Here is a 72,089-nt window from a genome sequence, read left to right as displayed (position 1 = left end):
TGCAGTGTAAAGTGGAGTTCAACGAGTGCTTAAAAGTCGAAATATCTACAACGGGAATGAAATGACACTTAGTTTTCATCAAAATCGACGTAACCTTCGCGATTTGCGAGCTATTTTGCTTGTTTCAACGCATAAACTGTAGCGCATTACATTTGTAGTGTAAAATGGAGCTCAACGAGCGCCTAAACGTCGAAATATCACTAACGGGAAGGAAAAGACGGCTAGATATCATCAGAATCGACGAAATCTTCGCGATTATCGAACTATTTTGCTTGTTTCGACGCTTACGCCGTAGTGCATTGCATTTGCAGTGTAAAATGGTGTTCAACGAGCGCTTAAACGTCGAAGTAACTCCAACGGTAAGGAAATGACTGTTAGATTTCATCAAAATCTACGAAATCTTCGCGATTTGCGAGCTATTTTGCTTTTTTCGACGCATACGCAGTAGTGCATTGCATTTGCAGTGTAAAATGGAGTTCAACGAGCGCTTAAACGTCGAAATATCTCCAGCGTGAAGGAAGTGACACTTAGTTTTCATCATAATCTACGAAATCTTCGCGATTTGCGAGCTATTTTGCTTGTATCGACGCTTAAACGGTAGTGCTTTGCATTTGCAGTGTAAAATGGAGTTCAACGAGCGCTTAAACGTCGAAATATCTCCAACGGGATGGAAATGACTCTTAGTTTTCATCAAAATCGACGAAATCTTCGCGATTTGCGAGCTACTTTGCTTTTTTCGACGCATACGCAGTAGTGCATTGCATTTGAAGTGTAAAATGGAGTTCAACGAGCGCTTAAACGTCGAAATATCTGCAACGGGAAGGAAATGACTCTTAGTTTTCATCAAAATCGACGAATTCTTCGCGATTTGCGAGCTATTTTGCTTGTTTCGACGATTAAACGGTAGTGCATTGCATTTGTAGTGTAAAATGGAGTTCAACGAGCTCTTAAACGTCGAAATATCTCCAACAGGAAGGCAATGACGGCTGGATTTCATCAAAATCGACGAAATCTTCGCGATTTGCGACCAGGTTCGCTTGTTGCGAAGCTGAAACGGAAGTGCATTACATTTGCAGTGTAAAATAGAGTTCAGCGAGCTCTTAAACGTCGAAATATCTCCAACGGGAAGGAAGTGACGGCTAGATTTCATCAAAATAGACGAAGTCATCGCGATTTGCGACCAGAATCGCTTGTTTCGACTCTTAAACGGTAGTGCATTACATTTGCAGTGTAAAGTGGAGCTCAACGAGTGCTTAAAAGTCGAAATATCTACAACGGGAATGAAATGACACTTAGTTTTCATCAAAATCGACGTAATCTTCGCGATTTGCAAGCTATTTTGCTTGTTTCAACGCATAAACGGTAGTGCTTTGCATTTGCAGTGTAAAATGGAGTTCAACGAGCGCTTAAACGTCGAAATATCTCCAACGGGATGGAAATGACTCTTAGTTTTCATCAAAATCGACGAAATCTTCGCGATTTGCGAGCTACTTTGCTTTTTTCGACGCATACGCATTAGTGCATTGCATTTGTAGTGTAAAATGGAGTTCAACGAGCGCTTAAACGTCGAAATATCTCCAACGGGAAGGAAATGACTGTTAGATTTCATCAAAATCTACGAAATCTTCGCGATTTGCGAGCTATTTTGCTTTTTTCGACGCATACGCAGTAGTGCATTGCATTTGCAGTGTAAATTGGAGTACAACGAGCGCTTAAACGTCGAAATATCTCCAACGGAAAGGAAATGACGGCTAGATTTCATCAAAATCGACGAAGTCATCGCGATTTGCGACCAGTTTCGCTTGTTTCGACTCTTAAACGGTAGTGCAATACATTTGCAGTGTAAAGTGGAGTTCAACGAGTGCTTAAAAGTCCAAATATCTCCAACGGGAATGAAATTACACTTAGTTTTCATCAAAATCGACGTAATCTTCGCGATTTGCGAGCTATTTTGCTTGTTTCAACGCTTAAACGGTAGCGCATTACATTTGCAGTGTAAAATGGAGTTCAACGAGCGCTTAAATGTCGAAATATCTCCAGCGTGAAGGAAGTGACTCTTAGTTTTCATCAAAATCGACGTAATCTTCGCGATTTGCAAGCTATTTTGCTTGTTTCAACGCATAAACGGTAGTGCATATCATTTGCAGTGTAAAGTGGAGTTCAACGAGCGCTGAGTCGTCGAAAGATCTCCAACGGGAATGAAATTACACTTAGTTTTCATCAAAATCGACGTAATCTTCGCGATTTGCCAGCTAATTTGCTTGTTTCGACCCTTAAACGGTAGTCCATTACATTTGCAGTGTAAAGTGGAGTTCAACGAGTGCTTAAAAGTCGAAATATCTACAACGGGAATGAAATTACACTTAGTTTTCATCAAAATCGACGTAATCTTCGCGATTTGCGAGCTATTTTGCTTGTATCGACGCTTAAACGGTAGTGCTTTGCATTTGCAGTGTAAAATGGAGTTCAACGAGCGCTTAAACGTCGAAATATCTCCAACGGGATGGAAATGACTGTTAGATTTCATCAAAATCTACGAAATCTTCGCGATTTGCGAGCTATTTTGCTTTTTTCGACGCATACGCAGTAGTGCATTGCATTTGCAGTGTAAAATGGTGTTCAACGAGCGCTTAAACGTCGAAGTAACTCCAACGGTAAGGAAATGACTGTTAGATTTCATCAAAATCGACGAAATCTTCGCGATTTGCGAGCTACTTTGCTTTTTTCGACGCATACGCAGTAGTGCATTGCATTTGTAGTGTAAAATGGAGTTCAACGAGCGCTTAAACGTCGAAATATCTCCAACGGGAAGGAAATGACTGTTAGATTTCATCAAAATCTACGAAATCTTCGCGATTTGCGAGCTATTTTGCTTTTTTCGACGCATACGCAGTAGTGCATTGCATTTGCAGTGTAAATTGGAGTACAACGAGCGCTTAAACGTCGAAATATCTCCAGCGTGAAGGAAGTGACACTTAGTTTTCATCAAAATCTACGAAATCTTCGCGATTTGCGAGCTATTTTGCTTGTTTCGACGCATAAACGGTAGTGCATATCATTTGCAGTGTAAAGTGGATTTCAGCGAGCGCTTAAACGTCGAAATATCTCCAACGTAAAGGAAATGACGGCTAGATTTCATCAAAATCGACGAAGTCATCGCGATTTGCGACCAGTTTCGCTTGTTTCGACTCTTAAACGGTAGTGCAATACATTTGCAGTGTAAAGTGGAGTTCAACGAGTGCTTAAAAGTCCAAATATCTCAAACGGGAATGAAATTACACTTAGTTTTCATCAAAATCGACGTAATCTTCGCGATTTGCGAGCTATTTTGCTTGTTTCAACGCTTAAACGGTAGCGCATTACATTTGCAGTGTAAAATGGAGTTCAACGAGCGCTTAAATGTCGAAATATCTCCAGCGTGAAGGAAGTGACTCTTAGTTTTCATCAAAATCGACGTAATCTTCGCGATTTGCAAGCTATTTTGCTTGTTTCAACGCATAAACGGTAGTGCATATCATTTGCAGTGTAAAGTGGAGTTCAACGAGCGCTGAGTCGTCGAAAGATCTCCAACGGGAATGAAATTACACTTAGTTTTCATCAAAATCGACGTAATCTTCGCGATTTGCCAGCTATTTTGCTTGTTTCGACCCTTAAACGGTAGTCCATTACATTTGCAGTGTAAAGTGGAGTTCAACGAGTGCTTAAAAGTCGAAATATCTACAACGGGAATGAAATGACACTTAGTTTTCATCAAAATCGACGTAATCTTCGCGATTTGCGAGCTATTTTGCTTGTTTCAACGCATAAACTGTAGCGCATTACATTTGTAGTGTAAAATGGAGCTCAACGAGCGCCTAAACGTCGAAATATCACTAACGGGAAGGAAAAGACGGCTAGATATCATCAGAATCGACGAAATCTTCGCGATTATCGAACTATTTTGCTTGTTTCGACGCTTACGCCGTAGTGCATTGCATTTGCAGTGTAAAATGGTGTTCAACGAGCGCTTAAACGTCGAAGTAACTCCAACGGTAAGGAAATGACTGTTAGATTTCATCAAAATCTACGAAATCTTCGCGATTTGCGAGCTATTTTGCTTTTTTCGACGCATACGCAGTAGTGCATTGCATTTGCAGTGTAAAATGGAGTTCAACGAGCGCTTAAACGTCGAAATATCTCCAGCGTGAAGGAAGTGACACTTAGTTTTCATCATAATCTACGAAATCTTCGCGATTTGCGAGCTATTTTGCTTGTATCGACGCTTAAACGGTAGTGCTTTGCATTTGCAGTGTAAAATGGAGTTCAACGAGCGCTTAAACGTCGAAATATCTCCAACGGGATGGAAATGACTCTTAGTTTTCATCAAAATCGACGAAATCTTCGCGATTTGCGAGCTACTTTGCTTTTTTCGACGCATACGCAGTAGTGCATTGCATTTGAAGTGTAAAATGGAGTTCAACGAGCGCTTAAACGTCGAAATATCTCCAACGGGAAGGCAATGACGGCTGGATTTCATCAAAATCGACGAAATCTTCGCGATTTGCGAGCTATTTTACTTGTTTCAACGCATAAACTGTAGCGCATTACATTTGCAGTGTAAAATGGAGCTCAACGAGCGCCTAAACGTCGAAATATCACCAACGGGAAGGTAAAGACGGCTAGATTTCATCAGAATCGACGAAATCCTCGCGATTTGTGAGCTATTTTGCTTGCTTCGACGCTTACGCCGTAGTGCATTGCATTTGCAGTGTAAAATGGTGTTCAACGAGCGCTTAAACGCCGAAATATCTCCAACGGGATGGAAATGACTCTTAGTTTTCATCAAAATCGACGAAATCTTCGCGATTTGCGAGCTACTTTGCTTTTTTCGACGCATACGCAGTAGTGCATTGCATTTGAAGTGTAAAATGGAGTTCAACGAGCGCTTAAACGTCGAAATATCTCCAACGGGAAGGCAATGACGGCTGGATTTCATCAAAATCGACGAAATCTTCGCGATTTGCGAGCTATTTTACTTGTTTCAACGCATAAACTGTAGCGCATTACATTTGCAGTGTAAAATGGAGCTCAACGAGCGCCTAAACGTCGAAATATCACCAACGGGAAGGTAAAGACGGCTAGATTTCATCAGAATCGACGAAATCCTCGCGATTTGTGAGCTATTTTGCTTGCTTCGACGCTTACGCCGTAGTGCATTGCATTTGCAGTGTAAAATGGTGTTCAACGAGCGCTTAAACGCCGAAATATCTCCAACGGGATGGAAATGACTCTTAGTTTTCATCAAAATCGACGAAATCTTCGCGATTTGCGATCTACTTTGCTTTTTTCGACGCATACGCAGTAGTGCATTGCATTTGTAGTGTAAAATGGAGTTCAACGAGCGCTTAAACGTCGAAATATCTCCAACGGGAAGGAAATGACTCTTAGTTTTCATCAAAACCGACGAATTCTTCGCGATTTGCGAGCTATTTTGCTTGTTTCGACACTTAAACGGTAGTGCATTGCATTTGTAGTGTAAAATGGAGTTCAACGAGCTCTTAAACGTCGAAATATCTCCAACAGGAAGGCAATGACGGCTGGATTTCATCAAAATCGACGAAATCTTCGCGATTTGCGACCAGGTTCGCTTGTTGCGAAGCTGAAACGGAAGTGCATTACATTTGCAGTGTAAAATGGAGTTCAGCGAGCTCTTAAACGTCGAAATATCTCCAACGGGAAGGAAGTGACGGCTAGATTTCATCAAAATAGACGAAGTCATCGCGATTTGCGACCAGAATCGCTTGTTTCGACTCTTAAACGGTAGTGCATTACATTTGCAGTGTAAAGTGGAGCTCAACGAGTGCTTAAAAGTCGAAATATCTACAACGGGAATGATATGACACTTAGTTTTCATCAAAATCGACGTAATCTTCGCGATTTGCAAGCTATTTTGCTTGTTTCAACGCATAAACGGTAGTGCATATCATTTGCAGTGTAACGTGGAGTTCAACGAGCGCTGAGACGTCGAAAGATCTCCAACGGGAATGAAATTACACTTAGTTTTCATCAAAATCGACGTAATCTTCGCGATTTGCCAGCTATTTTGCTTGTTTCGACCCTTAAACGGTAGTCCATTACATTTGCAGTGTAAAGTGGAGTTCAACGAGTGCTTAAAAGTCGAAATATCTACAACGGGAATGAAATGACACTTAGTTTTCATCAAAATCGACGTAATATTCGCGATATGCGAGCTATTTTGCTTGTTACAACGCATAAACTGTAGCGCATTACATTTGTAGTGTAAAATGGAGGTCAACGAGCGCCTAAACGTCGAAATATCACTAACGGGAAGGAAAAGACGGCTAGATTTCATCAGAATCGACGAAATCCTCGCGATTTGTGAGCTATTTTGCTTGCTTCGACGCTTACGCCGTAGTGCATTGCATTTGCAGTGTAAAATGGTGTTCAACGAGCGCTTAAACGTCGAAGTAACTCCAACGGTAAGGAAATGACGGCTAGATTTCATCAAAATCGACGAAGTCATCGCGATTTGCGACCAGTTTCGCTTGTTTCGACTCTTAAACGGTAGTGCAATACATTTGCAGTGTAAAGTGGAGTTCAACGAGTGCTTAAAAGTCCAAATATCTCCAACGGGAATGAAATTACACTTAGTTTTCATCAAAATCGACGTAATCTTCGCGATTTGCGAGCTATTTTGCTTGTTTCAACGCTTAAACGGTAGCGCATTACATTTGCAGTGTAAAATGGAGTTCAACGAGCGCTTAAATGTCGAAATATCTCCAGCGTGAAGGAAGTGACTCTTAGTTTTCATCAAAATCGACGTAATCTTCGCGATTTGCAAGCTATTTTGCTTGTTTCAACGCATAAACGGTAGTGCATATCATTTGCAGTGTAAAGTGGAGTTCAACGAGCGCTGAGTCGTCGAAAGATCTCCAACGGGAATGAAATTACACTTAGTTTTCATCAAAATCGACGTAATCTTCGCGATTTGCCAGCTAATTTGCTTGTTTCGACCCTTAAACGGTAGTCCATTACATTTGCAGTGTAAAGTGGAGTTCAACGAGTGCTTAAAAGTCGAAATATCTACAACGGGAATGAAATTACACTTAGTTTTCATCAAAATCGACGTAATCTTCGCGATTTGCGAGCTATTTTGCTTGTATCGACGCTTAAACGGTAGTGCTTTGCATTTGCAGTGTAAAATGGAGTTCAACCAGCGCTTAAACGTCGAAATATCTCCAACGGGATGGAAATGACTGTTAGATTTCATCAAAATCTACGAAATCTTCGCGATTTGCGAGCTATTTTGCTTTTTTCGACGCATACGCAGTAGTGCATTGCATTTGCAGTGTAAAATGGTGTTCAACGAGCGCTTAAACGTCGAAGTAACTCCAACGGTAAGGAAATGACTGTTAGATTTCATCAAAATCGACGAAATCTTCGCGATTTGCGAGCTACTTTGCTTTTTTCGACGCATACGCAGTAGTGCATTGCATTTGTAGTGTAAAATGGAGTTCAACGAGCGCTTAAACGTCGAAATATCTCCAACGGGAAGGAAATGACTGTTAGATTTCATCAAAATCTACGAAATCTTCGCGATTTGCGAGCTATTTTGCTTTTTTCGACGCATACGCAGTAGTGCATTGCATTTGCAGTGTAAATTGGAGTACAACGAGCGCTTAAACGTCGAAATATCTCCAGCGTGAAGGAAGTGACACTTAGTTTTCATCAAAATCTACGAAATCTTCGCGATTTGCGAGCTATTTTGCTTGTTTCGACGCATAAACGGTAGTGCATATCATTTGCAGTGTAAAGTGGATTTCAGCGAGCGCTTAAACGTCGAAATATCTCCAACGTAAAGGAAATGACGGCTAGATTTCATCAAAATCGACGAAGTCATCGCGATTTGCGACCAGTTTCGCTTGTTTCGACTCTTAAACGGTAGTGCAATACATTTGCAGTGTAAAGTGGAGTTCAACGAGTGCTTAAAAGTCCAAATATCTCAAACGGGAATGAAATTACACTTAGTTTTCATCAAAATCGACGTAATCTTCGCGATTTGCGAGCTATTTTGCTTGTTTCAACGCTTAAACGGTAGCGCATTACATTTGCAGTGTAAAATGGAGTTCAACGAGCGCTTAAATGTCGAAATATCTCCAGCGTGAAGGAAGTGACTCTTAGTATTCATCAAAATCGACGTAATCTTCGCGATTTGCAAGCTATTTTGCTTGTTTCAACGCATAAACGGTAGTGCATATCATTTGCAGTGTAAAGTGGAGTTCAACGAGCGCTGAGTCGTCGAAAGATCTACAACGGGAATGAAATTACACTTAGTTTTCATCAAAATCGACGTAATCTTCGCGATTTGCCAGCTATTTTGCTTGTTTCGACCCTTAAACGGTAGTCCATTACATTTGCAGTGTAAAGTGGAGTTCAACGAGTGCTTAAAAGTCGAAATATCTACAACGGGAATGAAATGACACTTAGTTTTCATCAAAATCGACGTAATCTTCGCGATTTGCGAGCTATTTTGCTTGTTTCAACGCATAAACTGTAGCGCATTACATTTGTAGTGTAAAATGGAGCTCAACGAGCGCCTAAACGTCGAAATATCACTAACGGGAAGGAAAAGACGGCTAGATATCATCAGAATCGACGAAATCTTCGCGATTATCGAACTATTTTGCTTGTTTCGACGCTTACGCCGTAGTGCATTGCATTTGCAGTGTAAAATGGTGTTCAACGAGCGCTTAAACGTCGAAGTAACTCCAACGGTAAGGAAATGACTGTTAGATTTCATCAAAATCTACGAAATCTTCGCGATTTGCGAGCTATTTTGCTTTTTTCGACGCATACGCAGTAGTGCATTGCATTTGCAGTGTAAAATGGAGTTCAACGAGCGCTTAAACGTCGAAATATCTCCAGCGTGAAGGAAGTGACACTTAGTTTTCATCATAATCTACGAAATCTTCGCGATTTGCGAGCTATTTTGCTTGTATCGACGCTTAAACGGTAGTGCTTTGCATTTGCAGTGTAAAATGGAGTTCAACGAGCGCTTAAACGTCGAAATATCTCCAACGGGATGGAAATGACTCTTAGTTTTCATCAAAATCGACGAAATCTTCGCGATTTGCGAGCTACTTTGCTTTTTTCGACGCATACGCAGTAGTGCATTGCATTTGAAGTGTAAAATGGAGTTCAACGAGCGCTTAAACGTCGAAATATCTCCAACGGGAAGGCAATGACGGCTGGATTTCATCAAAATCGACGAAATCTTCGCGATTTGCGAGCTATTTTACTTGTTTCAACGCATAAACTGTAGCGCATTACATTTGCAGTGTAAAATGGAGCTCAACGAGCGCCTAAACGTCGAAATATCACCAACGGGAAGGTAAAGACGGCTAGATTTCATCAGAATCGACGAAATCCTCGCGATTTGTGAGCTATTTTGCTTGCTTCGACGCTTACGCCGTAGTGCATTGCATTTGCAGTGTAAAATGGTGTTCAACGAGCGCTTAAACGCCGAAATATCTCCAACGGGATGGAAATGACTCTTAGTTTTCATCAAAATCGACGAAATCTTCGCGATTTGCGATCTACTTTGCTTTTTTCGACGCATACGCAGTAGTGCATTGCATTTGTAGTGTAAAATGGAGTTCAACGAGCGCTTAAACGTCGAAATATCTCCAACGGGAAGGAAATGACTCTTAGTTTTCATCAAAACCGACGAATTCTTCGCGATTTGCGAGCTATTTTGCTTGTTTCGACACTTAAACGGTAGTGCATTGCATTTGTAGTGTAAAATGGAGTTCAACGAGCTCTTAAACGTCGAAATATCTCCAACAGGAAGGCAATGACGGCTGGATTTCATCAAAATCGACGAAATCTTCGCGATTTGCGACCAGGTTCGCTTGTTGCGAAGCTGAAACGGAAGTGCATTACATTTGCAGTGTAAAATGGAGTTCAGCGAGCTCTTAAACGTCGAAATATCTCCAACGGGAAGGAAGTGACGGCTAGATTTCATCAAAATAGACGAAGTCATCGCGATTTGCGACCAGAATCGCTTGTTTCGACTCTTAAACGGTAGTGCATTACATTTGCAGTGTAAAGTGGAGCTCAACGAGTGCTTAAAAGTCGAAATATCTACAACGGGAATGATATGACACTTAGTTTTCATCAAAATCGACGTAATCTTCGCGATTTGCAAGCTATTTTGCTTGTTTCAACGCATAAACGGTAGTGCATATCATTTGCAGTGTAACGTGGAGTTCAACGAGCGCTGAGACGTCGAAAGATCTCCAACGGGAATGAAATTACACTTAGTTTTCATCAAAATCGACGTAATCTTCGCGATTTGCCAGCTATTTTGCTTGTTTCGACCCTTAAACGGTAGTCCATTACATTTGCAGTGTAAAGTGGAGTTCAACGAGTGCTTAAAAGTCGAAATATCTACAACGGGAATGAAATGACACTTAGTTTTCATCAAAATCGACGTAATATTCGCGATATGCGAGCTATTTTGCTTGTTACAACGCATAAACTGTAGCGCATTACATTTGTAGTGTAAAATGGAGGTCAACGAGCGCCTAAACGTCGAAATATCACTAACGGGAAGGAAAAGACGGCTAGATTTCATCAGAATCGACGAAATCCTCGCGATTTGTGAGCTATTTTGCTTGCTTCGACGCTTACGCCGTAGTGCATTGCATTTGCAGTGTAAAATGGTGTTCAACGAGCGCTTAAACGTCGAAGTAACTCCAACGGTAAGGAAATGACGGCTAGATTTCATCAAAATCGACGAAATCTTCGCGATTTGCGACCAGTTTCTCTTGTTTCGACGCTTAGACGGTAGTACTTAGCATTTCAGTGTAAAATGGAGTTCAACGAGCGCTTAAACGGCGAAATATCTCCAACGGGAAGGACATGACGGGCTAGATTTCATCAAAATCGACGAAATCATCACGATTTGCGAGCTATTTTGCTTGTATCGACGCTTAAACGTTAGTGCTTTGCATTTGCAGTGTAATCTAAGTGTTGGAAATATATAATTTATAATACTGTGAATCACAGTGTTATACAAACTCAATCAGCCCTATTATCTCAACGGAAATCAGGGGATCGATCAATTCGTGACGTCGATTGTTATAATCGTAACGGGAATTTACGACTCCCATTGACGTCTCCCCTCGCGATTACGTCTCTCCGCGATTGTTCGAATTTACAGAATGCTTTTTCGATGTCCATAAAGAGTGCCGTGCAGTATTGTTTTGTTTCCAGCGCCTGTAAGATTTCATTGACGAGCCTGTGCGTTTGTTCTATTGTGGAGTTTTTGTTTCTGAATTCGAATTGGTGATCCGGTATTAGTTGATTCTTCTCTATTATGGGTTTTATACGGTCGTAAATTATTTTCTCTAGTATCTTAGAGAACACCGGAAGTAGTGAGATTGGTCGGTAGGATTTGGTTTCGTGTGGGTCCTTGCCTGGTTTGGGTATCATTATGATTTGTGCCAGTTTCCAAGTTTTTGGAAAGTATTGTATTTTTAGTATTGCGTTAACTATTATTGTAATTTGTCTTATCGCTTTTGGCGGAAGGTTTTTCAAGATTTTGCCGTTAATTAGATCGATTCCTGGTGCTTTATTATTTTTTGTTTTCTCAATTATGTTTCTGATTTCTTGTGCTGTAGCTTTGGGTATGGTGTAGTGATTGTCAGTTGGTGTACTAGTAGTTAGCGCATCCTCGTCCGTATGACAATTGTGGTTGCTGTTGTTGATGTTATGTGGGGTGGATGTGTTGCGTAGGTGGTTGGAAAATTCTTCAGCTTGCTCTTCGTTGCTTCTTGCCCATGTGTTATCTGCTCTCCTGGTTGCTCGTACCATTTTTATTGTCTTCCTTATTTTTTTGTGGCTTTCCATAGGGAGTAGTTGTAGTTCTCTGTTGTAGTAATTTTTTGTGTGTCCATATTGTTGACACCGCATACATTGCGGTATGTCTTTTTTGTGCCTGGGTGGCTCGACTGTAATTATTGTGTTTAAAACTTTTTTAATTTCGAAAATTTCCTTATTATTATTTTTAGGTTCAAGTTCTATTAAAAATTGCGTTAATGGTTGTTTAGTATCAAATCTGGTTATATTATTTATTGTTCTTACCTGATGTCCGATTTTGGCCAATTCCTCATATATGTTACTTGTATTTGTCTTTGGGTGTAAACCTCTGATTACTGCTTTGTAGCTTTTATCAGTTTTGAGTCGGTAGGTATGATACCCAGCGTTTTTTTCTTTTAGTGCTTTTGTCACTTTCCTAAAAATTTCTGGGGTATTAGTTTGTACTTTTACCTGATCCAATTTAAGTTGTTTAATGGTGTAATTTTCTTTTCCTGCCGTGCTGTTTAGCAGTTCAATGAGGGGGTCTATTATTTTGGCATCTATGTAGATTGGTGGTGGCTTGGCAATGTGTGTTATTGGTTTTTCAGCTGGGTCTGAATCCATCTCTTCTGGCAATGAGCTGAAAGATTTTTGTAGAGGAATTTCCTGTAGCCATTGTTGTCTTTCTGTTTCTATAGCCCTCCTAGCATTTGTATTTGTAGTTATTTTTCGCTGTTTGTTGGGAGTTACAGTCTTTCAGCTTTCGTTCTGATGTGGTAGATCATTGTTGATATTATTCTTTTCGTTATTATTTTGTGTAATTTCCATTTCTATTTCATTAATAACTGAGCAATCGTGAACTTCGCTTGTTGGTTTATTTGAGTTTGTTTTATCTGCAGCTCTGTTTATAGAATATGTTTCGCCTTTATTTAGAATTTTTATTGGTGGTATTTTTTGCATGTTTTCCATCATTTAGTGATTGGTTCTATTATAAGTCACTTTGTTTTCCCACTTGTCGCACTTACGGAAGCACTGATTCACACGACCGTATAGCTCGACTGCTCGGGCAGAACTCGTACTATGATAAATCGTAGTATAACTTGACTTTTACTTGGTCAAGCAGTACAGTAATGTTCCGTTAATTGTTTAAGTGAATAGAACCTTATATGTGCAGTTATGGAAAGAAATACATTTCTAAGAAGTTCCAAGTATTTCTCCCTTTATTTAGATAGTAAAAATTCGCTTCACAAAAGGAATTTAAAAAACTAGTAAGTATAACGATGGCCACTTAAAGGAACAAGAAGCCAGTTAATTTGTCATTAGATATTACCGATTTTCGTTCAGTAACTCTTGAAATATCGTAAGGGAGGAATTCTGCAAACTGAGAACAACTAGTATCAGATCGTATCGGCTAAAACAGGTGCACCATAAGAAAGTGACCAATCGGAATGGCTAGCTCGTCATATGGATGTATGAGATAGTCGTCAATGGACGTTAGTAAAACGGGGTGGGGCAGGGGAGGAAAATACGAAGCAGCGAGGGTTGTCAAGAGTCAAGACCCAAGACTCAAGACGCCTCGCCCACAAAAACCAGATGCCAGATGCAGATACGACTGATCGGTGAACAAGTGCAACACAGTTCTACCCGAGCAGCCGAGCTAAACGGGCGTGTGAAACAGTGCTCCAGAGAAAGTGCGGCAAGTGGAGAAGAGAAAACTACGCCTATAGCCAAACGGTGGAAACCCGTGTCCTATATCAAGAAGACTAGCAAACCTACTATGGAAAATATTCCACCGATAAGAATTATAAACAAACAAGATCAATACTACATATACAAAACAACAGATACATTAAAAACAAGTCAACCAACAAACCAAGGCACCCAAAAATTAACACAAAAAAACTAAGTGACGAATTAGCAAAGATGGGCCACCAAACAAGAACTATAAACAATATTACAAGGTACGATACGAAGCAACCACTACCGCTATTCTTAATAGAATTAGAACCTAAAAATAATAACAAGGAAATTTTCGAAATTAAAAAAGTTTTAAACACAATAATTACAGTCGACCCACCCAGGCACAAAAAAGACATACCGCAATGTATGCGGTGTCAACAATATGGACACACTAAAAATTACTGCAACAGGAACCCGGCGTGTGTCAAATGCGCAGGAAAGCACCTAACAGCGAACTGCCCACACACGGGAAAAATAAACGACGTAAAATGTTACAACTGCGGTGGAAATCACCCAGCGAGTTATAAAGGCTGTCTAGTAAGAAAGCAACTTCAAGATAAACTTTTTCCACCGCTTCGTAACAGGACACACAACAATTTCCACACGCAACAGGACAACACAGAATCTACGTCAACACCAAATACACAGCATGTAAGGAACAATAACCACACTAACACCAACACCGCTAGAAACCGAAGCTACGCGCAAGTAGTCAAACGGTCGTCACCCTTAGATAATCAAGAACAGAACAACCACAGCAACGACGCTACAGAAATCAAAAAGTTAATAAAACATTCCATAAAAAACACCGGAATACTCACAAAAATGATAAGCGAACAAAACGAACTCCTCAGACAGCAAACACAGCAGATAACAGTCATGTTACAATTACTTACTAACATGATGAGCAAAAAATAAAAATAGACACGCTTAAAATAGCAGCCTGGAACTCTAACGGCATACAACAAAGGGCCCTGGAAACTAAAACATTCCTGTATAGCAACAACATCGATATACTACTCGTCTCAGAAACATACCTCACAATAAAAAGCTATATAAAAATACCGCACTACACCATATACGACACCAAGCATTCCTCAGGGAAAGCACACGGAGGGACGGCAGTAGTAATAAAAAACAACATTAAACATCACCTACACAGCCAGGTCAGTAAGGAACATATACAAGCAACCACCGTTACCGTACAGACTAACAGCAACCAACTGCAGTTGTCAGCAGTATACGTACCGCCGCGACACAAAATCACAACGCAAATGTGGGAAGAGTACTTCCGACACTTAGGTGACAAGTATATTGCAGCGGCAGACTATAACTCAAAGCACACACTATGGGGATCAAGGATCACCACACCTCGAGGCAGAACCTTGGAAAAATATATTAGAAATAATAACCTCAATATATTATCCACAGGAAGACCGACATACTGGCCGACAGACCGGAGCAAAATACCTGACTTGCTAGACTTCGCAGTTACAAAGGGATTAAACGCAAATAAACTAAACATAGCACCCAGCCTCGAGCCTACCTCCCACCATACACCTATAATAATTACATACAGAAACAAACCAATACTTTACAGCAGCACAGAGAAGCTATGCAATAAAACCACCAAATGGCAAATATTCGAAGAAATAATAGAGAGCAAAATCAGCTGCAACATCCCACTGAAAACACCTGAACACATCAATCAAGCAGTAACAACACTCACATAAACTATCCAAGAAGCAGCAAGGGCAACCACTATACCTGAAACAACCAACAGACAAACAAAAACAGTTCCACTAGACATCCTCGAAAAAATTAGAGAAAAAAGAAAAGCGAAAGCAAAATGGCAAAAACATAGAACAAAAGAAAACAAAAAACACCTAAATAAACTCGCAAAAGAAATAAAAAACAAAATAAAAGAGCACAACAACAACGAGTTCACAAAGTTCATCGAGTCACTATCTGCTCACGAGAACTACAACTACTCCCTATGGAAAGCCACAAAAAAATAAAGAAGACAACAAAAATGGTACAAGCAATCAGAAGAGCAGACAACACATGGGCAAGAAGCAACGAAGAGCAAGCTGAAGAATTTTCCAACCACCTGCGCAACACATTCACCCCATATAACATCAACAACAGCAACCACAATAGTCATACGGACGAGGATGAGCTAACTACTAGTACACCAACTGACAATCACTACACCATACCCAAAACAACAGCACAAGAAATCAGAAATATAATTGAAAAAACAAAAAATAATAAAGCACCAGGAATCGACCTAATTAACGGCAAAATCTTGAAAAACCTTCCGCCAAAAGCGATAAGACAAATCACAATAATAGTTAACGCAATACTAAGAATACAATACTTTCCAAAAACTTGGAAACTGGCACAAATCATAATGATACCCAAATCAGGCAAGGACCCACACGAAACCAAATCCTACCGACCAATCTCACTACTTCCGGTGTTCTCTAAGATACTAGAGAAAATAATTTACGACCCTATAAAACCCGTAATAGAGAAGAATCAACTAATACCGGATCACCAATTCGGATTCAGAAACAAACACTCCACAATGGAACAAACGCACAGACTCGCCAATGAAATCTTACAGGCGCTGGAAACAAAACAATACTGCACGGCACTCTTCATGGACATCGAAAAAGCATTCGATAAAATAAACCACACTAGCCTACTTCAATCAATCAGGAAACAGTTTCCGGGGCAGATATACCAATTAATCAAATCATACTTAAGCAGCAGAAGCTTCATAGTAAAAATCAAAGACACACACTCGGAAGTTAAAGAAATCAAGGCAGGAGTTCCGCAAGGAAACGTCCTAGGACCAATTTTATACACATTATACACGGCCAACATACCAACAACTAACAATAGCAAAATACTGACATTCGCGGATGACACAGCTGTACTAGTCAGGCACACTAACCCTGCAACAGCAGTTACATTACTACAAGAACATATCACAAAAATAGAAAAGTGGCTTCAAGTTAAACAAATTAAAGCAAACCCCGATAAATGCAACCACATTACATTCACACTGCGAAAACAGATACCACCAAACATTATACTGAACGGCACGCACATAATACAAACAAGGCAAGTCAAATTCCTAGGACTCCACTTAGATACACGACTCACATGGAAACAGCATATTAAAGCAACAATAGACAAAATACAGATGGCAAGGAGACAAATGTACTGGCTAACAAGTCGAAAATCCAAACTAAGCATAGAAAACAAACTAAAAATATATAAAATGGTCATAAAACCAATCTGGACGTACGGAATAGCACTATGGGGAACAGCAGCAATGAGCCATACAAGCGAAATAGAGACAATTCAAGCTAAAATTCTCAGAACAATAGTAAACGTCCCATGGTACGTTAGAAACGAGGACATACGGAAAGACCTTGGAATACCAACGGTCAAGGAGGAGATTATCAGATCCGCAAGAAGGAACAGAGAAAGAATAGCAACGCACCCGAACCGGCTGGCAGCGGAAACGATCAACACATCAGGCATAGAAAGAAGACTAAAAAGGAAACACCCAGCAGATCTCATAAAGGACATAAACTAACAAACACGATGATGGTACCCCGCTGGGGGTAGCCACCCACATGATAATCAAACAGCTAAAAAATTCTACCAAATGTCCAAATTGGACAAATTGTGAATGTGAAATATTAAATAAAAAAAAAAAAAATTTATCATAGTACGTTCTTCAATATCGTTGCATAGCTTCTCTGCAGGTTATTACAGTTAACATCTTAGAAAGATACATTCGTTGGGGAATTAATGTTTGGTAAAATAACTTTCCATTTTATATGTGTTACAAACTATGAATTGAATTTTGGTTTCCCCTAAATTTTGAGATTTTATGTACCTCTTCCGACTCATCCCATTGGATAAACTATGATTATATAAATAGATCTGCACACTCATTAGGGAAAACCGCCCGAAAACTGAGTCGTATCTAGCTGTGAAAAATCAACATTGAAAAATCAACAAAGTCCGCGTTCTTGCGAGACTGACAGAGATAAGTAAAACGTCTTTGTCTCCATTTAAGGCATTCATAGCATGTCACGCATGCACAGAACTCCTTCTTGTTTTCCACGTTGATTTTTTATAACTAGTCGAGACTCAATTTCCAGATTTTCCCTAGGCTTCGGTATATGAGTCTCGAGATCTTATATGACCGTGGAATAAATTATAGAATAAATTCTTGTTTACGTTACCTTTCGGTTGAGAATCAGTGGCTTAAAGTCAAGTTCACGATGTGTAATACATTTGTCTTTTCGTTCCATTCTCATTAAAAAAATGTTATATCTTTTACATTGAATTAAATGTTTTCTAAATTGTTTAAATTTAAACAATACGTGCTTTTTTTATTGAAGATTCAAACAAAAATTAGTGTACATACATATAATTTCCTTAACAACATTTCAATTTATTTGTCGGAGTCAGGTTGGCATTTTGTGGCGTTCGATGAACCTTTACTTACTTTACCGTCGCGGATGTAGCTAATATTTATCGGTACAAATGTAGACACTACAAGAGGCTATGAATAATGGCGATAGGATGGTCGAGATAATGGTGACAACGAATTCAGGTTCAATAACGAATCCACGGTCCACGGGATGACGAGTACCAACGTAATACACGATTCGGATAACTCAATCAGCAATTCGTCCAACGACTACCTAACTAACTAACTCACACTTAATCCAAATGAAACTGCCCTTATATATTCCCGTCCCCACTTCTCGGCTCAATCTTTGTTTTTAAGTGACCCGCTATGTCACTTCGAGCCCGAACCCATTGTCATAAAGTCAGGTTGGAACATTAAAAATTATTTCTTATTTTTATTACTTAAGTGTAGCTATAGTAAAAGTCTGGACTATTGGGGTTTTTCCCAACATTCCAGATGGTAAACCCAGATGTTCTTTCATCTCCGACATATTTTATTCGTCAAATAACAGAGAAATAGTAACGATAATTAAGCCATAAATTAGTATTGTTCACAAATTATTAAATTAATTTAATGAAGTTTGTTGTAGAATACCATGTGTAGTAGAACTATTCTACTATAGAATGTAGGGGATTGGCGAACTACTGCACAGCCGCGGTAGTTTCGCATTTGTGAATATAGAACGTTTATAAGAGCGATGTTAAAAGTTGCGTAGAAAATGTCGTAGTGAATAAACGAATTTGCAAAGTATTTCTTGATATTATCGCGTGTTTATCAATTACACAAAGTAAAGTGACAGGATGTCTATCACTAATATTAATTCTGAACAAGAATAGAAGAATTACGTCAAGTGAGTAATTCTAAATAATAAGTAATTCAGTTTCTTTATTTTTTTATATGTCGGAGATGAAAAGAACACCGGAGACTTTGGAATTTTGGATAATCCCGCAATATTGTAATCTAGAGTCTACTATAGCTGTAATTAAACAATTGTAGTTATTCAATCCGATTGTAATTGTTCGCGAGTTGTGATAATGAGCTTGGGCTCGAGGCGAAAGTCAGTCGCCGAACGTAGCCGCGGTCACGGGATGAACGCTTTGTCTAACAAAGGCATGGAATAATTCTATAGCTCTCCTTAAAAAGGAAATAGTTGTAACACTCGACAGTAAACATTCCAACGGTCTCTGTCCCGTAGCTCGCCACACGCAGACCCTATTCTTCGAGTAAGATGATTGCCAGATGTCGATGCGTCTCCGCAGTACATGTTCAGCTAGCTCGAGGGCCCGTTATAAATCTTAAGATTTAGTCAACTAAAGTCCTTTAAACGGACAAACAGTCTTTGTCCCAACTACGGGAAAATAGGGGAGACCTATTTTTCAACGAGCGGCGTCTCCCACTAGCAACTTTCCCTCGAGGGCGGCTAGCATCTTTTTCTAACCACCGATATGGGGATTGACCAATTAGCAGCAACGCCAATTTCCCTTACTTTCTGAACGAAGGCTTTTCTCGACGAATCCGATGATCTCGTGTCCTTAGACACACCCCATTATAGTTTTCCTCTGTGGCATGATCGGGACGGGAAAGACATTCTCGCTCGCGATCTCATTGATGAAAGGAGTAACTCTTTACGACCAGTGAATATTACGCGTCCGACTTAGATTTTGTGAGTACGTTCATCTATCATCCCGTCGACCGCGGATTCGTTATTGAACCTAGGATCATTGTCGTTAGTTTCTCGAGTACCTAACTACCACGGTTACTTGTCCGGTTCTATAATAATCGTATTTGCACTAGTCAATGTCTTCTCTATTGCATAACGACAACGTGTAACGCAAACGAAGATTCGTTTCACGCCCCTAACCCTAATTCTAATGTAAACCCGACAAATATAATTATTTGTAAGTTATTTTGTATCAATTGTAAGGATTTCAATATTTGTTCTATGGAAATATGCAATAAATTAAACCATCTGTGTAAAAAGTCTTTTTGTAAGCGCTAATTTGTAGCCAACAGATTGCACAAGACAAATAAATAGTAATATAAGAATTCTTTTGCTCTGTAACGAAGTCACTTTGTTTTCAAACAATATGTCAATTTCTCAAGTGTTTATCTGTTAATATTAATCCACATATGTTATAAATCGTCACAGATTTTTAATTCAATGTCAATTCTTGCACAACTTTATATCATGTATTTTATGTATGTACAAATCTATAGCCAGTGAAACCTACTCATAATTAGAGACTCATACCACAAAAGCATAGTTTTTGAAAATTTTTTTATGGTATATTATACTTTAGTTGTTCCTTTGCTTCATTCCAATTTTCGCACCTTTCTTCGCTCCTTTAATAATGTTCTGAAATTTACTCGCATTTTTCTTCTTTTTTCTGAAGATAAAAATGAATCAATTCAATGCGTATCTTCAACTTAAATCAAAATTCATGGTATCATCATTTACCTCTTGTTTAATGCTGCTCTTGACAGAGGTACATAAGCATATGGATCTGGTTTTCCTTTCCTTTTAACATCACCTCCAGCCTTTGATGCTTTATATTCTGCTCCTGGTACATATTCTGTTCTTGATCTTTTCAATGGTCGATGTATTCCAGACCCTCCTGCTATGGATACCAAAATTGTTATTAAACAACAGACCAAAATTTACTATAGATTATATATTACTATTATACCTTGATACTTCAATGTGGATCCACTCCTTACGCTAATGTTATCATAACTATCGCTATATTTACGTTTTTTATCCATTGCTTGCGACATGGCTACAGACTGAACATCATCTTCTGATCATGTAACATAAAAATTCATTGACTTCGTTCAAATGTTTTTTTGAATTACTTTACATTTTTCTACAATTCCTAACATCAAATCTAACCCCAATTCTTACCATAATCGTCTTCTGAATCACTGTGCAACAAAAGTGCAGATTTCTTCTTTCTCTTGGGTTCTGGTTCGTTATCTTTCTCATTGTCTACTGTGATAATAAGACGGCCATCAGACGTAGTCTTAAATTCACGATCTTTCCGTTTTATAGCCGCTATTTTTGAATTTATAGCGACTGTAGGTTGTGTTGCTACAAAAATTATTTTGTAAATTTAATTCCAACTTCGACTAATCGAATTTTGAAAAATATCTAGACTTACTTGATATATTTCGAGCAGCCGCAGGATCAACGAGATCAACAATCTCTTCATTCTCATGAATCCAGGCTTCCTTTCGCGATGTTCTTTTCTTCCTTTTCCTTGACTCTTCATTGTCCATATCTTCATCGAACTCATCATCGCTATCCGCCAATATTTCTTCTATACTGAATTTTAATAAAGATTATAGAGTTGTTTCTGTGTAAGAAATATTTCGTTTAAAGTAAAATACGAAGTTACCTTTTAGGTTTTCTCTTTGCATTGAATTCGGTATCCTCGTCATTTTCTTGTTTTTTCAATTTCCTCAATTCTTTTTTCTTTTTCTTCGCTTCTTCTGCCTTATTCATATTTTTTAATCTCTTATGTAACATCGCATTAGAAGCTGGAATCATGCCAGAAATTGTTTCCATTCCGTATTTTCTTATTAATTTTACGAGAATATCTCGTACTTTTTGTCTGAAATGCCTATGGCAGTCATCGTTCATTGCACATAAAGCGTCTATCTGCAAATTCGTTTTTTTATTGAGCTATATGGGATTTTATTACTAACCTTTTATTGTTATTAATTAAATGCCTTTGTTACTAACCAACAATTTTAAATTCGAAGCAGCAATATGAGATGGCATCACAGTAATATATACTTTGATATATACCAATGCAGCTTCTGCAATTTCTCTTGTCGGACTTGTAACAAAAATACAAGTTTGTCCCAAGATTTCTTTAACTGTCTCTATAGCTAAAGATCCTGTTGTAATATTTTTAATATGCTATTATTTATTTTTATACGAAATATTTATTTTAACTTTAGTTTGAAATATACTGTACCATTGTAATGATATGTAACGGATGAAAGCGCCAGCAAGGATGCGGTACAATACTTTTCTATCGCACCACTCAAACCAACCATGAGCATATTAACAAAGTCATTAAAATGTGTAGGATTTCCTACAAATTTCTCCGCAATAGTATTTAAAAGTTGGTATGCAGAAGTTCGACATTTCGCATTTAACTCTTTTAAACACATTATTGCTTCGGGCACAATGGCTTCTAAGAACTTAGTTTTCTCAAGTTGTGGATGAATTTTTATGAGATGAATTAAGCATCTTAATCGTGCCTAATTAAAAAAATGAGTAAGGCTTATTTGTTAAAATTTTCATAAGAAACTGATATTATAGAACAATGTATGTAAGTTAGCACTTACTCCTCTGCTTGGTTTTGCGACTTCAGTAGCCGAGGATATTAATAATTTTTGTATCTCGCGTCTGTATTGAACTACAAACTCCTTACACGTTTCCTTCTCACTGCCACATATCTCTTCAAAAAATCTGAAAGAACACACAAGTAAAAACTAATTTTTGTTTTTGCAGAAAAGATAATTAAAATATTTAATTCCAAATATATTAAGAAGTTACCTATATGCTTTCTTCTGTTCCTTGGTTTTAGAAATTTCTTTAAGAAGTGGTACACACATATCGTAAAACGTCTTTAATCTATTAATGTCAGTATAATTAATAAATAATCTTATTATATCGTGAATACTTTCTTTGAAAAAATCGTCGATATCAGGTTCTTTCAACTTAAATAACGCACGATCGAATAATTCGTGTACCAATTCCTTATCCGCAATTGTAAGATACACCTGTAATTGTACAAAATATTAGTTAATCTCTTTAAAGAAAATTACTCCTATGCACAAATTACTCTTATTGTATCATATGTAGCAAAGCGTTGTCCTTCTTCGTCAGTTCCAAGTGGCTTAGTAGTGTATAGATTTAAAAACAATGGTAAATAATTCTTTGCAAATCTAGCTAGTTCGTGTATATCTTCTTTTTTGTCGTCTTCGAGTGCTTTCGTTATTAATCTTCGTAAGGCAGACATTATCGACATCCTTAAATTTTTTCTCTCATTTAAATTTGTTCCTAACAGTTTAGCTATATTCTAAACAAGATAAAAGTTATCTCATGGACACTTGATACTATATCTTTTATATTTATCTCTGATATATACCTTGAAATTATCTTTCACATCGGTAGCGTTGTTGCATATACTTGGTAAAATAGCCCAGACTTGGCAAACGAGAAATTCGTAAGTTTTCCCGCCTACAGGTTCGGTTGCTTTTTTTCTAAAATTAGGTATAATTATCATTAAAAATATCAATATAAAATAATTTATACTCTTATAATAAAGATAGATTACAATACTTACTCGCACAATGCAACGATAGGTAGCAATTTTTCCGTGAAGAAAGTAAGTGACCCACCTAGCACACAATCTTTCAATAATGGTAGTAGCCAAGTTCTTTTTAAATTAATCGCATTGTCCGACACCTATAGAATAGAGATTTATATTACTGTAGTTATAAAATAAAGTTTTTCTTTCTAAGTATAATCCGGTTCATATAGAATTACTTGCTTTCAATGGAATCAAATTTAATATTGTCTCTGGGCCTAGCACTCTTATCGCAGCTCCAATAGCATACTCAGCGTCATTTTTCGACGCAAAATTATAAGAATCACGTAACTCAGCAAGACTTTTTAATATCTCTATTAATTGCGGACTTCTCGCTTTACCAGTTACCTGTAATAAAAGGGAACGTTGAATTGTACAACATTGACAAAAGGGTAAGAAGCAGAAAATCGATATTACCTGAAATAGTAAGGCTATTAAATGAAGAATATGATACCAAGCTTCCAAATATTGATAACCTAATGCTTGATGGATCATAAAAGTTATCTGATTGATAGTGTCCTTATATCTAAAAGTATGATATAAATGATGAAATATAAATTATAGATACGAAGAATAATAATCAAATCTAATCTTACGTTTTCATTGATTCTTCGGTTTCACATATTTTACCGACACAATCTTGTAATAAAATTTTTATCGTGTGCGAAGAACCAGATATAACTTCCGATTTGTCCGAAAGCCACAATTCCATGCATTTATCCAAAATTCTTGGTAAAAGAACTGCGCATAAATTTAATGAATTGCTATAAAGGAAAAATATATTCAGCAATTAATCTCTCCAATAAAATTGGATATAAGGAGTTTAAATATAAAAGTTTCTTTACTGTGCTAAATTTAAATACGCTTCTTGCATTACAGTTAGCCACGCTAAGGTTGGTTGTGTATCAGTTGCTGGAGGTTGATAATCATATAAGGCAGTAATGATTTGCCCATTTCTTTGTACTGGTAAAATAGCTTCTGATGGTCGAGAAACGAACAAACCATGAAAGGTTTGTAAACAACATGAAGTTACTAACACATTTTTCATAGTCATAAGCTTCAATAAAGATTCACTGATAGTCTGGAAAACAAAAGTTCGTAATTGTATAATATAAATATATGTATTTCCTTAACAAATGTTGACAAATACCTTCACATGAATCTTTGGTAAATGATGGAAAATGTCTTTTAGTAGTGTAAGGACATGAAGAATATTTGTAATACCATCGTACTCGGAGTCAAGTTGACCAATACAAAATTTTGCAATGTATGGAGTAGCTGGATGATATTGCGGTGGGTTTTCACCTTTCATGATATCAACTCCTATAATTATTAACATTGTAATATTAAAGTTTATCAAAAATTGTCCAATTTATTTGAATAATTTCTTTATTCAAATTTGTGCTACCGTTTAATATGGCACATATTCCATGTTGTGCTGATTTTCTTAATTTTGGTTTATAGTGTATGGTAAATGATAAAATAACATCCAACACTTGCATCGTAGATGAACTAGACCATGTGGCTGCTTCTTGTGCTCGAAGGAGCACAGATAAACAATGAATACACTGTGAAAAATGAAAAATATAGATAGTATGCCTTGGTGTAATATTTAAAATCATATAAAGAAATAGAATGAAAAACAATTTACATGTCGAAGTATTAAGTATTCTTCCGACGATGCATATTTAACAAGGATACGTAAGAAAATTCCACTTGCAGCTCCAAATTGGATATTTAAAACATTTTTTGGGACAGTTTTTAGGCCCATGCCTAATAACGAGAGCGTGGCTGCGATTGACGTATCCGATTCAAGCGCTTCCAAAGTGCTCATCTAAGATATTAATATTTATAATTAGTTTGTCCATACCTTCCTTAACCCTTTGCGAACGAGTATCGGTATATAGCCGCCAGAGTCTGTTCACAGTTCCAGGTACTTATTTTGAGATGTCTGACGTACGTCTATTTTCCTGAGTGATAATCTTATGTGTACTTATGGATGGGTATAGTAAACTAAACAGTGCTATATTTTTGATGGGAGAAAATTATAGATCTTTAGAAATCTTATGTTCCGTTTAACATAAACTTGCGATGCAAGATGGTGGCCGAGTGACAACGAATTTCAGTCTTTCAATGGCATTACCAGACGAATCGGCAGGCTTTTTATAAATTTTGTATATTTCTTATAATACCTTATATGTACACAATGCTTAAAAGATTCAGAAAAGGTTCGATAGTGACAGTAGTGATGACGAATATTATTTTGAACCTGATAAGATAGAAGACAACAACAGTGCTTCAGACAGTGGAAATGAACTCTGTTCAATAAGGACATAGCTCAGGCATTTCAATATTTCTAGTGATAGTCACGGCGATGATGAACTAAATATAAACCCTCAACAACGCAATCGTTCAACGTGTATATTTTTTCAACTGTGTGTGCCAATACCTCTTGTCCACGGCGACATCCGCTTGTCGAGCAGCCTCGTCAGCAAAGGGTTAAAAAATATTTTGTAATACATACCAATGCAGCAAAATATTCTGTGCTAGATTCATTACCACCATGCTGTTTTATAATCTCCGTTACAGCAGACAACACAGCTAACATTTCCTTATGCAACAGTGATTTCGATTGAAAATGATTTAAAAACCTGTAAAATCATTATTCAATAATATTCAATTAATCGGTCAATTTAACATTTAATAATATCTTCGAGTACATATTGCTGATATTTAAAACTAAGTTTGATTTAAGTATGACTATGTACTAACCTATTAAATGATATATTTGAACAATTACTATAATTGGTAGCAAAGGTATCAGCAGTGTTTTCTGTACATGTTTCCCAAGAGTTATCTTCGCTATCAGGTGTTTCTACCTGTGATTCAATCCCTTGAATAGCATTGTGTTTTTTTAAACTTTCTTCTGTTATACCAGGCTTCGCAGAGGCTAAGAGAATTACAAAAATTAATATAATATCAAAGACAAAAGAAAATTCATAAAAAATTCTAATCATTGATATTTGTAAGTTTATACCTGTTGAATCTTTAAAGAACATCCACGATGCCTGTTCCCGATGCTTTTTAGTTTGTGGATTAGAACTGGAGCTCTGACCCTTTGGCCAACGTTTCGCCTTTTTCCGGCTATTTAACCGCGGTCCCAATTTACCCATCTTCTCCTACCTAATTTTTGAGTAATATATACTTGAAAGGTACGAAATTTATCAAGACAGATATTTCTTTCTTTTATCCACAACGATAGAGAGAGGTTAAATCCATACTGCACGTGCTGCAAGTATTGTTACGACGCTATTGATGGCGTTGTATGGCAAAATGCTACGATATTCTAATGGCCGTCGAAAGATGGCAGCATGTATCCACCATTGTGTAGCTTAAATATATGTCGGAGGTGAAAGGATACCGGAGCCTTCCCTCTGAAACTTCAGGAAAATCCGTAAAATTGTAATTAAAGCTTATTTATTATATTTATTATTAAAACTTTATATTTATATAGTTCTTCAATTATATTACGTAGAATACTCCTCCATTATATTACCACTCTTTATTATATTTTATTTAACTCTGGCTTCTTCTAATTCAATTCTAATTTTATTTCCTTTTAAAATTTTATCATTTAAATTGAGATTCGTAATTGCATTTTCTATAGATACTCGACTTTACCAACTCCTCTCCATATTTTAATTCAATAATTCAATAATTTATTGTTTTATGTTCTTTGTTATTGTTCGCCTATGACTCATCACGCCACAGTTATCGAGCATTACACTTCTTGTTTCTCTCACATTTAACATTAAATCCTCCAATTATACCAGTTATTTTTGTTCAACGAGGATATTACCATTTAATTATACCCAAACATATTGTAACTCACTCACTCGATCATAATCCACGTCGACTCCCTTGTAACATACACCCTGATATTCACTTAATACTATTCCACTCACAGCAATTCTCCTATCACCTCATCCCACTTCACACCCCTTACAATTTATCGTAATAATTCATTGCACTTCCCTCACCCTTTGTAGTCCATTGTAACCCACTGCAATTTTGTTGAAATTCGTACAAGCATACTGTATTTTCGATCAGTCGCGGGGAGACGCTTTCGCTAGGAAATGCGCCAACGGTCGCGGCGGAGGCGCGGGGACGCGTCCGCGGGGGATCCGGACTGCGCGCTACTGCCGACTCCCGATAAAAGGGAGATGGGGACGGATACCGACACCGACATCGACACCGAGGCTGCCACCGTGGCCGCCGCCGCCTCTAAAATCTGCGACGGTGCCGACGGCGGCGACGACACGCGGAATGACGAAACGAGGATCGGACCGGTCGACAAGCAAGCGACCGTGAAGGACGCGGACCGACCCACGATCAGGAAGAGGAGGACGTCGCATACCTGCGAAGGAGGGTGCGCTTTCTGGAGAGAGAGGTTAGTCGTCTCCAAGAGACGGTGGAACGGCTGACCAAGCAATGCACGGAGAGGGCAGCCAAAGATGATAACAACGACGGTGAAGGACAAGAGGTGGGCATCACCTCTATGAGGGGGACGAAAGAAAATGCTCCCGGGGCCCCAACGGGAACGATTATGGGTCCTCCTCCCCCACCACCCCCACACCCCTGGTCGGCATCGCGCCGTTTCCGCTGTCCCGACAGGTCGGGGAGTAATACACAAACCAAGAAAACGGATAGATTTGGTGGTCCAGAACCTCGAGATCCACTAGAGGATCTCGAGATCCTGTTCCTCCGCAAGTTGGAGGAGTGTTGGCGAGAAATAATGCTAGGGGAATCGATCCCCCCGGCTATGGATGCTGGCGTCGCCGCAAGAACCGTATAAGCACGATTGCGGTCGGCGAGAGACACCTCGCGGTCGACCGTGGAGTCGTCGGCCGACGAGGCAGGATTTACTACTGTCATAGGAGGAGGAGGAGGAGGGAAAGCGAGGCGAAAGAACAGGAAGCCCATGGCGCAACCTCTTCCAACGGTCCATGCGCCGACCGAGGACGCAAGAACCAAGGGACGGGTATCGTCGTCTTTTCCGTCGTCGACATTGCGAACAGGGACCTTGGCGCCCGGGACGGCTACCAGAAGTGGCGCAACGAGGGCGAGGACTTTCGCGGAGGTGGCCGCTTGGTCTCCGGTGCGTCCCCGCACGGGAAGGGAATCCATGCGAGGAGCGGGCAGTGGCGGTGGATCCGGAGCTATCGGGGCAGGAAAGAGGCGTAACGCTAATGGGCGGGACGTGCACAGCGAGAAAATGCCGGGCCTTCCCTGACCCCACCGAACCGCGGTGGCGTGGCGCAGTGTGACGTGGCCGCATATCGCTCCAATAGGGGACGTATTAATCGCGGGGGAGGGGGGGGGGCGTTGTGTCGTTCACACCGGTTCGCCGGCCCCTCTTGATCGCAATCGGGACGTTCATCGTGGAGGTTTTAGTCGGTTGGAGTCCGGCACTACCAAACCGCTTCTCCCCAGAAGCGACCTGATGTCCGTGCGGATTTCCTCCACGTTAATAAAAAACAAAAAAAAAGGACACTTAGGTGTACACCGCACCGTGAAACGAATACAAGAGCACCATCACTGGACCTAATCCCAAATCTAGAACAACGCGTCACAGAATTAATAGAAAACTGCGAAACTTGCCAGAGAGAAATTGAAACGTATCAGAGCAAAATAGTAACCCGTAATAACTGACACACTCGTTAACCCTAATGACAAAATCGCAATGCATATATTCAGATCTCTCACAAAAACCAAACGAGGTAACCAATTTATCCTGTCTATTCAAGACTAATTGACCAAATACCACGTTCTCATCCTTTTAAAAGACCAAACAGCCAACTCGATCATCAACGAATTTTTGGATCACCATGTATACATATTTTCCGCACCTAAAAGTATCCTGACGGATATGGGACGAAATTTCGTGTGTAAACTGATACATTTGAAAAGGCTCTCAAGATCTGACACATAAAAGCTACTTCTTTCCACGCGTAATTTAACGGATCCCTCAAACGAAGATATGCTGTGGTAAAAAATCTTATTCGAACTTGCACGATAGACCGACAAAACGACTGAGATGAAAACCTAAAACTAGTATGTATGGGATATAGTACTTCTGTACACGAAACGACCGGATATACCCCTTTCGAACTGACATTTGGACGACAAGCTAACATGTCATCCTCAATATCAAACAGCCCCAGCCTAACTAAAGAACAATTATTTAGCCTCTGGAAAAATCGATATAACGCCTATATAGTCAAAGCAAGACAAATCACTGATCAAACAAAAAGCAATATCGGAGAGATTAGATATGAAAAGTCATTAAAACACAAACGATATTCCAAGTAAAAGGTAAAGTATGGGTACATAACGATGACAAAACCAACAAACTAGACTACGAAATCCTCTCGTCCAATCCATATTGAATCCAATCCAATATCTTATTGAATATTGCAATGATTAAACGCAAAGAATCCACGGTAACAGATTAAAACCTTATTTTTCACGAAGGCGACCATAACATGGATAATTCTAACTCTCGAATACATTCAAAGCGATCTAGTGGTAAGACCACTAAGTTATGCCAACGTTTTCTTAGAACATATCGACGATTGCTGTCTGTATAATGAACCAGTAGATATCACTCTTATAGTGGACCTTAATGACCCAATCGATCGAACCAATAGATTATAACATTGAGCTAAACCGTTAATGTAAACCACCTTGCGCTTACATACCAAAGATAAACAATCTAAAAATCAAGTATAGAAATCTCGAAAACCTAACGCATCAACTTAAAATTGTTATTACACTATAGAAGCAAACGCGTACTGCTCAACGTCATAAGCTCAGTATCTAAAACTCTATTCGGAACTCTCCTCGAAAAAGACCTAGAATTCATTAATGAAAATATTGATACATTATTTGACTCCAACAACAAAATAAAAACGATCCGATTAGTAATCAAACCGCACTTATCAAACATGTACTAGACCATGCTAAGACGAATCAACTCGAAAACGTTACCAACGTCATACGCAAGATTGAAAACCATAACGAGAAAAACGAAACATTGATCTCTTTACTAATTCAGACTGAATCTACCATATCGGAGCTCCATATTAACATCGACGAAATTTTTAACACTATCGTATCAGGAAAACAAGGAATCATAAACCCGCAAATTATGGAATCTAAACAATTCTTAACAATACTCGACCAAATAACGAAACAAAACTTTATGAGTAATCATATCGATCTTTCAGTTCAAAACTTTCTACTAATTCTAGATCTATATAAACTAAAATTATGGACAAATGATAACAAACTTATATATACGATAACTGTACCACTTTCAGAAGACAACGAATGGAAAATAACAAAAATTTATCCGATACCTTTCAAGCAAAACTCTGTATTTATCGCACCTGTAGTAGAAACTGATACTAATCAACTTAGAACGATACATCTTTGTCGATAGCCACTACTTAAACAAATATAAACGAACGGCAATCATCGACATTTGTAAGGGAACTTAACTATAGTTAATAATCAATTCTATTGATTCTATTGTAGAATCGAATTAACTAATAATCAACAGACAGTCAAAACCTGCCCAACTGCTGTATTCAAGTTAGAAGAATTGACGTTCGTACCTTTACAGACTGAAAATCATTATATCATTATCATTAGGAAAAATGTGCAGATCGACTTATCGTGTAAAACACATAAAATCTTAGAAATCAGACAACCGAGTTTAATTAGCAGCAAAACTGAAGTTTGACTCGAGACGCCGTTGCTTGCGGACGTGTCTGCCGCGAGCTCCCGCTCGTGAGCACAAGGCTAGTTATAATAGTAGTTGGTTAGGGGTAGATGTGTCATATCGTGGGTGGAAATAGTTTAAAGGAAACATGAGAAATACCAATTTTTAACGAGCTAGATAGTGATGGATAATTCCCATTTGAGATGAATTAGGGTGTCGTGGGTACATACAGTGATTTTAGTTTATTGTTGTCTTGAATAAGATGAAAGGGTTTAACGGATGCGAGAAGTCACAGGCTAAATTGGAAGGCGTAGCGGGGCTAAAATCGATATAACAATTAATGTTATTGAGTGAGTAAGCGTTTAGTGGATTTTAATTAAAGTTAAAGTGAGCTAAATTAATATTAAGTCAATCTATTGGCTAAATTAAAGGAAATAGAAATTAGAATTTGACTAGGATAGGAATTGAAATAAAGTGCAATTACGGTTCGGGAACTATAACGAATGAATAACTGTCACATGTTAAGGTGGACGTAGGTCATAGACAGAAGTCTGGTTCGTGACGCGGTTGAGAGAGGACGTGTTGGCGGGTCGCTCTCGCTAGCTAGGTGTTTGACAATATACGATGATACATGCGTGTAAAAATGCAAGCAGGATTGCTAAGGATTGTGGTGAATTACAAGGGGGTGTGAGTGGAATAGAATTGAGATGATATCAGAGTGTATGTATATGGAGGCGACGAAGATTATAATCATATGATATTTTGAGTGCAATTAAAGTGCGAGAAACATGAAGTGTGGCGGTCAATATTGGCATGACAAGTCGTAGGGGAATAGCTGTTAAATTAACTTGAGTACAGCAGCTTGTGTGGAGCATTAACGGCTCATTGGTAATGGTGTTTATAATGGATAGCGGTGAATAAGTAAGAGGAGTAATATAATATGTGAGTGTTAGCATACGCTGGTGGCCTTCAAACCAAACAAGGAAAAAAGAACGAGTAGCATACATTATATGGATAAATAGATAACATGAAATTCTCATACCTATTGAACAAGCATATAGGTATAATTCATAAATTAAAGGTTTGGGCAAGGATTCACACAGTTTAAATTTAAATTAAATTTTATATTTGTTTACTTAAGCTAAGTTATAGAGGACGAAATACAGATAGTCAATCATACCAAGACTGTTTGTTTATTATGTTTTGTTTTTATGTTAGTCGTTGTTTACTTTGCCTTTATCGGAATGACGTAATTAACGTTTGTATTATTGGACAACACAATAGAATTTAATATAACTGATTTGATGGGCGGGATTTATAAAGTCGTCATATCTGAACCGAATAGACAGCTCCCCTTTTGGTACAACGATACGAAGGGGAATGCATCTATTTGCGCAACCAGATTTAATAGCCTCCACCCCAGCGAAGATACGCTGATCGAAGAGGAGGGGTATGTCGGGATCAAGATAGGGGAAGTGTACTGCGTGAGCGGTTAGTGCTCGCCCAACATTAGTGTAATCAACTATGATCAGTACATTGAGAGGCTCGACATATCCATCGAGACAGCTGCGAGGAGGTGTAATGTGGAGGTGTAATTGTTGTCATTTTGATGCGGTTTGTAATAGAGCGGATGCGATTGTAGGAGCTATCAGAGAGCTACCTGCCAAATGTGAACGGCCCCTCCGACGCCTATAGGAAGTTATACCATCAGGTGTGGGAGTCGGTCGTGCTATATGCTTCATCGGCCTGTGCTCAGCAGGATTAAGACTGTAGGCAAAGGAGTGCCCTGATAAGTACCTCAACGGCCTACAGGATGGTTTCGCATGCAGCGTTGTGCGTGTTGACAGGGACTATGCCCATTCATATCAGGGCTCAGTGGCGAGGAAAAATCTACGTGGTTAGGAAAAAACCAGCCCGACCTGACCTTGGCGACTCAGAAGCATTCCTAAATCAGCTCCATCTCTACGATGAGGAAACGGCAGAGGAGTGGAGAAGAGAGTGGGCCAGGTCCAACACGAACAATTGGGCAAGGAGGCTGATCGAGGATGCAGCCATCTTTAGAAAAAGGAAGAGAAGTATGGACCACTACACCATGCAGCTGTTGACTGGGTATGGTATCTTCAATACGTATAGGGTCAGAACAAACAAGGAAACCGTCGATTAATGCAGGGATTGCGACGCGTGCCCAAATGATGCGGAGCACGCCTTATTGAGGTCTCCGAGATGGGCAGACCAGCGTATTATTCTGGAAAATGTCGTTGGCGACACACTCACAATGAATAACATAATCGTATTGGTGTCGGCCGACGACCATACTTGAGGGTTGTTCCGTAGTTTCTACGAGACAATGATGAGAACAAGACAGGCACAAGAAAGGTACAAAGGCGGAGCGATTCAAAGATAGGGAAGAAGAGGATGATGACTATATCCGAAGAAACGGAGGCATTTGTTTGATAAGAAGTTGACGCGCCGAATGGGGTCTCATCGAAGTAATGTGCTATTAACAGAGGCGTCGAGACCCTCCGCTCGAAGAAGGATTGGAGAGGAGGGGTTTTTAGTGGGTATGGCACTACGATCAGCCGAGTCCCACATAACCCGGCGACGCGGGTCGTCTGGTATGCGTAATGCATTTTCCCCTACTCGCGAAAGAAAGGTCATAGACAGAGAGATAGGGTAGATAATAAAGTCAACGTGTAATTAAAATAAATATCTAATTTTATGTTAAATATTAATTATGTGTACAGTTTGAATATTCTTGCATTAAGTGTAGATGTTTAGAGTTTAAATAATCGTAGTTCATTGTTAAATAAAGGTCAATTTGGGCAATGGCCATGTAAAATGCGATTTTGATGGAATTGGGTGGGATTGGTGGTCCGGGCCTAAAATAAAAATAAAATAAAATAAAATATATATGTCGGGTTTACATTAGAATTAGGGTTAGGGGCGTGAAGCGAATCTTCGTTTGGATTACACGTCGTCGTTATGCAATAGAGAAGCCATTGGCTAGTGCAAATACGACTACCATAGAACCGGACAAGTAACCGTGGTAATTAGATACTCGAGAAAATAATGACAATGATCCTAGGTTCAATAACGAATCCGCGGACAACGGGACGGTAGTCGTACGCACTCGCAAAAATCTAAGTCGGATTCTGTGTTAATATTCGCTGACCGTAAGGCGTTAATCCTTTTGTCGATGAGACCGCAAGAGAGAATGACTTTCCGTCCCGGTGATACCCCAGAGGAAAACTATGACGGGGTGTGTCTAAGGACACGAGGTCATCGAATTCGTCGGGGATATCCTACGTTCGGAAAGTAAGGGAAATTGACGTTGCTGCTAATTGGCCAATCTCCATATCGGTAGTTAGAAAAGGATGCTAGCCGCCCTTGAGGGAAGGTTGCTAGTGAGAGACGTCGTTCGTGGAAAAATAGGTCTCTCCTGTCTTCCTGTAACTGGGACAAAGACTATGTATCTGTTGAAGGATTTTAGGTAACTAGATATTAGTGTTTATAACGGTCCTCGGGCTAGTCGTCACGTACTGCGGAAACGCGTCGGCATCTGGTAAACATCCTGCCCGGAGAATAGGATATGCGTGTGGCGAGCTACGGGACAGAAACCGTTGGAATGTTTACTGTCACGTGTCGCTACAAATCTTTCTTTTAAGGAGAGCTATAGGGTTACTCAATGCCTTTGTTAGATGGAGAGTCCGTCCCGTTGACCGCGGCTACGTTCGGCGACTAATTGTCGCCTTGAGCCCAAGCTCATTGTCACAAGTCTCAAACAAATACAATTGGGTAGAATGACGGCAAACCGTTTAATTACAACTGTAGGTTTTAATTACAATGTTTTTATGGATTTTCCCGAGGTTTCAGAGGGAAGGCACCGGTGTCCTCTTATCTCCGACATATATAATAAATATAATAAATATAATAAATTGATAGTTGTAGAAAGAAGCTGTAGTTAAAGTATAGTAAGGTATTGTAAGATTAATGGGTGTTACGTCGCGTAACACTCTACCTAGCCCAGGCCACACACCGCGGGCAATATGGCAACCAGATGTCTTCGGATACTCACTGCGTACCCTCAACAGTCTCAAGTACCTTCCATAAATCTCATAGATTTCCTAGTAGAGGTCCTTCAAACCAAACAAACGTCTGTTTCCGAAGAATTTCCAAAGACTATTGTCTACCAAGGCTTGACAAGGGAAAGTTAGTTTTTCTCACCTATGATGCAACTTTCCTCCCACTAACCACTTTCTCTCGAGGGCAGGTAAGACCCTTCATTTAACCAATTAACAACGAAGCCTATTCCCTCACTCTCTTAACTAACATCGGCACCAGCAAATCCGATGGTCCCGTGCGCTAGACACACCCATCCTTAGCTTTCCTCCGACACAGCTTCGTCTCCCAAGACAGTACTAATTTTACATCCTTCGAACAGTCAACATCCTTTGACCGGGTATACACACCCGTAGATCAGTCACTCACTCATCTCGTACATACGCACCAGCGTAACTGCCTTCGTTATAAGTTGTTGGAATAAACGGTGAAATATAACTTACTCTACTGTGTCATATTCATTTAACCACCTCTGTTATCTTAACCGAAACAGGGGAACGACTATTTCGCGGCGTCGATTCACCGAATCGTAGCGAGAATTTACGCCTCTCGCTGACGCGTTTTCCTCGCGACCGCGTCTCTCCGCGAACGGTCGTAACAATGGGATCATAATAAATTGATCGCTATATAGAAAATTAATAAATAAGTTTGGTACTTATTCTAATAGATTAGCTTGCCAATGGTATGAGGAACCAGAAAGTTAGGTGTAGATAATCATACCCTCATAGCTGTAATTGTTCGAGATTTGTGATAGCAAGATTGGGTTCGAGGTGACCATTGGTCGCCGAACGTAGCCACGGTCACGGGATGAACGTTTTGCCTAACGAAGGTCTGGAGTGGTTGTATGGGTTTTCCGAGAAATGTGGTAGTGGCGGCATGCGGCCTCGGGAGCGGGCCTAGCCACGTGTGATGTTGCCTCGGAAGTGCCGATACAATGGGACATACATTGTATTAATAATCAAACTCCAGGCAGAAACTGCCTAGCAACGGCGTTTGGAACTTTGTTGATGCTTCCAACGAGTGTGTGTCAAACTTCAGGCAGAGACTGCCTAGCAACGGGCGTTTCGAACCTCCCCGATGCTTCCAAAAGTGTATAGAAAACAAATGCAATCGTACAGCGAGCAAAATCTCCACGAGGCTGGCATTCGTGCGATTGCCTTGGAGAGTGACACATCGAGCATTTTCAACAATCGTATTTTGCGCCTAAGATTAGTTTACGCTTAGTAAAGAGTTATCCCGTTGACCGTGGATTCGTTTGAACCCAAAAACATTGTTAATAGTGTTCAATAGTGTTCATTCTTATTCGTAAATCATATTATTCATTACACTTACTATTCGTTAAACTTATTATTCATTAGACTTATTATCTGTTAAACTTAATTATTCGTACAATTTATTATTCACTAACTTCATTGTTCATCAAACTTATTATTCATTAGACTTATTATTTGTTAAGCTTTGTGATAGTCTTGTATATACGTGTAAATATAATCTCGGCTTTGTGAAACGATGGGTAATCCACGTGAAGAGTTGTTGACCCAAAATTCCAAACCCGACAAATATTTATTATAAAAATAGCTGTTGTCGTGGTTGGGTTATGTAATAATAAGCGTTAATAAGAAATGCATATGTCGGACTAGAAATTGGGAATTAAATTGAAATAGTGATTTTGTTTAGCAGTATTATTCTGTCACAGAGAAAGTGGATGAATCATTGGTATTGATGGGGTTTGCGTCATCCAAAAAAAAAATTTCTTTTATAATATAATGATTAAAGTGAGTTAGAAAGAGTAATAAATATCGAAATAAAGTGGTAGTCATTGGAGCTTATGTATAAACGAGCGGTAATGGTTAAAATCGGAAACATATTAGGAGGATTTGACAATTGTGAATAAAAGAAATAGTTATTGAGAAATGTTACGTTGGTATGATCGCTATTATTATTATATTATTATTTTTGAGCTATGTGTGTTTTCTGAAACTATCCAAGAAGAGTCCACGCCATGGTGGACCAGGAGGGAGTTGGTGATGTGGACAGGGATATGAACCCGATCCTGAGAAAGGGCAATTATGAATATTGGAAGACGATGACGGAAGCCTCGTTGGTTTTCCTGGGCTGCTGGGATGCAGTAGAACCAGGATTTACGGCAGCAGAAAAGTTGAGACCAGACTGCATGAAAATGGACAACAAAGCACGTGCATACATTTTCCGGCATGTTCGCCCCGAGTATCTCGAGGATATTAGGACCTTGAAAACAGCGAAGGAATGCTGGAAAGCACTAGAAGACGTCCACGTCGATGGACATCGCTTTATGCATGCGGGAACTGAGAACTATGGAGAAGAACCCCAGCATAGATATCTCCACATACTGCGGAAGGATCCAGGACCTGTGCGATAAGTTGTCCAGTGTAGGTATAAAAATTGAGCACCACGTTATGGCATGTTTCCTTTTGGCCGGCCTCGTGGCGGATCCAAATTACGCGACGTACTTCAGAGCAACAAAGTTCGATAAAGATCTAATCGCGAGGGTCATGAAGTTCGATCTTCTACTCGAAGAAAGAAGACGGCGGACTCGGTCGAGAAAAACAGCGCAATGACGGGATCAGCTACGCACACTTGAGATAGGACATGATGTGTGGAAATCAATAAATAGTGGAGTGTTAGAACCTGGAACCGTCCTACTGAACGCTCGTGGTAGAGCTGCCTCCATCAGTATTACAACCCTCTACACTCGCCGTCCTTGAGATGAGCCTAACTTGAAGAAGTTGGAAAGCATCCACGAGCGGGCGGGAAACGGTGAACAGGGAAACAGTTCGTGTCCTACCCAACGCGGACCGCTTAGAGAAGATAGCTCAGTTGACAGCGGAGTTAGCTGCACTAGAGGAGATGGACAAGGCAGCTCCCATTCCTCAAACAAGTTCCGATACTGGCACCCGAACTTCCGAGGGGGCAAAGGTGGTGGTGGAGAAGGAATCGGGCGGTGGAAAGAAATTGCCTCCTACTATCGGGAAGTTGTTAACGAAACCATCAGAAGTGGAGGGCAGATCACAAGAGGAGAAGAGTACCGCCCCCAAACCGGGCGGAGAAAACAAAGGAGGGCACGACGGAAGGGGAGAGCAAGGGCGTAAAAAGGAGTGAAGCCGGCAGCCTCGATCACTTCTACAGTGACGAACAGGCTCGAGGTGTTGGAAGAGCACGATGACTTTCTTATTATGTTAAGACGCGATGAATTACCCCCGCATGATCACTGCGACGGTTGTGACTTGGGCAGCGGCGTACTGGAGGACAATCTACACATGTTGATATTTATCTGCGCACCGCATCTGAGGCGTAGTCTGTACGTGAAGGTTTGCACTATTCGTGCCCTGACGGCCAAGGCTTGCCGCCACGGTGTACAAAAATATCTGAAGGCCAGGACCGGATTGCTGAAGATGGGAGGAGAGAGAATAAGTGTTAGTTGGCGCGCGGAATGTTATTGGGAGTTGAGTTATGGTTATTTACCTTATAAAGATGTCAAAGACTTGATTCCGGAAGTAGTAAGTGGCTATGTTCACCGATAGAACTTGGGGGTCCTATGGGGCGGGATAACTACCTGACGTTAATAGAGGAGGAGGTTACTCGATTTATGGAAACTGAATGGCAGGTACCAGACAACATCCCGACCATAGACGACTGGGTAAGGACTGGTAAATGGTTAGAGGGAAAGAGTGGATCGGAGATGAGTACAGTGGTGCACGTGGATGGAAAGAGGGTGAAAACGGGGAAGATGAAGGGGGTAATGGGCATTTACTGGTCCGACAGCGATGCGGCTAGAGATTTGGTCACGGCGAGCAGGGAGACCATGGACGTCCTTCAGAAGAGCGAGGGTGGGAAGATAAGGCCTGCCGCCAAGACCGGCAACTCGGTCAACCTGAACTACCTGATGATGAAAGATGAACTACCTGGAGAGAGGAGTAAATTAAATTGCGCGGGAGTAAATTAAGCACGTTGTTCGCGGGTGAATTTGGGAACGAGGCAATTGACATGAATTTAATCGATGCGGCGAGAAATTTCCGTAGGAAAGGGGAACTTTCCGTATGGAAAGTGCCCCTTCATCAAGGAGGCTTTGATCAGCATCAGAGCAAGGCGGTGATAGCGGTGACGCTGTTTTGCATAGGCAGACATTTTTTAAAATTTGTGCCTCAAATAAGAATAGTTATTTATATAGTCAGGCTCACCTTGTCAAGGGAAAAGAGGATAAATTTCTTTATCACTGACAGGGCTAAGCATGCAGTACCTAAAAATTAAATAAATTTAATATTTGATTAAATTTGTAGAAGAACTTAGTAACATTAAGCAAAGTTGTAACAGTATCATTTTGATTAAAGTGTAAGCAGTTAATCTAAGATATAGTAGTATGGTTTGAGAATTTATAATGAAGAGTAAAATAGATATAGATAAACATTGGCTCACCTTACCAGGATTATATGCCTTTTTTCGCGAGGAGGGAAAAATGCAAATTACGCATACCCAGTGACCCGCGTCATTGGGTTAAGTGGGACTCAGCAGATGGTTGCCATACCGACTAAAAACCTCTCCTCTAACCGCTCTTCTTGTAGTACAGGTACCAACCCCGGAACTGCCTTTAGGCATTACTTCAGGGTTGGCCCTAACTTCCAGGCTTCCTTCGCTACATCTTATCCATTACTATCTCTGTAAGTTCCTATTCTTCTTCTCCTTTATACATCCATCTCCTGTTTCTGTCTCGCCTTCATAATTCTTCTGCACAGTGCCTGAAATTTATTCTAGTTGTCCTCTTTCTTAATTACCTCCTCAATAACATTTCCCCTCGTCAATGTCGTGCCAACATAGCTCTCCAGTTCGGTCCTATCGAGGACCCACCTAGGGCAGTGAAACAACGCATGCTCCGCGTCGTCTACTTCCGTGTCGCAATCCCAGTATCTGGAGTGAACCTCTTTGCTGATCATCCTGCGATACACCTGTAGGTGTCCAGTCAACAGTTGCATCGTTCAATATGTCTTTTGTATTTCTTTAACGTACAAGCGTCATTTACTAACTTCTTCGTCCAATTATCTTCTCCGTACACACTCCATTTATCCCTCTACCTGTCGTCCTCCATCCTCTCCATAAAATTTTCAGCAATTTCTGCTCTAGACCTGTCAATATGCACAGCGCTGCACGCGACACAGTTCTGTAGGCCATAGACGATCTTATAAGTGCGGCCCTTTGTGCCCTCTTCAAGATGTTTCTATTCCTCTTGGTCAACAGCGCTTTGGCCCATACCGGGGACGCATAAAGCACCACCGACTCCCATACTCCATAGTAAAGCTTCCTGACTGAGCCAATGTGACCAGGGTGATATGCCTGGTAGTTATTTATTTATAGGGCTGCAGTGACATTCCTTAAATTAAATTTAATTAATTACATTGAATAATATTGAATGATTTTAATTAACGGTTGCACGTGGGCCAATGGTACTTGCCAGTTAAAGTGCAGGTAATAAGTTGAATGGCTAATGTTGACGTTTGGGCTGTTGACGAGTGTGTGAGATTGTTAATAAAAGTAAGAATCCATGGGATGACAGATGCCTTGTTGTTGCTGGACCCTTGACAAGATCGAATTGCGATTTGTATAACCATTTTGCAATACCGCTTGTAATGCACTTGATCGGCGCGAGTAGAGGCGACGCTTACGGTGACTGGCATTCGGCGCCATGTTGTGATAGTGATCTTCAGAGTTCGATTTCGAGATCACTGAGCCTCTGTCAAATGAGAATGCCGTGTACGATATTCAACAGTTGGTGCCATATTGGATGGTAGCTCCCTCCATAATCACATTGCGGTCGGCTGAGATAAGTTGCACTGTTGAGTGTAAGTAATTTTATTTACTTTTCATGATATGAAATATGATATGATAGATGATGAATATGAAGTATGATTGATTTAGATAGATGATATAAGATTTCCCCTATACGTATAGTTTGAACATTGGATGATCACCGGCGCACTGATTTCGGAACTTAGAGACACTGCGAACGAAAATAAAATTATGGTGAAACATTGAATACGAATTCATGAGCTTTGACTATTGTAGTATTTAGCCGTTTCTCTAAGGACAAGGCTAGGGTTGTAGCTTGAATTCAGCCATTAGAGTTATCACGATGGAATAAGGGAATGTAGGGCCTAAGACCGCACATATCGACGGACTCACTTGAAGGAAACTCACTTGAACTAATTCGCAACGACTTCGGCTACGATTTAAGGACACGATAATGGTACAACTCTCTTATGACGAACGCGGCACTGTCCCTGTGCGATTATAAATTGTCCGAGATATGTGATAATGAGCTTGGGCTGGTTACTAAAGTTCAATTCTTCACCTTATTTGTAAAACATTCGAACTGTGACGGAAGGAGATCTGTCAATTTTTTTTGCATCTTTTAGTAAATTGTTGAGTGGTCGGAGGATTTTTGCGGTCGCTGGTATGAAACTTTGGTAGAAGTTAATCATACCGGGGTACCTTCGCAGTTGCTTAGTCGCGAGCTTTGGAACGTTCACAATCACTTTAACACGCTCGACCAGCGGCTTAATTCCATCGGCGTTTACGGTGTATCCTAAAAATGTGATTTCGCTCGAACCAAATTCATATTTCGCGGGGTTAATTACGACACCGTAATCTTTTAACCGTTCGAAGGTTCGCAAGTGATCGCGGCGTTGCTGCTCGTCTTCCGAGGCTATCAAGAGATCGTCGATGTACGCGTATACGAAGTCTAAAGCAGGCTAGAATTCGTACATGAATCGTTGCCACGTTTGCGCTATGCTGCTGCAAAGGAGTGCGGAGGTTGTTTGAATGTAAAAAAATGGAAGACAGGACACCCTCCCAGTTCTACAGAGATTTGAAGAAGCTAGCCGCCTCATCGATTTCTGACGATCTCGTTCTGACGCTTTGGAAGAACCGCCTCCCAGTGAATATGCAACGGATCCTGGCTGCCATAATGGAAACAAGTCCGAATGACCTCACCACGGTGGCAGACAGGATCCACGAAATAAGCGCAGAACAGCCCGGACAGACAACAACGGACAGCGAGGAATCGAACCGCCCCCAGCCACGAAGTTCGCGGACGAGTAGCGTAAATTCGCGCGCTGCTCCTCGACAGTCGTTGCAAACCACGATCGCGATCCCCGAATATCCGAGACATGACGCAGCAAAATGGTAGGATGCACCGTAAACGTAAAAGTTCCAGAGGCTGCGACTGTTAAGCAACTGCGAATCGTGATCCTCGCCAAATGTCTCGAGAATCGGCACCTGCAGCAAGTCGAGGATGCAGTAGTGAGTCTATCAGCCACGGAACGATACGAAAAATTAAAGAGTGAAATTATCCGGAAACTGGCTGATTCAGACAGCACGAGAATGCGAAAGTTGCTGGAGTCTGAAGAAATGGGCGAAAGGAAACCGTCCCAATTTTATCAATACCTAGGAAAACTCACCAGGCACGTAGCATCCCCAGTCGGAGTGTTCGAAGCGTCAACAGGTAAGTTTGATCAGGATGAGGAGATTTATTGATTACAAGTTCGAATGAGATGAGGAATTTGATCCTTTTAGTGGACACTAAGAGAACGGCGATGCGTGATTATTGCTTAGTGGAGTGATGTAGCTGCCTGTAACTACTAATATTCGGCGAAAATTAAAAAATTGGTACTTGAGGTTACAGGCGGTTATGTCGATGCTATGTACAATATAATTTAAAACGATGGAGAAGTTGAGCTTTCCGTGGCTGCGGGAGTGATTGAAATAATATAGAGTGCATGTGAATTTACAATTTTACATGAGGGATGTGTGTTTTTTTGCTGAATTACCGCGGATTTATAATTAATACCCTTTGGGGAATCGTAGGTGTTTAGTGTTTAAATTGAGTGATGGAGGATATTTTCTGCGTAGGTGGACAGACAGCGGAGTTGTTTGCATAGGGTGTAAGCCTGTAGGGCGGAGTAGTGCGATAAAATTATAAAAGTTCTTGATTAAGGCGTGTAAATAGCTCGAAAAATTTTAGGTTATGTTGTGCTTGAAAGTCGAAGAGTCGTTACCTGTAAAGAAAGAAATGAGTTTGACGATTAGTTATAATGTTTTTCTAGATGATTATTTTTTTTCATTTAGTTAGTATAGTATATAGAAAGGTGTACATACCCTTACGAGGTAAAGATTTATGCGAAGAATGTGCGTTGGATGAGTAAAGGTTTCGTTTTTGAGAGGTAGAATGAAGGATAATTCTGAGAAGTGGAGTTTAATATTACATTTATTAACTATATGATTATGGCAATAAACATTGTGTAGGTACTATGGAGTTTATTGTATTTTTACCTATTTATCAGTATATTGTTTATAGCAATTGACTATTAAGTTTATACGATTGTTTTACTAATATTGACTAGAGAAGGAGGTTTTCTAACTCTCCATTTACCTGCCAATGTTTATGTGTTATTATTAATTATTATTTAGTTGAAAGTATATATGAAGGATGCACCTACTTGCTTTACTTACTTGCACTTTCTTGAGAGCTAAGTTCTTGCTTGGTAGTGTTAGGGGAACGAGGTTTGATATCTGTAAAGTAGATTGGATTACTATTTATGAAGTGGGTCTCATTATGATATCTATTTCTATTATAATAATGGATCATTGTTAGTTGATATGTAAGACGAGTTAGTATTATTTTGATTTGCCTATTTATTATATAATGACAATGAATTATTATACTTTATGCAGTATGTATATATGAGGTACTTACTTTTAGAGACAATGATAAATCGATGATGGCCTTGTGTCATGCAAAGGAGGTCTTGATGCCTGAAAATAGGTATCGAGTTAGTTTTCTATGTAGAAGACACTATATCTTTGCTCTATTTACGTTGTATATATTGCTTATTTATTTATTATATGTATGTCGGAGATGAAAGAACACCGGAGCCTTTGGAATTTTGGATAATCCCGCAACATTGTAATTTGGACTCTACTATAGCTGTAATTAAACAATTGTAGTTATTCAATCCGATTGTAATTGTTCGAGAGTTGTGATAATGAGCTTGGGCTCGAGGCGACAGCCAGTCGCCGAACGTAGCCGCGGTCACGGGATGAACGCTTTGTCTAACGAAGGTAATGGAGTAATTCTACAGATCTCCTTAAAAGAAATATTTGTAGCGGCACGCGACAGTAAACATTCGAACGGTTTCTGTCCCGTGGCTCGCTACACGCAGACCCTATTCTTCGAGTAAGATGATTGCCAGATGTCGATGCGTCTCCGCAGTACATGTTCAGCTAGCCTGAGGGCCCGTTATAAATCTTAACACCTTACGACCAGTAAATATTACGCGTCCGACTTAGATTTTGTGAGCACGTTCATCTATCATCCCGTCGACCGTGGATTTGTTATTGAACCTAGGATCATTGTCATTAGTTTCTCGAGTACCTAACTACCACGGTTACTTGCGCGGTTCTATAATAATCGTATTTGCACTAGTCAATGTCTTCTCTATTGCATAACGACAACGTGTAACGCAAACGAAGATTCGTTTCACGCCCCTAACCCTAATTCTAATGTAAACCCGACATGTATATAGGAAAGGATGTACTTACTCTTAATAGGTGTGTACCCCTACGAGGTAAGACTTGGGCGAAGTGCGGTGATGTGCGAAGAAGGTTTCGATTTTAGGAGGTAGAACAGGATATCCTGAGAAGTGGAGTTTTATATTAAATTATATTAAATTTATATTAATTTTATAATAGTAATATTATTATTATGGCAATAAACATTGTGCAGGTACGATAGAGTTTAGTATTTTTTACCTATTTAACAGCAGATAGTTTATTGTAATTGACTATAAAGTTTATATGATTAATTGTTTACTAATATCAACTAGAGAAGGAGGTTTTTAACTCTCCATATATCTATCAATGTTTATGTGTTTTAATTATTATAATACTTGGTTGTAAGCATATATGAAGGAGGCACTTATTTGCTTTTACTACTTGTACTTACTTGAGAGGTAAGCCTTGGCTTGCGTAGTGTTTAGGGAACGAGGTTTTCGATATCTAAAAATTGACTTTGAATTATTATTCATGAAGTGGATCTCACTAGGATATCTATATTCATTTTAATAATGGACCATTGTTGCTTGATTTGTAGAAAGAGTTAGTTTATATTTAGTTTTTATATGTTTGATTCTACTTACTATATAATGGCAATAAATTTATATTTTATGTATTTATGTATATGAGGTACTTACTTTGAGTGATAGTAATAAATTGATGATGGCATGTGTCTGTCAGCAGGCATCCAGTTAGTTTTGTTAAGAGGATTATTATATTCTCTTGTTTCATTTTAACTAAATGATTGTTATGTTACGCTTTATGCTTTATATTTACTTTGTCTATTCAAATACATGTACTAGGAATGATGTACTTACTTCTAGTGGGTGCGTGCTCCTACGAGGCAGAGAATTGGGTGATGAATGTGTTGAGGAGCAAATGTAAATTCGCACGTTCGTGGGGAGATGCGACCTCGAGGAAGCGCGCCAACGGGAGTCGTAAATTCCCGTTATGATTGACTAATCGACGCCACGAATCGTTCTTGGTGAACACTGACTTGAGCTGACGTTTGATCGAGACTGGTGTCGTAGAAGTAGTTGACTTGACCCTCCTGAAGTCGTAGAAGAAGTAGTTGACTTGACTGATGTCGTAGGAGAAGTAGTTGACTTGACTCTCTGGATGTCGTAGGAGAAGTAGTTGACTTGACTCTCTGGATGTCGGAGGACAAGTAGGTTACAGCGACGATGCTATGTCGGAGGAAAGCTAGCGATGGGTGTGTCTAGCGCACAGGACCATCGGATTTGTTCATGACGTTTCTGGTCAGGAAAGTGAGGGTAGTATGCATTGCTTCTGATTGGATAAACGGAGGTTGGTGGACTAGGAAGGGTCTTAGCTGCCCTCGATAGAAAGTTGCTATTAGAAAGCATCGCACGTGGGAAAGACTAACTTTCCCTTGTCAAGCCGTGGCAGACAATAGTCTTTAGGAAGTGATTTAGAAAAAGATATTTGTTCGGTCTGAAGGACCTTAGCAAGTAAATTACTGGGATTTATGACGGGTCCTTAAGGTTATTGAGGGTACGCCGTAAGAATGAGCGGACATCTGGTGTCCGTCTAGCCCGCGGTGTATGGCCTGGTCCAGGTAGAGGGTCGCCTGACGTAACAGCAAAGAAGGACCTGATCTTAGAAAGTAGAATGAAGAATTATCCTGTGAAGAGGAGCTTACTTTAATTATATTATTATATTAATTGACATTGAGTAGGTATTATGGAGTTTACAGTATTTTTACTTATTTATTAGGATACTGTTATTATAATCGACTTTTGATTTTAGAGTTGTACGATTAAATTGTGTTATTAATAATTGACTAGAGAATAAGGTTTTAACTTTCCATATATCTATCAATGTTTGTTTATATTATTAATTATTACTTGGTTGTAAGCATATATGAAGGATGTACTTAGTTGCTTTACGTACTTGTTCTTACTTGAGAGGTAAGCCTTGGCTGGCGTAGTGCTAGGTGAACGAGGTTTTTCGATATCTGAAAGTAGATTTGAATGATTATTTAGTAAGTGGACCTCATTATAATATCTATTTTATTTATTAATGTACTATTGATATGGTACTATGAGATTTATTATGGTACTATGAGATATATTAGGCTATTTTACTATAATAGATGACTATGTATTAGGTATAGTTTGTATTAGGTATTAGGTAGTTGTATTAGATATAGGCTGTCAATTGTTCACTCATTATTTCTCGGGCTGCGGAGAGGTTTGCCGATTTTGACATCATAATTTAACGCTGTAATGAGAAGAGTATAATTTTATAAGAGTATAATTTTAGATATTACCGCGGGGCGGTAATTATTTATATCCATATGTGATATTGATATATTTGAACAATTAAATAAATTTGTTTAATACGAACACACACGTGCACTTCATGGAAACGATTCTCTACTCGTGTGGAGATTATAAGTTGGGCGTATTGCGGGTAATATAGTATCCGTTGTTGAGAGACTTATTTACACTTGCGAAGAAATGTCACTTGCGAATTCCTAAATATGGAATAATTATTAATATAACGCGCACATGGATAAAATGGATGCCATTGTATGTGTAACGACCACCCAAGAGGCAGGCATCTGCTGACATCGGATATATCGATAACACCTAGCATTGTGATAACTAAGAGAAAAGACAACAGCCAGACCTCCACCCATAAGATATGAGTCATAATAAAGAAATAAAAACCCCGGTCAGTAAGCTCAGTTTATAATCTGCAGTTAATAAAGCATATGAATGAGCTATTGCTCATTCTTCTACTTATAAAACCTCGTTCTTTTATTACGTGACATATGACTGGTGGCTTAGGGCGCACGCGTTGGCGAGGAGCGATGCGCAGGTGAGGTGGTTCGCTGCGTCGATGTGTGGCGTCGCCACCTTATGGGCATCGCTTAAGAGCATGTACGGCCGGCTCAACGAAAGTTCTCTTTTTAAGGAATAAAGTCGGGTCGACCAGAGTTCTATTTATGATTTATTTTATTTATTGTTATTCGAGCCGAACTTACTTGGTGAATAAATAAGTAATGTGCTGCGTAACGAGGTGTTACTATATGAATTGTGTGGACGGTAGGTTGGAGTATATAGCAGTTGAATCTACAGTACTGCTTAATTATCTATCTATTTATTTATTCAAAAGTCTTTTTACTACTAGTATTGTTTATTTGTTATTTTATTTATTTATTTATATATTTACTTATTTTTTTATTTATTTATTCATTTATTACTTATTATTTAGTTAGTTATGTATTTAGTTATTTATTTGGTTGATTATTTATTTGCTTATTTATTCACTTTCTTATTCGATTATATATTTTAACTATTTATTTATTTATTTATCTTTATTTATTGTATTATATCATTTGTTTATTTATTTATTTATTTATTTGTATCGTTATTATTTACTCATTTATTATGTATTTATGTATTTATTTATTTTATTTATTTATTTATTTATTATTTATTATAAATTTTCATTATTATTGGTTATTTATTTATATTGTTGCGATCGGCGCATGCATCATTGGGTCTTATCAGAAAGCAGACACTAGCTAGACTATGTAATGTTAGATTTTATAATGTTAGCAAGTTAACATGTTATATATGTCGGAGATGAAAGGACATCGAAGCCTCCCCTTTGGAACTTCGGGATAATCCCCTAACACCGTAATCTAGATTCTATCATAGGCGTAATTAAACAATTGTCGTCTTTCGATCCGATTGTAATTGTTTGAGAGTTGTGATAATGAGCTTGGGCTCGAGGCGACAGCCAGTCGCCGAACGTAGCCGCGGTCACGGGATGAACGGTTTGTCTAACAAAGGTACGGAGTAATTCTATAGCTCTCCTTAAAAGAAATATTTGTAGCGGCACACGACAGTAAACATTCCAACGGTTTCTGTCCCGTGGCCCGCCACACGCAGATCCTAATCTTCGGGTATGATGATTACCAGATGTCGACGCGTCTCCACAGTACGTGATCAGCTAGCCCGAGGGCCGTTATAAACACTAAGATCTTCATCACCTAAAGTTCTTCAAACAGACAAACAGTCTTTGTCCCAACTACGGGAAGATAGGAGAGGCCTATTTTCAAGGAACGGCGTCTCCCACCAGCAACTTTCTCTCGAGGGCGGCTAGCATCTTTTTCTAACCACCGATATGGAGATTGACCAACTAGCAGCAACGCCAATTTCCCTCGCCTTCTGAACGAAGGCTATCCTCGACGAATCCGATGATCTCGTGTTCTTAGACACACCCCATCATAGTTTTCCTCCGCAGCAGCATCGCGACGGAAAGTCATTCTCTCCTGAGGTCGTATTAGCGAGTTACTTTGTGTCTGTACGCTCGGTAGATATTCCACGTTTTAACAAAGAGTTCGACTTAGATATTGTGAGCATGTTCATCTATCATTCTGTTGACCGCGCATTCGTTATTGAACCTAAGATCATTGCCATTAGTTTCTCGAGCATCTAATTACCACGGTTACTTGTCCAGTTCTATGATAATCGTATTCGCATTAGTCGAAGTCTTCTCTATTGCATAACAACATCGTGTAGTCCGAACGAAGATTCGTTGGATGCCCCTAACCCTAATTCTAATTCTAATGTAAACCCGACATATATGTCGGGTTAACGATTCTTCGTTTGAATTAACCATCGTTTTACGAAACAGAGATTATATTTACGCGAATATACAAGATTTTACAAAATATTATGAATATTGAGTTTAATGAATGATAAGATTAACAAACAATAAGTTTAACTAGTGATTAGATTAAAGAATAATAAGTTTAACGAATAATATGTTTTACGAATAATGAATTTAATTAACGCTATTAACAATGTTCCTGGGTTCAAACGAATCCACGGCCAACGGGATAACTCTTTACTATGCGTAGAATAATTTTAAACACAAAAAAATACGATTGCTGAGACACTCGGTAAATTGCTCGATGTATCACTTACCAAGGCGATCACACGAATGAATATCTGATGAAAATCTTTTTCGCTATACGACTGCATTTGTTTGTTATATGCTCGCTGGAGACATCGAGAAGGTTCCAATCGTTGTTGCTAGGCAGTTTCTGCCAAGAGTTTGTTGTATACTCTTTGGAAGCATCGAGAAAGATCCAAAGGCCGTTGCTAGGCAGTTTCTGTCTGGAATTTGATTCCTAATACAACGTGTGTCCCATTATATCGACATCTCCATAGTACAATTCTATGTGATTTCTAGGGAGAATTATACAACCGATCCACACCTTCGCCAGGCAAAACGTTTATCCGTGACCGTGGCTACGTTCGGCGACCAGTTGTCACCTCGAACCCACTTTTGCTATCACAAATATCGAACAATTCCAAATGACAACAATTGCTTAATTACAGCTATGATAAAATCTAGGCTAAAGCATTAGAAAACTTTCCCAAAAGTTGCAAAGGGAAGGCTCCGGTTTTCCTTTCATCTCCGACATATATATGTAGGGTTTACATTATGATTGGGGTTAGGGGCGTGAAACGAATCTTCGTTTGGGTTACACGTTGTCGTTATGCAATAGAGAAGACATTGATTAGTGCAAATACGATTATTATAGAACCGGACAAGTAACCGTGGTAGTTAGGTACTCGAGAAACTAATGACAATGATCCTAGGTTCAATAACAAATCCACGGTCGACGGGATGATAGATGAACGTGCTCACAAAATCTAAGTCGGACGCGTAATATTCACGGGTCGTAAGGGGTTACTTTTTTCGTCGATGAGATCGCGAGAGAGAATGAATTTCCCGATGATGCCACAGACGAAAACTATAATGGGGTGTGTCTAAGGACACGAGATCATCGGATTCGTCGAGAAAAGCCTTCGTTCAGAAAGTAAGGGAAATTGGCGTTGCTGCTAATTGGTCAATCCCCATATCGGTGGTTAGAAAAAGATGCTAGCCGCCCTCGAGGGAAAGTTGCTAGTGGGAGACGCCGCTCGTTGAAAAATAGGTCTCCCCTATTTTCCCGTAGTTGGGACAAAGACTGTTTGTCCGTTTAAAGGACTTTAGTTGACTAAATCTTAAGATTTATAACGGGCCCTCAGGCTAGCTGAACACGTACTGCGGAGACGCATCGACATCTGGCAATCATCTTGCTCGAAGAATAGGGTCTGCGTGTGGCGAGTCACGGGACAGAAACCGTTGGAATGTTTACTGTCGCGTGTCGCTACGAATATTTCTTTTAAGGAGAGCTATAGAATTACTCCATACCTTCGTTAGACAAAGCGTTCATCCCGTGACCGCGGCTACGTTCGGCAACTGGCTGTCGCCTCGAGCCCAAGCTCATTGTCACAACTCGCGAACAATTACAATCGGATTGAATAACTACAATTGTTTAATTACAGCTATAGTAGACTCTAGATTACAATGTTGCGGGATTATCCAAAATTCCAAAGGCTCCGGTGTTGTTTCATCTCCGACATATATATATGTACAAGATGTTTTTATTTATCTATTTATCTATTTATTTAGTTATATATTATTGCTATTATATTTATATCTGGATTGGCTGTTTTTGATGACGAACTGGTGAGTTTAGTGGATACGTTCGGAAGGTAAAATGGTTAAGCTGTTGACGACTTGGCAATTTCCATGGACTTAAAACTTTAAAACAATATGGACAGGTTAAACAAGAATAATAAACTTACGGCGCATGGGGTTTCGGAGCCCCCAGGCCCCGTCGGGAACACGAGTGGCTTTCCAGGCTCGACCCGACGGTCATCAAGCTACTGGAAGAACGGCGGGGGGGAGGTGGAATCCCAGGCATCCTCTCGTACGGTAAAAGCGACTGGGGAGAAGGTGGGAAGTAGAAAGCTGGCATTAGGAGGAGAGAAACCGAGGAAGGTTGCAGATATAAAGTTATGTGACAAAGTCACAATTTCAGTGATACCGAGAGCTAAAGGCAAGGAAGAAGGTGACCCGTTTAGACCAAGTAAAAAAATACAAAGGAGTCCTACGACTGGTGGCAGGGCTGATGTCGAAGTGGTCGAGGAATCGGAAGGTTCCTATCGAATCAGAGATAGCGACCACAGCACGCCAGTGGTAGTGAGAGGAGGGGCACCCGTCAAACAATTGGCTAGAAAGGTAATAGAGGAAAGCAGCAGAACGAGACGGGCAAGGGCGGCTATGGTAAGCGAAATAGATAATAGCGCCAGGGATGATACACAGACCAGTGATGTAGACGAGGAAGAAGTAATGATATAAAGGGCGGAACTGAAAGGGTTCACGCAAGCCCTAGCTGGCGCTGTCCAGATGCTTAATGTTGTGGTGAGAAAATTCAAGCTGGACAAAGACAAAGATGAAGGGATCAGAGAGATCGGTAACTTAATAAAGGGTATGCTATCGTCCCTGGAACAGTGTGGAGAACAAAAAGCAAGGAGGAGGAAGAGGAGAAGAGTGCCTGCTGAGGCGGAGAGCAGCATTAATAGGACAGTAGTTATGAAGGAAATGACGGTGGACAAAGGCAGTTACCCCAAAAGGAAGGTGATATCGCCGGCCGAAATTACAAGGATGGATGAACGTAAAAGGCCCAGGAAAGGAGAGGTCATCTACGCCGAAGCATGTGGGAAAGAAAGAAGGAATCTTGTGATGGACGAGGATTATAATGAGGACTCGGAAGGATGGAGGAGAATGGCAAGAAGAAAAAGGGAGAGGAGAGCTCCCTTGGCACAGGACATTCCTAGTGTGCATCCGGGCAACAACAGAGAGGTGGTCCCGGAAGGTAAGGGTGTGTCAAGGAACAGGAGAAGGAGGGAGGCGATACTCGTGAAAGTTGAAAAGGGATGTGAGTGGCTGCAAGTTTATAGAAGAATAATGGCGGCCAGGAGCACATTGGAGGGAGCCACGGGGGTCCCTCCAAGGACGAGAGCGGGCCACATTCTGATTGAATTTGACAGGACGGTAGCGGTTAATGAGGTGGTGGCCAGGTTGACGGCCGCTTTGAGGGATAGTACGGAGGTGGCTGCCCTGGTGAATAGGGCGACCCTACAGATCAAAAATATTGATCCCCTCACCAGCAAGGAGGAGCTGGTGGACGATATTAGGGCGCAATGGGGGATTGAGGACAATATTGACATTGAGATGAAATCTATAAAGATGGCACCATGGCGGTCGTGGTACTCCCTGCGATCGGAGTTCCCAATGAAGAGAGAGACAGAGTTCGGCTCGAGACGTGGAGGTTGTCACGTAAAGTTGGTACTTGGGTGATAGTAAGAAGGCTGAGTCGTAACCCAACTACTTATTTTCCTTCATAAAACTTTATTATATATGTTAACACTTACAAAATAATACCGAACCGGAGAAAAGGGGTTGTATGAGTACAGCAACTAGAAGAAGAATAAGAACTACCCGAGCTGGGTGAAGTCTCGGTTTATATACGTTTTGGTTTTAGGATGTTGAGGAGCTAGGTGTAGGTTATGATGTAGAAAAGTGTCCGAAGGTCGGGGGTCCATATCCTATCTCTGATGTGGACTGAGGTGCGTCACAGCCTTGGTGTATGCTATGATGATAAGGTGGTGATGTGTCCAAAAGTGTCCGAAGGTCGGTGGTCGATGTATTATCACTGATGTAGGTTGAGATGTGATTGATGTCTGTTAGGGAAGTGATACATTTACACTGTACATGAGAGTGTGTGTGTAAGGGCCAGAGGGCGTCAAGGTCTTAGTGGAGACAAAAGACTGTTGCCAGATGTTAGAAGAATCTAGGATAGTCGGTTGGCGACAAGCGTGCGTGCAAGACGTTCTTCAGAGTGTAATATAGATGTATAACTGTTGTGTGGGAAATATAGTCAATTATTTGTATTCCCAAATCCTCGAATTTCCTTAACATGGTAGCAGAGCGTGGTTACTAGTTTTGCAAGATATTTAGTGCGTGGTTACGATCTTTCGAGTGAGTTTTCAGTAAAGAAAAAAAAAACTTTCAGAGGAAAAAAATATACTTCGAGCACGTAGGAACGCTTGAGTAAGAAAAGAAAAAAAAAGAAGTATCAATTAAAATGGAGAGATCGGAAATCATGATACCTATATTCGATGGTGAGGATTATGGAATGTGGAAGCAAAGAATCACGATGTTTCTCAAATATAAGGAATGCGAGGTTGTTACAACTAGAATGAAGAACGAAAGGGACGATGAAGACTGGGACAAAAAGGATTTGAAGGCGATAAATATAATTTATAGCGCAATATCGAACAGACAATTGCAGTATGTTAGGGAAGGAAAAATGGCGTATGATATAATAAAAAGGTTCGATGAAATGTACTTGAAAGAGTCGACGGCACTGCAGATCGTATGCAGAAGGAGATTGGAAAACATAAGACGGGAGAACTACAGTGATTCAGCATCATTCTTTAACGATTTCGAAAAATTAATAAACGAATTAAAAAGTGCGGGCGCACAAGTAAGTGAGAGGGAAAAGCTGAATTACATGTTGAATACGTTACCCGAAGAATACAGCTACATAGCGGACATAATAGACGCATTGAAAGAAGAGAATCAAACGGTAGCGTATGTGAAAAATAAAATAGAGATAGCAGAGAAGAACAATAAATCCAATCGAGGAGAAAGGCAAACCAACGCCTTTTCTGCAAAAAAGGAAGGATGCTTCAGATGTGGAAGATTAGGACACTTTGCGAGAGAGTGTCAAAATGGCGTCCAAGCGGGAAGCAGTAACGGCTATTGGCATGGGCCAACACGTGGTCGAAGCAGAGGAAGAGGGAACAAAGGCAATACGAGCAGGGGACGTGGAAACTTTCATCGTCAATCAACAACCGGCACGGGCGAGCATGGAAACTCAAGAGCAGGCATATGGACAACAACGGCGCACGCAGCAAACAGCAGTGAGACGAATGAAATAAGTAAGAACGAAATAGTGTGGCTATTAGATAGCGGTTGTACCGATCACATAATTAATAATATAAATTATTTCGATAAATCTATCGACCTAAAAGAACCGGTAAATATATATTTAGGCGATAATAGACCGATAAAAGCGACAAAAGTTGGGAATGTTATAAGTTATTTTGAAGCATTCGGAAAACAAAATGAAATAAATATGAGGAAAGTATTTTACGCGAAAGAAATGTCCGCAAATTTGATTAGTTTAGGTAAACTAACAGACAATAAGAATACGGTTATTTCCAAAGGAAATATTGCGAAAGTAATAGATGAGGATAATAAACTTACAGCTGTAGCGTTCAAAGAGAATGGGACATATAGAATAAAAAGTATATTGAAAGGGAAGAAGCACTTAGTAAACAGCGCCGAACGTAGTGGTATGAGTAAAAAGGAAAGATGGCATAGGATGCTAGGACACGTAAATTTTAAATATTTAGAGATTTTGGGTAAAGAGCAGCTAGTGACTGGCATACCGAATGAATTTGAAAAGGAACTTTTGAAATGTAGGGTGTGTATAGAAAGCAAAATGCATAACTTACCTTTCAAAAATAATCGAACTAAGGCTAAGGAAATAATGGAAATTATTCATACGGACGTATGTGGTCCCTTTAAGACTACCGGATTCAATGGAGAAAAATATTTCATTTCATTTATCGATGATTATAGTAAAATAGCTAGGATCTATTGTATAAAATCAAAAGATGAGGTCTTTGATTCTTTCGTACAGTTCGTAAATGAAGCCGAAAATTTAACGGGCAAGAGGTTAAAAATATTAAGATGCGATAATGGTAAAGAATATTTAAATAATCGAATTTATAAATTTGCTAGGGATAAAGGTATAAGAATAAATAATTGCCCAACATACGTACATGAATTAAACGGGACAGCGGAAAGGTATAATAGAACAGTGATGGACATGGCGCGTTGTTTGTTAGCGGAAGCGAAAGTACATAAAAGGTACTGGCCGGAAATGGTTTGTACAGCGGTATACTTGAAAAATCGAATATTAGTGAATACTATAGAGAGAAAGACACCTTTTGAAATATTCTTCGGGAGAAAACCAAGTGTTAAAAATCTACATCTATATGGAAGTAAAGTTTTTGTAAGAAGGCCAGAACAAAAAAGAGTTTCCAAATGGGACAAGAAGGCAGATATGGGAATTCTATTAGGATATAGTGAAGTAGGATACAGAGTCTTATTAGGTGGGAAAATAACAATAGCTAGACATGTAGAGGTCATAGAGACAGACACTAAATGTATCGGTTTTGAGGAAAATTCATTAGAGGCAGATAGAAATGATAGCGAAGATAACTATTCATTGGATGGTATGGATAAGGAAGAGTTAGAAGATAGGAAAGATGAAAATAATAGTAGTATTGAAAGCTCAAACACTCCTAGGAGATCTACACGTATTAAGAAAACTCCAGTAAGGTATCCAGAAAAGGAAAATATTTGCGAGATTCATGCAAATTATTGTAAAGTAGATATCCCTCGTACATTTGAGGAGGCGATTTGTTGCGAAAATAATGAAGTTTGGAAACAGGCTATGGATAAGGAAATAGAATGTCTCTATAAGAATAAAACTTGGAAATTGGTAGAAAGGGTAAAAGGCAAAGAAGTATTAGATGTAAAATGGGTTTACACGAAAAAATCAGAGGACAGGTATAAGGCTAGATTAGTGGTAAGGGGATTTCAACAAAGAAACGTAGCCGATGACATATATTCTCCAGTGGCGAGTAATCAGACCTTTAAGATATTGGTATCATATTGTTGTCAAAATGGATTAATAATTGAGCAAATGTATGTAGAAACTGCCTTTTTAAATGGTGAAGTAACCTCGGAGGTATATGTAAATCAACCAAAGGGATATGCGGACGGAACGAATAGAGTTTGTAAATTATCGAAAGCGCTTTATGGGTTAAAAGAAAGTCCGAGGGACTGGTATGAGTGTTTTGATAAGTATGTGACGAGATTAGGTTTTAAGAAGAACAATATAGAGCTGTGCCTATATACTTATGGAGAGGGAGAAAATGTTGTTTATTTATTAATATACGTAGACGATTTGTTGATTTGTAGTAAAAACAAAGGGAAGATACAAAGTGTAAAAAAATTATTTACTGATAAATTTGAAATGAAAGATTTAGGTGAAGTAAAAGGATATCTTGGAATAAATATAGATTATGATTATTTAAAAAATGAAATGAGATTATACCAAAAGAAATACATAGAATCATTAGCAAACAAATATAAATTACATAATAGCAAATTGTACTGTACACCAATGCAGACCAACTTAAAAATTGAAAAAGCTGAGATAAATAGAGAGGACATTGGATACAAGAATTTAATTGGCGCATTGCTGTATATTAGTGTAAATACCAGACCCGATATAAGTTATAGTGTGAATTATCTGAGTAGATTTCAAGATTGTTGTAACGAGACACATTTTAAATATGCCTTGCGAATATTGAAATATTTGTACCGGACTAGAGATTTAGGGCTACATTATAAAAGAAATGAAAAGTGCGAAACGATAGATTGTTATGTGGACGCTGATTGGGCAGGAGATCATATAGATAGGAAATCGACTTCTGGGTATGTAATTAGATTGTATGGAAATGTAATTGGATGGAAGTCTAAAAAACAAAGGTGTGTGACAAAAGCCTCGACGTATGCAGAGTATATAGCTCTATCGGAAGCGGTGAGCGAAGTAATGACTATCAGAGAACTAATGAAAATCTTCGATGTAAATGTAGACGATAACCCTGTAAAAATCTATGAGGATAACTCTGGAGTAATGAGTATAGCTAAATACGGAACTTTTACAACAAATTCTAAACACATGGAAGTTCATTACCACTACGTTCACGAGTACGTAAAGGAAAATAAGATAAACATAATAAAAGTAAGTACAGAAGGAAACACTGCGAATATTTTTACGAAGGCACTGTGTAGAGAGAAATTTGAAAGGTTTAGGTCATGGATGAATGTAAAATAAGAGAAATGTAAATAAAGCGATAAATGTTAAATATTTTGTTAATTCGACAAGTATGTAAATAAAATTAAGTGTACAGTATAAATGTAAGGAGGCGTGTTAGGGAAGTGATACATTTACACTGTACATGAAAGTGTGTGTGTAAGGGTTAGAGGGCGTCAAGGTCTTAGTGGAGACAAAAGACTGTTGCCAGATGTTAGAAGAATCTAGGATAGTCGGTTGGCGACAAGCGTGCGTGCAAGACGTTCTTCAGAGTGTAATATAGATGTATAACTGTTGTGTGGGAAATACAGTCAATTATTTGTATTCCCAAATCCTCGAATTTCCTTAACAATGTCACATACCCCCCTCTTTAGATTAATTTTGGTCCTCCAAAATCTTAGTGTTTCCTCAGTATGGAGCGATGGAATTGGACTCTGACTGGCTCGACTTGTACTTGTTCTTCTTCGTCGTGGTATATGCTTTTGCTATTTCAACCTGTGAAGGTTGTTGGCTGGTTAAATTTCGACTACACGTGTATCGCGTGTTGAATCTTTTGTAGACTTTCTAACAGCCTGTGATATAGAATGAGTTAGTGGTCTCTGAGTAATGGTTTCATACTATCATGTTGTTTCTTTATAGTTTGATCGTTATCCAGTTGTTCCTTTGATACTTGCATTTCTTTGTTTTGTTTAGCAACTTCTAAAGCCTTTTCAGCATCTACAACTGGTTCTTTTTCCATGCATGTAATTTCTTCTTCGACCAGTACAACTGTGCTTTCCTCTATAGTTCGTGTTTTTGTGTCATTTAGTAAACTTTTCAATTCCATTTGCACAGTATCTGGAGCTTTGGATACCGACTGACTATCATCTTCTGCATTTTCAACATCCCAATCATCAAAGATATCCTGAATTGCACTTCTTTTGTTAGTTATGCGCACTTTATCTGCTTCACTTATAGATTTATTCCTTCCTTCTGTATTAGCAACATGTATAAGTACGACAATTTTATTATGAGTAATTTTTTTTTCTACATTAATTTTATGTGAACTATCAAAAGATCAATCTAGCCATTTCCATTTGTTGTTTCTTGTTATTCTTTTCTTTAATATCAATGTCATCTGCAGTTTCTAGATCACTAATTACTCCTGAGGTAATAGGAGTTATAGAATCGTTTCTTGTCTTTGTATGATTTAATATGTCATAATTGTATTTCTGGCTACAATTTTCAGAAACTTCTTGAGCCACAATTTCTGTTGAAATTACTTCTATAATTGTTCCATCACTTTCTCGTGCTTAACCTATCGAATTAAATTCTTCATTTACAATTTCAGCGTTCTTCATTCTTTTTTGTTCTGCAGAAACATTTTTTTTTCTTCATTGGAATTTACAACAGCATCCTTTTCATGTACAGTTAAAACAATATTTTCTTCTGTACTTTCATTCATATCATTAATATAATAGTTTCTACAGTCAGTACCATTACTTCTGAACTACTATCAACTAGTTTAGACAAATCTGTGTCTGTATCCGTGACATGCAATGTTTGGGCTTTATCATCAAAAGTTTCACCAAGTGTTTTAATTAATGCTTGACACTGAGCATTAGTAACACTAACTGTATCTATATTTAACACTGTACAAACGTTGTGTTTCTCAATGTTTTGTTCACCCTCATTTGTATTAAATATTTCAACATCGTTCGTACTTTCTTTATCTAAAGATGTGTCACCTGCATATCTTGAATGATCTCCAATCTCAGTTGTATTCTCTGCTTGCTCTTCTTGAAATTTCTCATCTTTTTTTTTTTTTTATATTGATCATCAATTTGTGGGTCCTTATTTATTATTTCTTGTTCTACTTCATTAATCGCAGCGTTCTTTATGCTCTCTGTCTCACTACTTTCCTTACTTTAAAAATTTTTTTTTGTTTTTATTTAAATCTGTTACATCTCATTTATTTACTACTAAACCATCTTGAATTGTATTATCTGTACATTCCTGTGACTTATTTTTTTTTTTTTTTGATTTTCTGGAATATCATGCACATTCTTTATAATATCAGTCGTTGATTCTGATATTAATGAAGAAGATACATCTACTTTTATCGATGATTCTACTTTATTAATGTCACTGTGCACTTCATCTAGTTGTTCCATAGTAAAACATCAAGATTGTTACAATTACTTAAGAAGTCATGGATTGTTATTTAAATATTTACTGCACTTTTCCATCAATGTAACCCTTTATGGCAGTTTGACATTCTACAGAACACCAATGCTGTATCAGTTTATATTTTTCTTCATCATGAAGTTTTATTATATCACCTAATTCTTCCTGATGTTTTTTTTCTTTTTTTTCAATTTTCAAATAAGAGTGTGTTTTCTATGTGAATCTTTTAATTCTTGGTTCGCCTCGAGTAAGCGATCTTTGGAAAGTTTTTGGACGTTTTCCAGTTCTTTTCTAAGAAAATTATTTTGTTCGTTCATATCTTTTACTTTACCTTCAATTTCTACCCTACGCAATATTTCAAATTTATTTTCATTGACAAGGATCATTTTTCTTCTTTTTCAAAATCCAGTTTCAATTTATTAGTTTCTTCTTCATATTTATATCCAAAATCACCCACTTTTTCATATTCACCCTTTAGTTCGTCTAGTTCACATTGAAGGACAGATTATTTGTCCTTGTGGTTCAAGAACTACATTTTATCTCTTTTGCATCTTTAGCTCCAGCTTATCACGTTCCTCCATTGAATTACTAACACATGAATTAAGTTTGGCCTTCTTTTTGTTGTTCCAGCAGGTCAACTTCATATTTGTGACTTATGTTATTCCTTCTAATTTTATTGTTAGTTCTTCAATTTGTATTCCAAAAGATTGAACTCTTTTCACGCGTGCGTGTTTTTTTTTCATCTATCTATCTGAATATTATAACAAAGACTTTACATTGAATATTTTATTAAAATTGTAATATTTTGATAAACGCTTCAAAATCCACAGTCTATTGATCAACTCCTCTATCCTTTCTCTTTCTCCTCACTAAAATAGATAAATTCCTAATGTAGTTTGTGGATAATTTTTTTTTTCTAAAGCAAATCACATTTATCATCTGATATATTTTTTGAAATAATTTCTGTCTGTACATTTTCTTCTTTTCCCCTACTTCTTTTTCTCCTTCTAATGAATTCTTTTTATTCTGTAAAATAGTTTTTGTATCTTCAATTTTGTTAAGTACAATTCCTATTTTTGATAACTTACTTTTATTAGGTAATTCTTGTGAATCTTTAAAGCGCTTCGCAAAATTTTATTTGTGTCTGACTGTCTTGTTTGATTATAAACAATTTCTTCAAATTTTGGCGAAGTAGCAGGCTTTGTAGCAACATTATAACGACTGCTCCGTTTACTACTATCTAACATAGATGGAGATGGATTCTTGTCATCTTTATTCTCTAAAGACTTCTCTTGTGTATTAGCATCTAAATTTCTCGACATAAGATCTGCTGAAGTTTTTGATTTTGTAGTGCCACACGCATTTTTCGCTGTCATCATTTGGTCTTCCTCTATAAGCAAATGTTCATTATTGTAAGCATTATCTCTTGTTTTTTGTATGGATTCTAATGATATATTTTGTTCAACGTTGTCTATTGATTTTGTATCATTTTCAGCAGTTGATTTACTAACTGCTTCTAATTCCTTCGTTTCAATTTGGTTTTCTTTATTTGTATCGCCGTCCAAAATATTTCTCATTGAAATATTATCCTTCTTGTTATGATCTTTTTCTGCTTCTCCTAAACTTTTACTTTTTTTGTCAAACCATTCTTGTAAATTTTGAGTATCTTGTGACGAAGATGGTGACAAATCATTATACAATACTGCAATATCTTCTTTTCTTCGTTTCACAGACTCTTTCTGGTATTCTGTCGAGCTATTGACATCAAACATTAAGTCTGTTTTAATGAAAATATAATCCTGTGAAGCGGTGTCAATTGATACTTTCTTTTCATAAGAATTTTCTACATTAGACTGCAATTCTTTTGAAAATTCTTTCAAAACCATTTCTTCATTTCCTACAGTAACGTTTGTTTTCTCCAAGCTTTTGTTCAAATTATTAGAAACTAAACTACCCTGATAACTCCGACTAGTAGCTTCTTTAATAGTCTCCTTTAACAGTTTTCTTAACTCGATTTCGTCAATTGTTTTTCGTAGCAATTCGATTTTTTATCGAGGCGTTGACCCTCTTCTTTTGCTTGTTGGAAAAGGTCCATGCTTCTTCGCAGTCGCGCGATTTGCTCCCGTAGTTGGTTTGTCATTTTAATACTTTGTTCGTCCCTACCAGTGCATGCTTTACCTTTCCACATCGTTTTAAATGTCTTAGCTTCCGTAGATGCTTCCAGTTCCAAAGGCCTTCTGGTTTCGTGGATTAAGAATTCGTCGCCGAGGATGACCGTAGTCCAAGTTAGTCCTTCCCGTAGGTATGGATGTCCTTGTTTTCCAGACGAAGCGATGTTTCACAATCCTGGGGTCTAGCGTCCGTAGATGCTTTATGAATATTTATCCGGTTTCGTTGATAGTTACTTCGTTGTCGCGGATGTTGGCTGGGCGTTTGAAAATTTCTACATTGACTGGAGACATGTCCGATTTGGTTGCATTTGAAACATTTCAGTTGAGTTCTTTGGGTAAGTGGCGTTCGTTCAGCTTGCTGGAAGTTTCTTGACATTGGTTTAGGTGTTCCTTGGAATCGGTTTTTGGCTCTCTCAATTGGTTGGTTCATTATTCTTCTTATTTTTTTGTTGCGTTCGATTTCCCTTATGACTAACTCCGCCTCGAAAGCTGCATCTTGTGCTTCTTGGAGATTCTTTGGTCTTGTAGTCGATGTGCGTATTTCTATTTTGGGTTTTAAATTTAGGACAAAAACTTTGGTCGCTCGTTCAGTTTCAAGATCTATGGCGACTGCTCGACGTACTGGATCGCGAATTTCGTGTTGAAGCGCGTATATCAGTTCGTTGAGGTTGTGTCGGAACCTCTTCACATAACTGTGTACCGATTCGTTAACGTTTTGTCGCGTGCGTTGCAACTTATCACGAGCTCCATTAGATGTAATATTCACGGATACAAATTTTCTGAGGCTTTCAAACAGGTCCTCGTAATTCTCGATTTCGGTGTGGCGGATACTGCGTTCCGCTTCGCCAATGATTCTTTGCGTTAGAATTAGTCGTAATAATATGCGTTTTTCTCGACATTCGGCTCGAGCTTCTCTTACCCGTTTAATAAACCCTTCTACTCCTATATCGTCTTGTCCATTGAGTATAGGGATAAAATCTAGGCAGGTTTTTGCATTGTACGTGGGGTTGTCACAACTTACTGCTCCTTCTTCACTGTCCATATCGTCCGTTTCGTTAGGTTTTACAGGTGGTCGTTTTCTCTGAACATTGCTGGCATTAGATTCGTCCGTGGTAATAAAGGAGCCTAATTCAGTAGTAGCGCCATGTCCTAAATTTATTTTAGAGATATGTTTTCCTAATAGTTCTATCTCTGCTGCACGTTTTTTGTTTTCACTATCGGCTACTCGTTGCGTTTCTTCTATACGTCGCGCAAGAAGTTCGATTTGCTCGAGTATGGCACGAGTCAACTTATCCATAGCTCTGGTTATAGAAGCGATATCAATAGTTCCGATTTTGTCTTTTCGTGATGTGGACATGATTCTAATCGATCTTATTGATTTTCTCACACGGTAATGTAAAAATGAATCCAGATTTCCAGCTTACCGTAGTAGCTATTGCCGTTGAGGAGTCTCTGGGATGTTTGCTCTCTGGTTGGTTCTAGATTCCGAATCTTATTCGTAGGCTTGCTCTGCGCTGACCGTAGTCCTCTCGTCTAGTTTCACCGCAGTGGAACGTTGAAAAATGCTGCAGGGCTTTGTAGTAGCAAAGATTCGCAGTGGTCCGCTGATCCTTCAATCTTCAATGATGCGCGTACGCCGAAATCGTGATTTCGTTTACACTGAAGCGAATGGATCCTGGCACGGATCGCCAAAAATGTCACGTAAAGTTGGTACTTGGGTGGTAGTAAGAAGGCTAAGTCGTAACCCAACTACTTATTTTCCTTTATAAAACTTTATTATAAATGTTAACACTTACAAAATAATACCGAACCGGAGAAAAGGGGTTGTATGAGTACAGAAACTAGAAGAAGAACAAGAACTGCCCGAGCTGGGTGAAGTCTCGGTTTATATACGTTTTGGTTTTAGGATGTTGAGGGGCTAGGTGTAGGTTATGATGTAGAAAAGTGTCCGAAGGTCGGGGGTCCATATCCTATCTCTGATGTGGACTGAGGTGCGTCACAGCCTTGGTGTATGCTATGATGATAAGGTGGTGATGTGTCCAAAAGTGTCCGAAGGTCGGGGTCGATGTATTATCACTGATGTAGGTTGAGATGTGATTGATGTCACAAGGTCGGCGGACGTGTTTTGGATCGTTCCCGCCAACAGCATATATTCTCATACATTTTAGTGCATAATGAGACGTGTGTGATCGTATAATAAAATAAAGTGTAACGAGGGCTCCTAATAGTGTTATTGTGGGGTGTGTTTTACATATTTTATATAAGTATAATAAATAACAGAAAATCGTTACGACGAAGAAAACAATAACGTACTATCAAATACTGAAAACGAAGCAGTGGACTATTAGTGGACAATAAGGAGTCGTAGTTACATTATAGTTGTATTATAGTAATTAAATAGGGCATTTTAACCGTATATAATTACTAATATTGTTAAAAGAAACGTAATGGTTAAGTTGAGGTTATAGCGGTTATATTGTCGGTACTAGCTGGGTATATTATGATAAATATGAAGTGATTGAGAAGTTTTTCTGTGGCTACGATGCATAGATAATAAAGAGTAATGCGAGTGGATATAATTATGCGTGGGATGTGAGCCCTCGGCTGAATCGTAGCTGATTTTGAGACAATACCCTATCGTAGTATCGTTGTCGGTTACATGATAACAAATTTGGTTTTGTTTGGGATAAATAAAAATATTTTATCATATAAATGTGCATGTGGAAGGATTATTTATTCGATAAGCAATCCATTTTTAAGGATAAGATGTGCGAAAAAAAGTATTGGGATTTCAGAATTAGTTGGAATACGAAGGCCGACACGGGATAGGTTATGTTCCTCGTAGAGTGTGTAAAATTAAGTAATATTATGATATAATGATAAATAGTTGCCATGTTAAGGATGTTTATTATGTAGTTGTTTATTATGGTTAAGCTCGAAGGTTTTAGTGGAGGAAATTCAATATCGATACGTGCTTGGAGCACGAGTGTTGACGGGTGGTTACCTACAAATAAGAATCAGATGGGCAAGTTTTTAATTATTTAGGTAGTACAAGTGCCTATATGCGTTTAGTTATCTTAAATTTTCAGTGTAAGCATAAGAATGAATGTACTTACTCTTTAAGAGGTAGATTATGCCAACCGATGAGGATGTAGTATAGCGAAGGAGGTTTCGAGACCTGTCAACAAGTATCGAATAATGATTAATACGACAGGGGGTTTACAATAATTATATTACAATAATTATATTAAATTGACATTGAGATGGATTCCTCTAGCCTAGACTGTGTAGCTATTTATATTTATAGTAAGTTACTTCTCTAGATTAAGTGTCTTTTACTTATAAAGATGGCTACGTTAAGTGGTTTGTATTTTATATCATAAGTAATTGAGAGGAACTTAACTGTTTCTATGAAGCAGAGTGTATACTGCGAAGGAGGTGGCGATACCTAAAATAGTTAAAACGAGGATTATGGTGATAGGTTGCTACCTTATTTATATTAACTGACATTAATGGACTTTAAGATTGTGTTTTATAGGTTGTTGCAGCTATTTTTATATATGTGACAGAGTAATTTCTAGATTATGGGCTGTTAGTTTTACTTACAAAGACTGCCTAGTTTTAAGTGTTTTTGTATTCTTATGTATCATAAGTGAATGAGAGGGGTGGACCGGTATATGAGGTTGAGTGTATACTGCAAAGGAGATTGCGATACCTGAAATAAGGTATAATGACGATTAGTGCGATAGGTGGCTACCCTAGTTATATTAATTGATAGGAAATCATGTTATAAGGTTAGGTAGTAGCTATTTATATATGCGAGGGATTATATACTAGATTGAGTGTCTTTGGGTTTTTACTTACAACGACTGGCTAGTTTTAAGTGTCGTATTCTTATTTATTGTAAGCGAATGAGAGGGATTAATCTGTTATGTAAGGTAGAGATGGTACTGTGAAGGAGGTTGCGATACGTAAAATAAGTCAAAAGAGGATTATTGCGATAGGTCGCTACCTTACTTATGTTAAATTGACATTCAGATCGTGTTTATAAGGTTATTTAGTTGCTATATGTGATAGATTATTTTCTAGACTAAGTGCTTTTGGTTTTTATAACGATTGACTAGTGCTAAGTGTTTTGTATTCTTATTTACTATAAGCGAATGAGATAGTTTTAAGTGCTTTGTATTCTTATTTATTATAAGCGAGTGAGAGGAATGTACCTGTTGTATGAAGTAGAGATTACTGCGAAGGAGGTTGCGATACCCGTAAATAAATACAGAATAAAGAGTATTGTGACAGATGGTTTTGTACGGCATATAATAAATTGAAGTGAGATGGTGTTTTTCTTTAAACCCAAGGGGTGGAGATATTTTATTTTATTTTACTTTACTTTATTTTATATGTCGGAGATGAAAGAACACCGGAGTCTGTAATTGAACAATTGTAGTCATTCAATCCGATTGTAATTGTTCGAGAGTTGTGATAATGAGCTTGGGCTCGAGGCGACAGTCAGTCGCCGAACGTAGCCGCGGTCACGGGATTTGTCTAGCAAAGGTATGGAGTAATTCTATAGCTCTCCTTAAAGGAAATATTCGTGGCGACACGCGACAGTAAACATTCCAACGGTTTCTGTCCCGTGGCTCGCCACACGCAGACCCTATTCTTCGAGTAAGATGATTGCCAGATGTCGATGCGTCTCCGCAGTACATGTTCAGCTAGCTCGAGGGCCCGTTATAAATCTTAAGGTTTAGTTAACTAAAGTCCTTCAAACAGACAAACAGTCTTTGTCCCAACTACGGGAAGATAGGGGAGACATATTTTTCAACGAGCGCGGTCTCCCACTAGCAACTTTCCCTCGAGGGCGGCTAGCATCTTTTTCTAACCACCGATATGGAGATTGACCAATTAGCAGCAACGTCAATTTCCCTTACTTTCCGAACGAAGGCTTTTCTCGACGAATCCGATGATCTCGTATCCTTAGACACACCCCATTATAGTTTTCCTCTGTGGCATCATCGGGACGGGAAAGGCATTCTCGTTCGCGATCTCAATGATGAAAGGAGTAACCCTCTACGACCAGTGAATATCACGCATCCGACTTAGATTTTGTGAGTACGTTCATCTATCATCCCGTCTACTGCGGATTCGTTATTGAACCTAGGATCATTGTCATTAGTTTCTCGAGTGCCTAACTACCGCGGTTACTTGTCCGGTTCTATAATAATCGTATGTGCACTAGTCAATGTCTTCTCTATTGCATAACGACAACGTGTAACCCAAACGAAGATTCGTTTCACGCCCCTAACCCTAATTCTAATGTAAATCCGACATATATATATGTCTTGGGGCGCGTTGTGTTTCTTCATTAGGACATGCCATTGTAGTTGTTCAAAGAGGTTTTTATTTACAGTGTTATGTACAGATGTTATTTAAAGAAGGTTTAACTGTATAACGTAAAAATCACTTTTAAATAGCAATGTTTCTCAGGTTTAACGAATCCACGGTCAACGGGATAACTTTTTGTACGTTTGGATTTAAGCTATACTTGAAATGACGTTTGCTATGACTTACGGTATCTTTTTGACTAACTGACAAATGTTGTGAATCAACTCTCCAAGGTGATCATACGAATAAAAGACTGACACGACCACACTTGTCAATTGCATATTGATCAGGGTTATCAACAAAATTCTAGGCACCGTTACTAGGCTGACTCGCGTAGCGCCGTCGGGACTTGTTTGTTAATACAACGTGTGTCCCTCAACATTAGTACTACTACGTTCATCCCGTGACCATGGCTACGTTCGGTGACCAATAGTGTCACCTTAACCTCTAGTCCACTGTTATAATACTATAATGATCATCTTAAACAAACAGTTTAACCCAAAGTATTTTGGGAATCTTCCCAAAATTTCAAAAGAAAGGCTCGTTATCCCTACATCTCCGATAAATAAATAATGTTGTAGAAATTAAATGCATTCCTTTTTTACCTGTTACAAGAAAATGATTTTTAGAATCAGTTGCTAATGCTAATGCACAATCACGTTTAGAATGAATAATTGAGAAAGCTTGTAGAAATCCAGCATCAGGGTGATGAGTTCACACTTGTACATATCCTGAATCAAGAGAAACTAACAATGTTCCAACATCAGGCTTAACCGTCCGAGCATTTAAAAATATCATAGCTCATAAACATTTATCATTATGATTCAAATTTGTTTTAGAAAAGTACAATTGCAATACCATATTTCGAAATGAATTCTTTCGTAACTTGTTCAGGTTTTTTTATTTTATACGTTATTTCATCTTTGTGGTATCTTATCCTAAATCTATATAACACTGATTAGTTAGCATTGTTTATTACAGCACGTTATTTCCAGAAGTGTAATTTTTATATTATTTTAACATTTCTCATATTATTCTAGATCTTACCTTGACATTGGTTCGTTAACTTTATATTTTCGACACGGTTGACCCATTTCTAGTCTCTAAAGTATTATTTCTCTATTAAAAGTTGCACCACGAGTGCTTTTGTTTCGTCCATCCGAGTCCGAGCAAGATATGGTCGGCCTTGGTGGACTGCCCAAATTTTCCAGGGACCTGGCATTTCTTAAACTCCCTCGCCGGAGAATTTCTCTCTATAAGGTGTCCTGCTCCCAGAGGTCATCGACGTTGAAGCTGTTCGACGTAGAACCGCTATCGATGCCACCCATGTTCTGCGGTGCTTCTTCCTCAAACTCGGTGGGCGGAAACGTTGCTACTCGGTTGCTTCTGTTCCTCTGTTCTACCAGGTTCTGAAGCCCGACGTCGCCCAAAAGGCCCTCCAGAAACCTAGACCTTCGATGGGACGTCTGCGTTCCAAGCACCAACTCGAACGTGTCTCGGCTGTTCGACTGAGTGTTCGACTGAGTGTTCGACTTATCGCAAAGGCCATGCGGATACAGATTCCTCGTGCTAATCTCTGTCGACGAGATATGAGGCAGAGAATCGGTAGATTTTACCCTCCTCAGAGTATCGGTTTCGTGAAAGTTCTTCTTGTCCACGAGGTCAACTTTGTTGTCGCCCAACAGTTGACAAATCGGTCTCCTGAATTCGGCTACTATTCGCCTAGCCTCGTCTATGTCATCCACTTAAATATGTCTGGACATTTGCCTGGAAATTGGATTCACGTCCAAACTTTGATATTATTTTACTTTGATATTGTTTGTAATGTTACCTGCGATGTAATCATCTGATCCTCCTTATTCTGTTTCGCTAATAAAATTTTTTTCGCCTTTTTAACCGATCTTCGTGCTGATTTTCTAACAATTGCTTTCTCTGCGATCTTTCCTTTTTCCGCAGATTCAGTTTTTCTTTACGCTTTTCGCACTGCCCGTTAAAAGGCCTCAATTCTCCTTTTTACGGACACTTTGGCGTCTGGATCGAATAGAAAATTCGATTTATACGCATTTCTTTTCATTTCATTTTTAATTTCCTGTTTCGTAACATTTAAATTAGACATTTCTCCTTCAGGGGATGGCTCATCTTTTGTGAGTAATTGTTCAAACTCTTTACTTCTTCAGCTTCTTTCAGCTGCTGAATCATCTCCTGCAATGTTATTGACGACCGTGATGTAAATTTATATGGTTTTGTTGAAACGTCGAGTGTTGCATCTTTACTCGATCTCGCAGATCTGTTCTGCCGCTTTTGTCGTTTTCTAATTTCCTGTTTCTTCTGTGAGTCTGTGTCTTCTGTGAGTAATTCATCAAACTCTTTGTTTCTCGTCGCTTCTTTCAGCTGCTGAATCTCCTCCTGCAAAGTTATTGGCGACCGTGTTGTAAATTTAGGTTCATTATTTTTTCCTATACTACTAATCAAGTTTTTATTAATTACTACAGTTTCGTTTAATTTTATTGGTGATAAAGGTTCTACAATTGCGGTAGCGTTCATCATCTTTTGCGTATAAGTAGAATTGATGTCCATCAAGCTGGTCGTTAATACATTTTTCAATATCCAAGCAATAATTATGTATATTCGATATATCTTTGGTAATCATTGCTTTAATCTCCTTCTTTGATCTAGTATCCATATTTAAAATCTACGAATAAATTACATGTATTTAGTATATACAATAAACTATACCTTTTAGTAATACGTACCATAATTTAATATTATGGTTGAAATTATGACATATATAGCAATTAATACATGTACATTGTGTTTAGTTTTATTAACTTAGAAGTACATGTAAATTAAAACAAAATATTTATATGAAACAATAATAAAATTATGAAGTAACGTTGAGAATAGAATCTAGTTTAATTACACATATATACCCTTTTAATAATTCTGTTCGTATCAATTTTATTAAATTTACAGTGAAGCTTACAATTACACTAATGTCAATGAATATTAACGTATATGTTTGTTATTACACTAAATAAAAATGAAAGTACTGTAATAAAATATACAATATACTTTAATGGAAGTAAAATAAGTAAATAGCAAATGTAAATTCGACCAATTGCGGGGAGACGTAATCGCGAGGAGAGACGTCAACGGGAGTCGTAAATTCCCGTTACGATTATAACAATCGACACCACGAATTGATCGATCCCCTGATTTCGGTTGAGATAATAGGGGTGATTGAGTTTGTATAACACTGTGATTCACAGAATTATAAATTATATATTTCCGACACTTAGATTACACTGTCGAAGAGAGATAAATAGATAACAACTTGTCGCACGAAGATAAGATAGATATGTACGTTAGAGCAGGGCTCTTATAATTGGATTTAATGTATTAGTAGACGTAGCACTATAAGATATTTAGGAGAGGAGATGTATGCTCGATAATACCGAGACCGACTCTCGCGTTATGCTTAGACTGCCCCGATAGGCATTAGCGTTAGACTTAGTAGTTGACTTTTCAAACGATGTAGAAAAAGAGAAATTGAGTGACGATGCTGTGTCGGAGGAAAGCTAATGATGGATGTGTCTAGCGCACGGGATCATCGGATTTGTTCATGCCACTTTAGGTCAGGAAGTGAGGGCAGTATACATTGCCTCAGATTGGTCAAACGAAGGTTGGTGGACTAGGAAGGGTCTTAACCGCCCTCGATAGAAAGTTGCTAGTAGGAAGCATCGTACGTGAGAAAAACAAACTTTCCCGTGTCAAGCCGTAGTAAACAATAGTCTTTGGAAATTGATTTAGAAAAGACATTTGTTGGGTCTGAAGGACCTTAGCAGGCAAGTGACTTGGGTTTATGACGGGTGCTTAAGGCTAGTGAGGGTACGCCGTACGGAAGAGCGGACAAGAGCGAATATCCAGCTGGACAAATTGTAAAGTGCTAATTAAATAAATAAAAAAAAAGTATTGGTTTGTTTGTCCTTTTGTTTCTTTGGATATCTGTAACATCAATTGCATTTGCCCTTTTTTCTTCTCTTTGAAGTATTGTTCATTATCATGTATACAATATTTGGAATTTGGAACGCTACTTGATGCGAATTCCCAACTAAATAGCGATCGGTCAGATTCAACCAATCGGTTGATACAGCGAACCTTGAATGAGTTAATGTGGAGGTAAATCGAATATATCGTGTGTTAATATGGTTTGATACCTTATTTGACACTTTTAGTATACACGAAGAGTTTGACATTCTGATCACGACGGTTGTATGATTTTGTTGAGATTAAATACGATGTGGTATCACATAAACGGTACAGCGTTCTGATGAAGACTGTCGTAGGATGTTCTTGCTCCTCCCACGAGCAGCTTCGTCTCCTCCGTACATCCTAACTTCCCGTCCCTGGTTTTTTCTGGTTTACCTGT

The 72,089-nt window shown here is 38.9% G+C and overlaps 2 protein-coding genes and 2 long non-coding RNA genes across 12 annotated transcripts; all 4 read right to left on the bottom strand.

Moving 5' to 3' along the window:
* Positions 1–20,274: 20,274 nt before the first annotated feature.
* Positions 20,275–26,963, bottom strand: LOC117162212 (RRP12-like protein). Of its 4 annotated transcripts, none has more exons than XM_076619670.1 (23): positions 26,528–26,963; positions 26,263–26,440; positions 26,015–26,141; positions 25,142–25,324; positions 24,899–25,058; positions 24,641–24,813; positions 24,336–24,571; positions 24,087–24,254; positions 23,908–24,016; positions 23,674–23,838; positions 23,467–23,588; positions 23,269–23,383; positions 22,963–23,199; positions 22,674–22,900; positions 22,463–22,586; positions 22,087–22,375; positions 21,849–22,006; positions 21,502–21,764; positions 21,265–21,428; positions 21,009–21,194; positions 20,857–20,904; positions 20,565–20,721; positions 20,275–20,493 (listed from the first exon to the last, which is right to left on the bottom strand). In XM_076619670.1, exons 1-23 carry the CDS (start codon positions 26,661–26,663, stop codon positions 20,403–20,405), a joined length of 3,816 nt encoding a protein of 1,271 aa, XP_076475785.1. In that variant the 5' UTR covers positions 26,664–26,963; the 3' UTR covers positions 20,275–20,402. The 4 variants fall into 4 exon arrangements, with proteins under 4 accessions (XP_076475785.1, XP_033199969.1, XP_076475784.1 ...); XM_033344078.2 differs by having other exon boundaries at positions 20,794–20,904; positions 26,528–26,961; XM_076619669.1 differs by having other exon boundaries at positions 20,565–20,724; positions 26,528–26,961.
* Positions 26,964–33,970: 7,007 nt separating this feature from the next.
* Positions 33,971–47,854, bottom strand: LOC143302884 (uncharacterized). Of its 6 annotated transcripts, XR_013058732.1 has the most exons (15): positions 46,949–47,854; positions 45,853–46,653; positions 45,673–45,771; positions 45,426–45,478; positions 45,023–45,116; positions 44,178–44,236; positions 43,934–43,993; positions 43,580–43,662; positions 42,883–43,479; positions 40,878–41,256; positions 40,453–40,796; positions 39,848–40,374; positions 39,613–39,671; positions 38,897–39,336; positions 33,971–38,820 (listed from the first exon to the last, which is right to left on the bottom strand). It is a non-coding gene; the product is annotated as an uncharacterized LOC143302884 (long non-coding RNA). The 6 variants fall into 6 exon arrangements; XR_013058733.1 differs by lacking the exons at positions 42,883–43,479; positions 43,580–43,662; XR_013058734.1 differs by lacking the exons at positions 42,883–43,479; positions 43,580–43,662 and having other exon boundaries at positions 45,673–45,708.
* A 17,533-nt stretch (positions 47,855–65,387) lies between these two features.
* Positions 65,388–65,995, bottom strand: LOC143302814 (uncharacterized). The gene is made up of 3 exons (XR_013058621.1): positions 65,882–65,995; positions 65,679–65,723; positions 65,388–65,453 (listed from the first exon to the last, which is right to left on the bottom strand). It is a non-coding gene; the product is annotated as an uncharacterized LOC143302814 (long non-coding RNA).
* Positions 65,996–68,442: 2,447 nt separating this feature from the next.
* LOC143302857 (uncharacterized) lies at positions 68,443–70,285 on the bottom strand. Its single transcript, XM_076619462.1, has 2 exons — positions 69,492–70,285; positions 68,443–69,427 (listed from the first exon to the last, which is right to left on the bottom strand). Exon 1 carries the CDS (start codon positions 70,235–70,237, stop codon positions 69,764–69,766), a length of 474 nt encoding a protein of 157 aa, XP_076475577.1. The 5' UTR covers positions 70,238–70,285; the 3' UTR covers positions 68,443–69,427; positions 69,492–69,763.
* Positions 70,286–72,089: the final 1,804 nt, after the last annotated feature.

Source organism: Bombus vancouverensis, chromosome 6, assembly GCF_051014615.1.
Source record: "Bombus vancouverensis nearcticus chromosome 6, iyBomVanc1_principal, whole genome shotgun sequence".
Lineage (NCBI taxonomy): Eukaryota > Metazoa > Arthropoda > Insecta > Hymenoptera > Apidae > Bombus > Bombus vancouverensis.
The sequence above is the reverse complement of the archived record's forward strand: the minus strand, read 5'-3'. Positions and strand labels throughout refer to the sequence as shown.

Bases quoted from the DNA above. Each gene is read 5' to 3' on its own strand.
- LOC117162212 (XM_033344077.2), bottom strand. From the start codon at position 26,663: ATGGGTAAATTGGGACCGCGGTTAAATAGCCGGAAAAAGGCGAAACGT. The intron at 24,572-24,640 runs GTATTTGTCAAC...TTTGTTTTCCAG, and splicing joins TACCAAAGATTCATGTGAAG to ACTATCAGTGAATCTTTATT. The intron at 21,195-21,264 runs GTAAGTCTAGAT...TAATTTTTGTAG, and splicing joins GGCTGCTCGAAATATATCAA to CAACACAACCTACAGTCGCT.
- LOC143302857 (XM_076619462.1), bottom strand. From the start codon at position 70,237: ATGGACATCAATTCTACTTATACGCAAAAGATGATGAACGCTACCGCA.